The sequence below is a fragment of the Theropithecus gelada genome, chromosome 7b, assembly GCF_003255815.1.
Source record: "Theropithecus gelada isolate Dixy chromosome 7b, Tgel_1.0, whole genome shotgun sequence".
Classification (NCBI taxonomy): domain Eukaryota; kingdom Metazoa; phylum Chordata; class Mammalia; order Primates; family Cercopithecidae; genus Theropithecus; species Theropithecus gelada.
Genome location: NC_037675.1, coordinates 63,238,848 through 63,310,936, shown reverse-complemented (window position 1 = coordinate 63,310,936; position 72,089 = coordinate 63,238,848). Strand labels below are relative to the sequence as shown.

General features: G+C 40.1%; 1 pseudogene; it reads right to left on the bottom strand.

Annotated features, from left to right (window-relative positions):
• Positions 1-39,082: 39,082 nt before the first annotated feature.
• Positions 39,083-71,182, bottom strand: LOC112628398 (annotated as a pseudogene).
• Positions 71,183-72,089: the final 907 nt, after the last annotated feature.

Below are 72,089 nucleotides of genomic sequence, written 5' to 3'. Positions count from 1 at the left end.
CTAGAAACCATCAAAAAGAGTCAGCACATAACCCCACTCTGACTTTCCATCACGATTCTCTCCAAGGAAGAAAACCGAAAATCAGATGGATTCATTCCGAGTTCCTTTTTCCAATCAAACAGATGGGATTTAGATAAGCTCTTGAAGCAAATTGTGATTCATATAATAATATGTAAACTTATCTCAAATCTCAGACGTTTTTTTCTAAAGAAGATTCCAATAATTAAAGCAGTGCTATACAACTGAAATTCCATTAAAGCAATATAGTTAGACACAAGTTTCTCTGAGCTAAAATATTTACAAAGCCTGGCAGAAGGGTCAGAATACTTGCACCCTTTACTCAATGTATTAAAACACTGATGATTATGAAAAAATGTACTATTAAAACATGTAACAAAAATTTTTCATATGTTCTTATTTAATGATTTCTAAAATACATTCAAAAGAACCTACTATGTGCTTACCACGATGCAAAGTAAGATCAAGAACAAAGTAACCATAATTTCTATCAGAAACATCCTTCTAAGTCTACCGACTTAGAGCCCACATGGGACGGATCCAAGTGAAGGTCCTAAATTCACAGGCCAAACACTTTCCCAACAAAACTCTAGGTTGAAGGGAAACTACCATGTGTTGACCCTGTGCTTGGTCAGTTTCACCACCCCAACAACTAGATCAGTTTTCTTATCCTCACTGGTATAGATGAGGACACACAGGCTTAGAGAATGACCAAGTTGCCCATTGGTTACAAAGCCCCAGTTACGTGAAGAGCCAGGCTAGGCCGGCACCAGTGACCAAGGCTTAGGACTTCTCTGCTGCAGGCAGCAGAATGACTCTGGCTAAAAAAATGAAACCAAACTATAATGAAAAGATATGTAAAGACCACCAGATAGAAAGAAAAGGGAACAAATAAGACACAAAAAGGGCCAGAATAAGGACAGTGTGGGCATCTGCAGAGGAGAAATTAATGGGAGCCACTATCGGCATGAATCAGCTTCAATCACTGCAGGGCCTTGAGTTCCCCTATTGAAAGGTCATGCTGACCTCTTGACTGGAGGAGCAAGGCCATCTGATTGACAGCCCCACCCAAACTGCCTGCCATTGAAAGTAGTGCCGCTCCCAATTAAAATTAGAGGGGAAGAAGGAATGGGCAAAAACAGATAACGATGGAAGGTGATGGATATATTAATTTGCTTACCTGTGGTCATCATTTTCCTATACATATCAAAATATCATGTTGCACACCTTAAATGTATGCAATAAATAAATTTTGAAAATAAAAAGGAAGAAGGAATAAAAATACTCTTTCACAAAACTGTTCTGAGTTCACTATAATAAAACTGCCATAATGTGCCCAAGCCACAAAGTTGTAAACTCTGGGAAGTGTATTGCAAGTCCACGTTGTTCTCACTATGGGTTACAAATGAATTAAACAGAGCAGAGTCATCTTCAAATAATGGGATTTTAGATCTGAAAGGAACCTCAGAGGTCAACTAGAACAATTCTATCACTTTGCAGGTAAGGAAACAGGATTTGTCCCAGGTTCCACAAGCTAGTGAGAGGCACAACTAGAATGGAGCTTGCCTCAGTCCAGACCAATCTCTGCCCACTATGCTGCATCCAACACTTTTGGGTCATCCCCATAAAATCTTAGTGCGGTGAAATAACTTAGTCATCTCCTTAGCACTGGCTATAATGCAATTTAATACATCTAAGCGCGTGCTACCCACCAGTGTAGTCCCAAACCACATCATTTCCTCCCAGAGTTCTCTTTGCATAACAGGGCCTCAATTCTGGTATTACATGTCAGTTTAGGATTTACACATTCATAAAGCATTCCACATTTTTTGTCATACAGAGGTTTTCTCAGGCTGAATTACCACCTTAACAACAAAAAAAAAGAAACTTTAGACAATTAACATTTAATAGGGACTTGTTGACTTGCCATGTACTTTTTAAGCCATTTACATATAGGTACAAAAAAAATGTAAGCACAGAATTATTTGAAGAAATAGAAAAATAGAAATAAACTAAATGTCAAAATGAAAGAAGGGTTGAATCAAATGACAGTATATCTATATGATTAAAAAAGCAAACAAAAAAAGTTTATACAATCATGAATGTTATAAGCATAGAAATATCTCATAAGCTGGTTGAATGAAAAATTTATACAGAAAAAGTGTATGCAGCAAAATCTCTATTTCCACAAAAACAATAGCAATACATGAATGTATGTGTGTGTATATATATATATGGCTATGTATATGTATACATACACATATACACACACTCATATATAAATATATACACAAATATGCATGTGTATGTGTGTACATATATGTATATATACACATATACACAATTCGTATTAAAATTCTAATTTGGGGAATAGGGAACGAGAATACAGGTGATTTTTAAATATTCTCCTTATTTTCTATTCTTCTGGTATAGACTTTTTTTTATTAAATAGAAAATAACTTATTTTGTAAATGTCCAAACACTTTGCCACCTAGGCAGTACTCCACTGTGTCTGATAACCTAACCCTCACTATCTACCCTGAGCCAACATACTAACAGGAACAGTTCTGGCCTCTGCACACAACTAGCCCTTTAGCTGGGAAGGGGCCACATTGTGAGCGCACACTCCCCCAGAGACTAGGGCAAGAGGAGGTAAATGGTGAACAGGACAGCTCAACCCTGAACGGGACAGCTTTGTTTTGTTTCTCCTGGCACCTCTTTTGTTTCAGAGTCCATGGGTTGACTAGAACAGCTCTTTACCCTTAAAAAATCACGTAACTGTACTATACAGTCCTAAATTCAGGGATTAGTATAGGGTAGAGGCTGGGAAAACAGGATGAAAGAGTCAGGTTTGATTATTCCAACTTTCACTGATTTTATTTTGTAATTTTAGGGACACTAAGTGAGATCTCTTGCTTCAGATTCAGATACCTTCTTTCTATAGCCAGAATCTTTGTGAAAGCAGACAATGGGAAAGCAGCTTTGTGTCTGTCCCTTCCCCTCCTCCCAGCTCTCATCTCTGACAGGCAGCATGGTGATTTAACTGTCAGCACTAAGTGGCACATCTTCTAAGGGGCTCCACAGACCACTCCATAAACCGACAAAAGAATATAACAAACAAACAAGTGCCTGAAAGCTTTTGTGTTTCCATGGCAACTAGCCTGGCTTTCCCAAACTCACCCTGTCAAAGATATTCCACCAAAAAAGAGAATGTAGCTAACCACACACCTGATACCTTATTAATGCTTTTGTATATACCTGATCAATGTTTACAAAAACAGCCAGTCAAAGCTAACTATGACCATGTCACAACTATCCTGGACTTGGAAGTCTGGGCAGTAGGTTTTTACTCTTAATTTTGAGTGAGCAGAGATGTCAGGCTGGTCCATTCAACAGGCATTTATGGGACTCACTCCCTGCCATATAAAATGCAGCACCTACATACATGAGGCATGAGTAGTTTAATGTCATGAGTAGATAAGGTCTGAAGCAAAGATGGGGAAGGAGAGACAGAAGATCTATCTGTGTGCCCCATGTCAAGTCTCCTTTCAGACTCTGATATGGTTTGGCTCTGTGTCCCCACCCAAATCTCATCTCTAGTTGTAATCTCCATAATCCCCACGTGTTGAGGGAAGGACCTGGTGGGAGGTGATTGGATCATGGGGGTGGTTCCCCTCATGCTGTTCTCATGATAGTGAGTGAATTCTCACGAGATCTGATGGTTTTATAAGGTTTAACATTTCCTCTTTCACACGCTCTCTCTCACCTGCTGTCATGTGAGATGAGCCTGCTTCCCCTTCCACCATGATTGTAAGTTTCCTGAGGCCTCCCCAGCCATGTGGAACTCTGGGAAACTAAACCTCTTTTCTTTATAAACTACTCAGTCTCAGGCAGTTCTTTATAGCAGTGTGAAAACAGACTAACACAGACTCCTATCAGAAATCAGAAGCCTGTAAACACTGAAGGGGGCCATGGGTCCACCCTTGGTTCCAGCATTTGGTGTAGTCAGAAAGGTGAAGCCAACCCTGAGACTTTTCTGAGTAGCAATGGTGCCAGTCCTCTGAAGGGATGGTAAGAGGGTATCTCAGTTATGAAGGAGCTGGATGTGCTGGTTGGTGGCCACAGTGCCCAGCGTGTGTTCAACTGGTTAAAGCAGTGTCCACTTCCAAAGTAAAATTACCCTCTGGTCACCTTTGATGTCAAGCTTTCTAGTCTTCCCATTAATTCAAAAGATCCCAGAGCAGGAAGGTCAACTTAAGAAAAGGACACTGTTGGTGGTACTGCAAACTGGCACAATTTTCCTTGAGGGCAGTTTTCTAATACGTATCAAATGCTATTAACATTCCAGAGCCTTTGACCCAGCTATTACACTTAAAGAATTTACTCTAAGGAAATGATCCTAGATGTACACATGGATACAGCAAAGATATTAATTGCAGGGCTCTTCACAATAGGGAAAAATTGGAAACAACCTAAAAGTTCAATATGAGACAGGCACTAAGTTTTAGTACAGTCACACAGAGGCATTTCATGCAGCCATTAAAAGGGCTGTAGAAAAACTTTTGTACTACTATACTAAATGAAGACTGGGTTTTAAAACATAAAATATAGATGTAAGCATATGAATAACTAGAAAGTTATACATCAAAATAATAAAAATAATCAACTCTGAGTGGCTTCGTTGTAGACTTTTTTTTCATTTATCAAGTTGGCTACAATAAAATGCTATCACATAATTTAAAAAACAAAGGAAGCTTTTAAAAAAGGAAAATAAATAAGAGAAAGAATATATGTTGGCTCCATCCTGTTTCTAGAAAAGTATATGAAAATTGACTTTTGATTGACTTTTTTTTTTTTTTTTTTTTTTTTTTGAGACGGAGTCTGGCTCTGTCGCCCAGGCTGGAGTGCAGTGGCCGGATCTCAGCTCACTGCAAGCTCCGCCTCCCAGGTTTACGCCATTCTCCGGCCTCAGCCTCCCGAGTAGCTGGGACTACAGGCGCCCGCCACCTCACCCGGCTAATTTTTTGTATTTTTTAGTAGAGACGGGGTTTCACCGTGTTAGCCAGGATGGTCTCGATCTTCTGACCTCGTGATCCGCCCGTCTCGGCCTCCCAAAGTGCTGGGATTACAGGCTTGAGCCACCGCGCCCGGCTGATTGACTTTTAATCTGTCTCCTCTAAGAAAGAATCCTGACTTGGACTAATGTGCTGGAAAATGGGTTGTTTTCATTTATTCATTATTTAGTAATTTCCTCCTATTTACAAAGTTGAGGTGCCACATAGACAGTGTGGAGGTAGGGGAGTCACTGAAGGCCTTGGAGGCAAAAAAGTAATATGAGATCTGCATGTGCACTGGAATGCGGCACTCCAGAGGTAGGAAGACAAGTATGTTTTCTGTTGCTGCTGTAGCAAATTATCACAAACTTAGTAGCTTAAAAGAGCATATATTTATTATCTTACAGTTCTGTAGTTCAGAAGTTCAAAATGGGTCTCGCCAGGCCAAGAGCAAGGTGTGAGCAGGGCTGCATTCTATTCTGGAAGCACTAAAAGAGAATCCATTTCCTTACCTTTTCCTGCCTCTGCAAGTGGCTCAAATTCCTTGGCTCATGGTCCCTTTCTCTGTGTTCAAACCCAGCAGCAACAGCTAGTAGAGTTCTTCTTATATCACATCACTCTGACCTCTTTGTCTGCTTCCCTCTTCCACTTGCATAGACTCTTATAATTATACTGGTCCCACCTGGACAATCCAGATTTAAAGGCCAGTTTATTAGCAACCTTAATTACCCATTGTCATGTAACCTAACATATTCACAGGCCCTGGGGATTATGATGTGAACACCTCGAGGGGATGTGGGGCACTATTTGGCCTACTAGAACCAGTTAAAAATCATTACAACGATCCCGATGAGAGCCAGAAGGATGATAATGGCCAAAGGGAAGGGGTGGAGAAGGCAGTTCCATCAGATGTTAAGGTTGAAACTTCTAGGATTTGGTGGTGGTCAGATATGGAAAGTGACTTGCAGCCTAGCTGCCAGGTGACAGCTGTGACCACTCACAGAGACCGAGAACACATGCAAAGGACCAGGTGAGGGAGGGAGATAATGTGATACACATGCAGAACTGGAAGTGCTCATGGGACGTCTGGGTACACATGACTCTGTGAACAGGTGGTCTGGAGGGAGGTCTGACTAGAGAAAAAGAAATAGGAGACAGCGGCATAAAACTCATGGATAAAGTGAGAGATATGAGCAGATCAAGCCGTCTGCTCTAGTATGAATCACATGGAAAGAACAGAAAAGCCTGCCTTTATGAATATAAGCATCTTGTACTCAGCATCCACAGGTTTAGAAGCCCTAGATAAGATGTGAGCACCACACAGGTCAGGAAGGATTATTCTCAAGGTGGATTAAACAAGCTGGCCCCTTCCTTGCTCAATTAAAGTCGTAAAGAAAAGCGCCTTATGTTTCCATAGCTTTAAAGTACTTCTGTAACTCAACCACACCATGTAACTGCCTTATATACAAATTGACCTAGTGAACTGTTATTATGCAAAGGCTACACTGTATTTCAGCATTCTTACCCACTTTTTCAGGTTTTAAAAAAGGCAATCAATTGAGCAACATTTAAAACCATATTTAAGCCATCAAAAGGTTTCAATCACTCTGATAACAAATTTTGAAACTCCTTTGCTATGATATTACCCTTTTAGAAACAAGCACAGAGAAAAATAGGAAAACCAATTTGATCACCCAAACTCAGTTTCTCACAACACATTCTCCAGAGACATCAATGTTCCAGCAACGCAGTAGAAACAAACACCTAAGATATTTCAGACACGCCTTCACTGCAAATTCAGGGATCAAAGGCAAAAGAAAAAAGTTTTATCAGTTTTGGTTTTGCCCAGCTCCTGCTTAAACAAGTATTCTTCCCTGAAACATTTAAAGTCCAGAAAGAGGCAGGTGGGTGGTGCTAGGCATAAACCCCAGGTTAACATCGCTTACACATCCCTTTGTAAATCTCTCCTCTTCACCTGACTTGTACGCCTCTACCCCTACAAACAACATAAATACTTTTTCTCTGTTCCTGTCCATCTCTCTGTATGAAATTTTATAAACACCTAGAATTGTATTTCATAAAATTCAAACAACTCAAACCTCCAGCGACTCCAACAGAGTTTTTCTAGTCGGCCAAACCTGAGGGGTTAGTGAGCAGGCTTGACCAACAAATTTCACAGAAGCTGCCCCACCAGCTGTTACAGAGATGCACTGAGCATAGCTAGATGAACTGACTACATCAAAATAGCCCGAACTGTCTTTACTAGTAATCCCTGGATCGCTCTTCTTTTGGGCCTCAGAATGGAGAGAAAAACTGAACTAAGCCAGTGCTAAAGAGGTGAACTAGCAAAAATGTGTTTAGCATTAGGAATTTTCATAGATATTTAGCAATGTTCTTGCTCCATGGTACAAAGTAAATTTTCCCCTGTACACACAGGTTGTCACTAATGACTATGCACACAAGAAGTGTCAGGTTTGTGCCTACTAAATCACCTTTCTTCCTGCAGGAGATGGTGCTTTGGGACGTGCTTTTATCCATATTTATGTACTTATCCTCATTATCGTGTTCCTGATAACAAGCTGTCTGTTATGCCCTAGCCTCAAAAGGAAGTAATGCTCAATTCTTAACCCAGGTTATTTAAAAAATAACCAGACGCCTCCGGTGTGCTTGTGAACAGAAGAGTGGCCAATATCTACAGACTTAAGCCCCTCTAATAGCAAAGAAGCAAGCTCTGTAAATGAGAACAAAATGTAATTGCCACTGCCTGTTTCTGCCAATCCCAGAAGACTGGGCTTCTCACCTAGGTATAAAAGAATCAGGTAAATGCCAGATCATGTTGCCATGGGATTTCTGGTGACTAGAGATCACTAATCCTCCTGCACACCCACTCTGAACTAGGTATTCAGACACACAGAAAGGAAGCTTTACATAGGCTCACTTAGCTCAAAGACATATATGCCAAGGTCAAGACTATGTTAAAAGCTGAAAACAAGCACAAGACAGCAAAATTCCAGTTATATCCTTTTTTCCTGCCAATTGCTCCTCAGCAAACAGATTTGTAGCACCTACTTTCTTTAAGTAAGTGCCCCAATGTCCATGCCCATCTCTTAGGAGGACAACACAAATCAATTCCATTGCAGCTCCAGTCAATATCCCTTCCCCTCCTTCCCACCTCTAGCCTATGTCTAGCTCCGCCTTTCAACTCCTCCATTTGCTATAACGCTCAGGTGAACTCGTACGATGCAGATCCATAAGGGGTTTGAACTTGCAACAACAGGAGTCTCAAATTAATTTAAGAGAAATCAAATAGGTTAAATATCAAATTTACACCTATTACGGTTCTTATACTATTTTCAAAGTCAACTAGCCCCTTCCCTCAGAACACCAAAGTTAGCCTGAGGATTGTTCAGAACAACCAACTTACCCAGCTCTCTGGAACTTTCACGACTGCAAAGCAAGTTAAACCAGGCATGATATTTCCTTGAGAAAGTTGATTCAATTGAGGCTACCTAGAATTTCCTGGAAAGGCACCTCCACCTCCCTTCTGACACTAGGTTATTACTTTTTTTCCTAACTCTAGGTCGTAATGACTTCTTGCTCTCCTTGGAGTTAATAATGCGCACCCCAACTGGGCAAAACTGCAGTTCCCACCTAGCAGGGGTAAAGGAAAGCCAGCTGCTTACTTGAGTATGAGACTCACCAAAGGAATGTTTGCTATCAAGGAGGTAGAGAAACTGGTCTGACTCACCATGATAGCGATTACAACCTTCTGCCTTAATAATTTAATCATTTTTTTAAAAAATACATAACCACCTGTTCAGTGGCATTATTAGTTCTGTCTTTACAGGAAAAAAAAATTAGCATCCTGATAAATTTGCTGCAAATTATTATTCATTTGCTATCAAACTGTAAGTAATTATTCCCTTTAGGGAACAGATGTAATTTGCTGCCCTAACTAAACTCAGACTCTGGCCATAAATATTTTGGTTAATCAAAAAAGCGCTTTCTCTTATTTGTGCCTAAAGCTCCTACAATAAAAAGCCAGTGCAGGATCACAGCTGGGATGCTGATGAAGACAAAATGCCTAGTCTCCTGTGAATATCATAACCTGGAATAAAAATACATTACTTCCCAAGTGTTCATCACTCATTTTTTCACTGAATAGCTTTATAGAGCCTCAGGCTGAGATGAAGTCATGCTTCCTGGAATTTAAAACCAAGAGGGTCACAGAAGCTAAAAATCACTATGCTTTTGCATAGGTAAAACTGTGAAGCCAGAGGCAATAGCTGGGCTGTCACTCTGTGAAAACTAAAAACGTGAAGGTATGTGGGATGAAGGACCACTGTTGCTGAGTTGTAACAGATTTTTCATTTTTCTGTTTCATACAGGAGGAGTCCTATAATTACAGCTGAGACATTGTTACAGGATTACTAATTAGTCTATTTCACCTAAGTAAAAAAGAAAACTAGTATTTTATTTTTGTACATTTTTTTTAAAGCATAGAAACTCAGAGTTATAGAAGACCCCACGATAGTAGATTTATCACTGGAGCTAAGGACACCCTCTGAAATTGAAAGCCCTGAACCCTCTCCTGATAGGGGGGGGGGGCAAGGGGGAGGGGACACACACACAAAATTGTGTAAATATATTCATAGAATGTATTCATGCCCCCTTAAAATTCATCTGAAAAGCCCTTTGAGGTCCTCAAAGTCTAGGTTAAGAATTTCCACTTCAGAGGTAATATCTGGCCACTCCCTCAGTCCAATTCTCCCATGAGGCCAATACAGAAAAACAGTATCTCTTTCACATTATAGCTCTTTAAAGAGTCGAAGGTGCTGTCCTTCCAACTGCCCTTGATTAGATATGATTTTTGCACTCCTATTCTCCTGGTCATATGAGTCTCTTCCCAAAGCACAGAAGCAGAATGTTCTGGAAAATGAAACAGCATGCCTCAAAGTGAGTTCCCCCATCATTCATCCCCCATACAGAGACTGAACTCTCACCACTAAGGGTGTTGCAGAGAAGATGCAAGAATCCACACTAAATTATATTCAAATGTCTGTTTGTCTATGTCCTTCATAGGGGTGGCAATAAAAACTAAACACTGTGTTTCCCATGAGTTTCAACCAGGCAGAGCACATACTCTAACTTCGACTCTCTGCATTAATTTGGGCTGAGTAAACCTTATTTTTAGCCCCAAGACAGCAAATTCCTTCTAGCATCTAATGTCTAGATTTTTTAGAAGTCCCAACTTGATTCCTATTGAGTTCTCAGCCTATGAAACCCCAGTATCTCCTACACATGTGCTGCTAAGTCAGAGCACTCACCATTCCTGGTGACCATTGATTCATTTAGACCATATATTGTTATTGGCAGCATGCCATGTACCAAGCATAATCCAGACCTACAGCCAGGATTAAGGCAGAAGTCCCTGTCTTCACAGAGTTTACACAGTGGTCTTACACAATCGAACCATGACCCTGGTCCTAGATTTTCCAAGTTTTCCTTTGGCTTTTACATTCTTGTGAAATCTCCACCTTTTCCTGGAGGGAAAAATACCACCAGTTAGATGCAGGCCCCACACACAGCTTTCAGATAATTCTTCCAGGAATTATCTCTCACCTTCAAGGTAAGAGATTCCAACTTACTCAATTCAGGTGAAAAGGGAGAGGAACATAATCATTGCATCATAAGATGTTAGAAGAAAATAAGGCCAAAACATGAAAGATGGTCAAAATAAAGCCTCACCATGAAATTTTCATAAGAGAACACATGTTCTCTGTACACATGTTCTCTGTACAAGGAAAACTGTAATTACGCATTTCTAAAAATCTTAAGAGAAGAAACCCCCTTTTTTGGACATTAATTACAATGAGACTAAGCAATGCTAAATAGTTTCTGAAGTAATCTTGAAAAGTATTTGTTTTCCATATTTGAATGCTAAGAATATAATTAGCCACTTAAAAGCAAATGCTAATACACCATTTTGTGTCCACATTGGACACTCTTTGCACAACACATGATTTGATACTAATCTATGCCAAGATTTTCTTCTATAATCACAAATTAACTAAAACTGGCCACAGGAGTTCCTTTCTTACTGCCAAAAAGCTCTCTTTTCAGGCTTAACACTTTCCAATCTGAGCATAAAGACCAATTCCAGGTGTAAATAGCTTAAAGGAGGGAAAGAGGGAAGGAAGAGAATTGAAAAAGCAATTGAAGAGCATCTTACTGTCAGAATCTGTGCTAGGTTCCATGCCCGAGACTGCCCCCCAGTGTTTATTTTGTCCTCTTTCCTTAGCAAGAGAACAACCAGCATTTAGCTAGGCCAGTGGCTGTGCCAAATCAAGAGGGCGCTTCCCAGCACCTCTAACAACTGAATGAAACCATATAACTAAGGATTGGCAAATGATATGCAAATGTACATTTTATAGGCAACTTTGAGATGTGTTAAAGATGGTGAAGCAACGAGACAGAAGCAGCCTGGGTCCCTAAGGATCAAGAAGTTAACACAATCACACAAAACTTAAGTGCCTGTGGACTTTGCTTACATGATAGAGAAATAAACTAACTTGTTAAAGGCACCATAATTTGGGGTTGTCTGTCACTTGTGGCTGAATTTAGTCCTAACTGATACAGCAAATTTATTTAATCCATACTATTTCTATTAGGTACTGTTCATCATTGCCATTTTACATAATAAGAAACTGAGGAATATTTCTGCTAGGTCTCTCATAAGCAAGAGGGTTTCATACAGGGAAAGAAAAACATGGTAGTATGAGAAAAAAAGAAGCACGACTTGGTGCAATATGTAGCCAACAGCACTAACTAGATTGTCATCAAAGGTTTTTATATAGAATGTTGAGGGTTAGATACTCAAACCAAGATTTCATTCAGGTAATTGATTTAATAATGAATAGGAAATACACCCTTGTTCTGAATTCATAACACACTAGTTGTTTACATCCTAAATTCCTGTTGCTGCTACAAACACTTCTACTCTCTGGTTGAACTGCAGTGAAGTTTCCAAGCCTTGCTTAACAATTTCATCTGAAAGACAACTCTAAACCTTACATATCATAATGCGCTGACACCCAGGGATTATCTTGGCTCTGAGGTCTCATATACCCTCAAATAATCTCAGAGACCTGCAAATCATTAGGGGCTCTGGGATGATTTGGTTTAATAATCTCAACCAAAAAACTTCACCCAATTTAACCCCACCTTTTGTATCTCTCCATGCCCCCTAGCACAGTGCTGGGCGTAACCAAGGTCATCAAAAACAGTCATTTAAAGGGACTGTCTACTATGCAAGACTCACCACTTCAACTTTTATGTCAGAATAATTTCAGCATCTCCATATCCCTTTCCTTTCATCCTGATTCAGCATAGACAGTCATCTTTCATGTATAGCACTTTGTATTAACTTTGCCTGAGATTTACCTTTTAAGGGAAACTATTCATTTCTGCAAACAAAAAAGACTGACAGCAGTCACAAAATACATTAATTGTGATCTCAATGAAGAATGTAGTCTTATAATCATTTTTTGTCAACATGATTTTGAAGGGAGGTCAAATTCCTATTAATAATATGTTGGTTTTGAATCTTTATAAAGACATGACAGCATGATTTTCAAGAACTCTTTTTAAACCAAATACCAGATAATTAAGTTGTAACAGTCAAACCCTTAAACTCAAAATTCATTTCCATTTGTCTGGCACAGACATTTAACTGTACTGCATCCCAATAACTTCAGTATGATGTTTAGAGGCTATAAATAAAGTTTCCCTCCAGATATTACTAGGGCGCCTATTCGGAAATAACTGTAAAACGAAGAGCTTGAAATGTTTCCTCTCGCTCACTGGCCAAAACACAGGAAGGGATTGTCATCTAGTGGTGAGGTCAGGAAATAAGAGATTTGGGGAAGAGAGGTTTGGGGTTCCTGGAAAGGTTGCTTGATTCTGTAACAGACCAAGCAGTAGAAATCAACACAATTTATCACCAAGAACAATGGCTGAATTTAGTCCTAACTGATACAGCGAATTTATTTAATGCATACACGATTTATATTAGGTAGTCTTCATCATTGCCATTTTACATAATAAGAAAGTGAAGAATAATTCTGCTAAAAAAGGTAGAGAAAGAGTTGTTAAGTTGCATTGATGTACTTCTTATGAGTTTGGTGCCATAGTTCCATAATTTGTAGCTCAAATAATTGGAATATTCTTTTGCTGATCTAATAATTTTCTACATAATATTCATAAGGGCCATTCTCTTCCAGCCTGCCATAATGAGTAGAAAGAATAGTATACAATGAGGTCCACTTTTTTTTTTGTTTTTTTTTTTGAGAGGGAGTCTTGCCCTGTTGCCCAGGCTGGAGTGCAATGGTGCGATTTTGGCTCACTGCAACCTCCGCCTCCCAGGTTCAGGCGATTCTCCTGCCTCAGCCTCCTGAGTAGCTGGGATTACAGGCGCCTGCCACTACACCCAGATAACATTTTGTATTTGTAGTGGAGACGGGGTTTCACCATGTAGGCCAGACTTATCTCAAACTCCTGACCTCATGATCGGCCCACCTTGGCCTCCCAAAGTGCTGGGATTACAGGCGTGAGCTACCGTGCCCGGCCTACAAATAGCCCACTTCTTTCTAACACTAGTTTCATTGATACCCATGCAAATTTATAAGCCATTTCTTTTTTTTTTTTTTTTTTTAACTTTAATTTTAGGTTCAGGGGTACAAGTTTGTAAATTCAAGGTAGGTAAATGCAAGTCACAGGGGTTTATTGTACAGATTATTTCATCACTCAAGTACTAAGCCTAGTACCCAATAGTTATTTTTTCTGATCTTTTCCCTCCTCCTACTCTCTACCCTCAAGTGGTCTCCAGTACCTGTTGTTGCCCTCTTTGTGTCAATGAGTTCTCATTATTGAGCTCCCACTTACAAGTGAGAAGATGCAGTGTTTGGTTTTCTGTTCCTGAGTTAATTTGCTAAGGATAATGGACTCCCAACTCCATCCATGTTCCTGCAAAGGACATGATCTCATTCTTTTTATGGCTGCATAGTATTCCACAATGTATATGGACCACATTTTCTTTATCCAATCTGCCACTGATGGGCATTTACGTTGATTCCATGTCTTTACTATTGTGAATAGCGCTGCAACGAACAGACACGTATATGTGACTTTATGGTAGAACAATTTATATTTCTTTGGGTATATACCCAGTAATAGGATTGCTAGGTAGAATGGGAGTTCTGTGTTTAGCTCTTTGAGGAATCACCACACTGCTTATAAAGCATTTCTTTTCTCTTTACACAAGGCACTAAGTTGAACCCTAAGTATGCTCTTTCTTTTGAGACTGTAGCATTGACAAATATGTGCCATATACTCCCATTTTAGACATAAGAACCCTGGGCCCACTTTAAAGCCAAGGAAAAAGCTCATAGAAGTATTTGATTAGGGTAAAACAGCTAGTATTTTATTGAAGCTAAGAGTTGAAACCAGGTCTGTCTGCTGCAAAGTCCTTTATCTTAATCACTGCACTATTACTGGCTCTTTCATCCCACTTCCAATAGGACATGTGCTTTGAGCTGGTTGCCCCATAGGTGACAGCCTGCTACCTGTCCACTCTCTCTTGCTGGGTTCTCCATGTGACTAATGACAACTAGCAGTGTAGCTGGCTTGAGTTAGACAATGTTGAAATAGAAAAGGCCAAACAAAATGGTTCTTCTGTGGCTCTTGAGCCCCTTACTCTAAGTCAACAAAGCTACCAGGGCTCAGAGCAGTAGCTCACAACCCAAGATGACACCAGTCAATATGGAATACAGACATCTAAGGAAAGAATTGAGAATGAATACACAGATAGGGCAGACACGAAATTAAACATCGACACTGCCTCCAGGGCAAAGGTTATGAATATAACAGAAACACCGAAGTTTCCTGTTACAGAGAATGAGACTGGGAAAACTGTCCCCTCGCTTCTGATTAGTAACAGAGGGCTCCTGGAAGGATAATTTCAGGTGCTGTCAGGATGAGGAAGTGGTTCATGGCCTTTGCAATAAGGAACAACGGAGTTAGACTTGATTCAAAAGGCAAAGTGACACCCTGGGCAGGAGGAGAAGGTTCTAAGAGAAACCACCGCTGCAGGAACATGAGTTATATGATAATAATTAAGCAAAACAGGAGCGTTTATTCAGTCAAGCTCTGTTTTTCAAGGCTTACTGTGCCAGGTTCTGTGCTAGATGCTGAGGGAACAAAGATGAAGAAGTCAGTGCATATTCTCCAAAGGGAGGCAAGAGACAAATGTAAGTTTAATCATGACATGTAAACTACCAAGCTGAAAGTGAGCAAAGAGGACTGGGGGACACAGGGGAGGGTTTCCTCTGACAGCCTGGAGGTCTGAGGAGAGTTTACTGAAAACAAGCCTGAGGCTCTTTAGTTGCTTAACCAAGTAGTTATGAGCATTTGGAGTCAGACTGCAAAGGGTCACATCCTCGTTCTACCACTTACTGCTCTTTAATTTAGGCATACTACTTCTTAAACTTTCTGGGCCTCAATTTCTTCACTCGTAAAATGAAAACAAGAATAGTATCTAATTCATGAGGGTGTTGTAAAGATGAAAGCTTAAAAGAGAGTCTGACACATCCAGTAAATAATCAATAAGTCACCTATTTGTGTTGCTGAATAGAATAATAAACATTCATTCAACAAATGAATGAACTCAACAATTTGAGAGGGAGGAAAATCAGGAGGAAGTCTGTGTTGAAACGGCATTGTCTCAAATGTCTACAATGCCGACAGGACACCCCAGTGAACGTTTCTAGAGACAAGCCTGGACCTAGCGATATAAATGTGAGAATCATTGAGTGGTTGTAGTCATAGAAATGGATGAGATCATCTAAGAAGAGAGAGAGGAGAGAGAGAAAGGTTAAAACCAAGTTCTTCATCACACACCGGGGCCTGTAGGGGGGGTGGAGGGCAAGGGGAGGGAGAGCATTAGGACAAATACCTAATGCATATGGGTCTTAAAACCTAGATGACGGGTTGATAGGTGAGGTGCAGCAAACCACCATGGCACATGTATACCTATTAACAAACCTGCAAGTTTTGCACATGTATCCCAGAACTTAAAGTAAAATAAATTTTTAAAAACCAAGTTCTTAACAGTGGAAACACTTAGAATTCAGGACAAGAAGGGAAACAGCAAAGGAAAATAAAAGGGTAGGAGGAAGCAACCAACAAGGTAGGAGGAAAAACAGGTGCATGGTAACCAGACGAATACGAGGCCAAAGGACCAGCATCAGCAAAGGCACAGGCATGTGAAACAGCAATGTGTGTATGTCAGGGGGCCTGGAGCATGCAGAAATCTCCAGCAGTTCAATACTTTCTGAGCATAAATTGAGAGGCAGTGGGGAGATGAAAACTGAGATATAAGAAAAACAGAGGGTGATAAAACGTGTATCAAGGATTTGAGATGACTAAATCATCTGAGGCTTGAGGAGGTTTTCACCACGACAGAGTTCTGGCCAAGTGTGCATATCAGATAGCTTTTTCTAGCAGCTATCTGGATGATGTCTATGGGAGGCAAAATAATGCCCCATCTCTCCATATGTCTATGTCCTAATCTCTGGAACCCATGGATATAAGAGATTACAGGACAAAGGGGAATAGTGCAGGTGGAATTAAGGTTGCTAATCAGACGACCTTAAAATAGGGAAATTATACTGGATTATCCAGATGGGTTCAATGGAATCACAAGGGTTCTTAAAACTGGGAGAGGGAATCAGATAAAAAGGACCAGAGAAATGGCAGCATGAGAACTCAACCCACTACTACTGACTTTGAAGAGGCCATGAGTCAAGGAAGGTGGGCAACCTCTAGAAGCCAGAAATGGCAAGAAAACTGATTCTCTCCTAGAGCCTCCAGAAATAAGTGCCATTCTGCTGACACCTTGATTTTATCCCAGGGAGATGAGTCTCGAACTTTTGTCGTACACAAACTGCATGATAATTTGTGTACCTTTGCACCACTAAGTTTGTGTAATTTGTTACATCAGCAATAAGAAACTAGCACAATGTCCTTAAGAGGTAAAACACTAGAAGCAGAAAACCTGACTAGGAGGCTGTTGCGTTCGTGCAGAGGACAGATGATGAAGATCTTAAGAAAATGGGACAGGGTAGGTAACAGTGTCTACTGTTTACCTGTTCTTGTGCCTAGCAACATATTTCTATCACATTTTTTTGGGTCTAATAATGGAACACATGTATTGCAGCAAAGTTAAAATATATCCCTGTTGGAGAAATACATACCTAATGAATTGAATTGGAGGCTACTGCCAAAGGCAGGTTAAAAAAGAGTCAGGAACCTTTAAGGCTGCACCCCAGGACCTGTCTCTTCTATGAATCCTCCCCATATGTTGGGTTTAGTCTTATATTATTTCCAAAAGTTAGAAAAATGTTTTTCTAGCTCCTGATTCTCTCCTCTACATTTCCCTGACATCTAGAAATGCCTTGCCTACATGCTTGCAACACTAATAATTTTCTGTCTCAGGAGGTGCCTTCTGCTTCTGTTTTTCCACACAAGTAATTCATATTCATTGTAGAAAAATCAGAACACAACAAGAAAAAGAAAAAGAAGGTAAATCAACCATGATTCCCACCTCACCCCCCAGAGATAACTTTTTTTTTGTATTTTCAGAGCTATCTTTGAGAATGTTATATTAATATTTATACATATTCATGTATTTTATTTTTAAAAGTGGAATCATACTCTTATAAAACATCATGCTTTTCTTGCCAGGCAATATATTATGAATCTTTCCATGAATATAAACATTTAAAATATAATTCTTAAAGGCTACTAAGTGTTTTCAACATAAGAATATACCATCATTTATTCCCTCAGTCCCCCCATCACGGGACATTTGGCTTTATTTTTCCTTTATCCTCCATCTTCTGTATTTCCCCTCTTTTCTTCCAGGTGTTTGCAGCCATCACCACCTGTTGGCTGTAGGTCAGCCATGCTACAGTTTATGGCTCCTACCCCCACGGACGCTCTGGGGGCATGCTTTCGTTCCAGCTGCCATATTTCCCCCCATATGATTGATTAATTAGATCTCCAGGTGCTTCTAACCACGACACTGGATAATGAGACAAAATTATGTTTAAAACAGAACAACAAACTTGACCTTCGTTGATAATGTTAATAGTGGCCAGCAATATATATCAATTTGAAAATGCCTTCCTGCCAAAGCTTTGGTTACTAAAACTAAAAGTTCTGTAGCTTATGATTCCTTATACAGGTTAAGCATCTCTAATTCAAAAATCTGAAGTGTTCCAAAATTCAAAACTCTTTAAACACTGACAGGACTCCACATGGGTGGCTGAGATAGTGACACCCTTGCTTTCTGATCGTTCTATATACACAAACTTCGTTTCATGCACAAATGCATTTAAAATATTGTTTAGGACAACCTTCAGATTATGTGTATAAGGAATCTATGAAACATAAAGGAACTTCATGTTTAGACTTGAGTCCCATCTCCAAAATGTCTCATTATGTATATGCAAATATTCCAAAACCCAAAAGTCAAAACACTCTGCTCCCAAACATTTTAGATAAGGGACACTTAACCTATAGTTTATAGTTCTGTGTTTATTTATAATTAGAACAGTCTTTTTCTGACTCTCATTTGCAAGTGACAAAAAAAGTCCAACTCAAGTACCTTTAAGCAAAAAAAGCTGTTTCACACAACTTAAAATCAGATATAATCAGATCCAGAAGCTCAAACAATATCAAGAAGCTGCCCTCCTTGACCTCTTGACTCTGCTTTCAATTGCATTGGCTTTACGTTTTGGTTGGGAACATTTCCCTGTAAGGGGTAACTAGGCTTCTATGATCATAGCTCCAAGTCTAGTAGAAGATAGCTTCCTTCCTCAGTATGCTCCCCCCAAAAATCTTAGAACTGGCTCTTATTGGACCACTAGGCTTATTTACTTGTCTGTGAACCAGTCAATCCCTGTGGCCCAGAGGATGAACAGGCCATTGATTTGATTCGTCAAAGGACTCCCATGCTGTGTAACAAGTATGGCCAAAGAGACAGGCTACAATAACCAGGAGGAAAATAGATGCTGTGTAAACAAAGCAATAGATATCCATGCAAGGATGGAACTCTCCAAGACAGTGATCTTCACTTGTTGGGATCACAAACCCATCTGAGAATCTCAGCATGGAGGTTCTTCAAAAAACTAAAGATAGACCTACCCCATGATCCAGCAGTCCCACTGCTGGTATATATCCAAAAGAAAGCAAATCAGTATGTTGAAGAGATATCTGCATTCTCATGTTTATTGCAGCACTATTCATAGTAGCCAAAATACGAAATCAACCTAAGTGTCTATCAACAGATGAATGGATAAAGAACATGTGTCATATATACACAATAAAACACTATTCGGTTATAAAAAGAATGAAATCCTGTCATTTTCAACAACATAGATGGAACCAGAGGTCACTGTCTTAAGTGAAATAAGCCTGGCACAGAAAGACAAATATCTCATGTTCTTACTCATATGTGGGAGCCAAAGAAAAAAAGTGGATCTCATGGAGGTAGAGAGTAGAACGGTAGTTACCAGGGGCTGGGAAGGATCAGGGGAGAGGAGACAAGGAGAGGCTGGTTAATGAGTCCAATACTGTTAGATAAAAGAAATAGGTTCTACTGTTCAATAGCACAGTAGGGTGACTATAGTTATCAATAATTTATCGCATATTTCAAAATAGCTAGAAGAGAAGATTTGGAAGGTTCTTAACACAAAGAAATGATAAATATTTGAGGTGCTAGATATCCAAATTACCCTGATTTCATCATTATACACAGTATGCATGTATCAAAATATCACATGTACCCCACAAATATTTGCAACTATTACTCATCAATAAAAATAAATAAATCTCAGGGGGAAAAGCCCTCTGAAAATCTAATATAAGCTCTCCATGGAGGAATATGAGCACACAGAAATGCAAAAGATTGCACATACAATGCATTTGTGAAATGGAAATTTATTTTCTTCACCTACACAGAATATAAAAGCCACCTTATAAAAAGTTATGCTTCTCACTCACTTTTTCTGAAAACAATAATGGATATTTCCTGAACAAAGATTGAAATCCAAATTTTGCTCCACAAAAGAAAATCTGCTTAAAGCTAAATTTCAATGAGAAGGTTGAAGTTATTGATTTGGAATTATAAAATGGTTTTCAAATAGAATGCAAGTCATCTTTAGTATTTAAGCAACTTTGCATTTTGATAGCAACTAGTCCTGAAAAAAAAATGCCTAAAGACATGCAGCAGCAAAGAATCAAAGTATGCCTTTCACCTTGACAGACAGAAAACACTGCATCAAGGAATACAAGAATGCTCCAATATGTAGGCTGAATTCATGTTGTACTATTTCTTTTGTCCTCAAACCCATGACATCATCTTTGGCAAAGACTATATCACTGATGCACTGATGTCAGCAGGGAAAGGATTAATAATCCATGCTTTAATGTAAAGGTCTTCTAAGTAGCAGCAACCTTCAAATGAGTTCTGCAGCATTTCCAGATGTCTGGAGATTTCTGACCATAAAAATATCAATTGACAAAGCATAGTCACACTGGACACCAACACACAGGAGCAATTTTTCCAGCAGTGAACTTCATATAGATATCTATTTCCTTTAGAGTAGAAATCCGCTCAAAAACAACTGTCCATCATGGTATGTGTTGAGAAGTAAAAAGGTATACCTAATAAATGTATGTATACACACACACACGTATTCAAAAAAGAAACCAATGAAGAATTAACTCCTCACTCTCAAATGATTTCAAGTGGGTTTTTTATTTCTCTAAAAAAAATTGTCCTAAACTTGTTCCTATAGTTCAAGTCAATGTTTCAAAAATTTGATGTCTATAAATTCAAAGAATTTCTGGCAGTAAGGAATTTTATATTATGTTTCTAGTTCATGGCTATGTTATGTAAGCATACATCCACATTACATATTACATTAATTATATGTATGAGTGTGCTGTTTAAAAAAAAAAAAACTCAATCTTCTTCAAATGTATCTTGAGAACAGGCTCTTTGTTGCCATCACTGCTATATCTTTCTTGGCCAAAAATCTAAAGCCATGTTCATCTAACCCCTTTACCACCCAAAAAAAAAGGCAGATATATTTTGTTGAACATCTGGCTATCCTCATTATCCTATTTATGAAATTCAGAACATGACAGAAAAAGAGGGTCATCATTTATTGTCACCTCAAACTACAAATCCCTGAAAAAAAATAAGTGGGTTGAGGCATGGAGAGTGATAGGGGCTATTCTTCTAGACTATGTGATTAGCAGCACAGTAGATAAGGGAAGAGTTAGAGGAGATAAGGCTGGACCAGATCATGTACAACCTATGCGCCATGGTAAGAATTTGGATCTGATTCTAGGTATCATTGGAAACCAGTGGAAGGTTTTAAGCCAGAGTGTAACAAGGCCTGATTTACAGCATAAAAGGCTCAGTTTGCTGCTGTCTGGAGAACAGGCTAAAAGGGGCAAGGCTGTAAGAAGGAAAATTACTTAGAAACCTCCCTCAAGAGTTCAAGAGAAGGATAATGGTGGCTTATAACTGGGTAAAAGTAATGGACATGGATGTATTTTTGAAGAGAAACCCAAGTCAACTTGTTGGTATGACTGATAGATAGACTGGATATAGAGCATGAAGAAAATAAGTCGAAGATAACCCCTAGGTTTTTGGTCTCAGCCAACAGATGGTACCACTTTACACAGCTGGGGAACACTGGAGGAGGAACAGGTGGTAGGGAGGAATCTGGTGATAGGGAGTCTGTCCTGAACATGCTCAATTAGAGAGCCCTACTGGACACTTAAGTGAAAATGCTGATTGGATAAATTAGTCTGGATTTCAGGTCAACACTGGAGATAAAAATAGAGAGTCCTAAGAGTATGCTAAAATAGCGTGCATGGGACTGAATGAGATCCCTCCATATAGACAGCATGATTCAGCCACAACATGTGGCGCTTTTGCTTCACCAAAACAGCAAAAATAGAGAGTGTGTCATCTGCCTCATTGGAGTTCAGAGACCAAGCTTTTCCTTCCAGTTGGAGTTTTGCCTAGCAAAGAAACTTTGCTTGGCCCTGAGCTTCAAAAGTCATGAAGTTCTCCAGCTCCAAAGTGATCCAACAAAGTATTGCAGAGAAATTAATGCTATCCCAAGCTGAACAAATTATAACTCTCTATACCATTTCAAAGATGTCAATAGCCTTTAAATGTTCCAAAAGGGACTTACAGAATAGGAAAAATAGGGGAGGCTATCCTGAGAAATCCCAGTAATTTCATCCATTTGAATGCTAAAGAAATGTGAAGTTATTTCTCCAAGACCTGCTTCAAAATGTGAGACTGGTCAGTAAATCTGGAGCTTCTCCAATAGTGTGTGGATTATTTTCCTCTGCACTGCAAAAAGAAAGTTTGCAGACAAGGCTATGTTGGAAAAATCCAAGTTTGGGCCCAGGCTTTTAAACTGAATGAGCCTTTTTCTTATGAAGATCCGTCTTGCTTGGTGTATTTTCAAAATTTATATGCAAGTTCGTCCCTGTAACTTTATTATCTCTAAGTTTTATTTGATAAACACACACACACACACACACACACACACACATACACACACACACAAGACCCAAAGAAGGATGATCTTATTTTCTTCTATCATTTTTAGTTGAGGCTAAAACTAGTGTAAATACAGTCCAGTGTCCGTAATCATAATAGCAGAGTATATTTTCTTTCATTTCCTCCAATGGGAAATTGTTTAACTTCAAGACATGGAAAAGACAATAATTGTATGTCACCTATCAGTATACATTAGCATTCTATGCTGCCTTATTCCTAATGTCTTACATGACATGCATTTTTTCTTAAGGGCAATCTTTAAAGATGTAAAAAGAAAAACAATTTTTTTAAATTTTTTGGTCACCCACCAATCTCCTCCAGTCTATAGACTACAGTCTTTATAAAGTAGCCCTCATGTTTCCATGGTAGCAAACTGTATTTCCAGAACCCATCATTCATTCATCCTTTCAACAAATATTGGGTGGAGCATATGCTATGTTCTGGGCACTACAGCTCTGGGGACACAGCCACATGCAGGACAAAATCCCTATACTCATGAGCACACATTCTAATGGTGGAAATAGACAAATTAATAAACAAATATATGGTATATTTGCACATCGTGACAAAATGCTAAGAAGAAAAACATGGCTAGGCAAGGATAAAAACATATTTGAGCTGTCCACATGGTAGGGATATGGAGGAGGGAAGATTTCTAAGGAATGCCACATTGAGCAAAATCTGGACGAAACGAAGGAGGACCAAGACTCCAGATTCTCTAATAGAATTCATCACCCATCACTCTGTACCTCATGTTTCTATCGCACTTTCTATCTTTATTCGTTCATTCATTCTTGAATGCCTACCACAGCCCTGGCACTATTCCTGGAGCTCTATTGTAGCTTTAGTTCATTCTGTTTCTGTCTGCTCCTGCCAAGAGATTACAGTGATAGGGACTAGATCATCTTTCTCTTCATAACTCCTTTAGTGTTTTGTATGGGGGGGAATGATATGTTTGATGGAGAGATGAATGGATAGATAAATGGACTGATAGCCTAAAACTTAAGTACGTCCAGGAGTCAAAACTATTATTTTCCTTGCTACTTCCTGAGTCAATATACATCTTCTCTCAGGAGACCACCCAGGTTACACAGACTCCTCGTAGAGCACTCAACACCATAAATCAGGTTAGGCCCACTGGGAAATAAAGGATTAGAGTCAAAGGAAATCTTTGATTAAAAATGTAGTTCATTATTCAACACTCTTTGCTAGACAGCAAACATAAAGGCCATAAACCTTGCCTTAGCTCAATAATTCAAAGAGCTTCCAAACATAGGATAATACAAATCGACTCTTTTGAAATCATACCCAACAAATGACTCATTGGTCATAAGTACACACAATGTCACATTTGTGTGAAATGCTGTCCATGTAACAGCAGTAAGCAAAACAAAAATGAGTTTAGTAATCCCATCCTATCCTTTGATTTTTTAAAGAAGCCCATATATTCCCCCTTTTTCATGCATAATTCTGTTTCTCAGTGCTTAGCAAAGTCTTTTCAAATTAGAGGTAAGGTTTGACAAATTCTTAGTCTCCCAGCATGGCACATGTACCCAGAGAAGTAGTATCAAATATTAACTGGTAATCAAAATTCATTATAAAAGGGCATTAAAACTTAAAGATACATCACTGCTATAATCATCTTGAAAATATCCATGACGTCAATAAATTTGGAATTGAATTTTTGCCAGCCTGTCTTGTAAGGTACATACCAAATGCCTTCCCAACAATTATCTGCTTCGATAATCATTTGGTAATTTACAGCAATAATACATTTGTTTCCCCCTAACTGCACTTTTTGCACCATGCAGATAATATTCCTCATGCAAACCCCTGTTTCTGTTATTTTAAAGATCAAACATCCTTTCACCTGAGAGGTGCAGAGGAGCTGGTTCCCGTGGCAACCATAATTTGCTTCCAGTTCAATGGAACATTGAGTTCTTTTTCACAGGTTCACTGCACTGAGTGGCCAATCACAGCTCAGAGAGCCCCACTTCCTTTGCAAAACACTATAAAAAAAGTCTGTTGCTAAGGTGTTTTTGTTATGGTTAAATGAACCTCTTAGATATTGATTTTAATGCTTTCAATTTTTTAAGCTGCTGTGGTGTTCAGCTTTTTCTTAAACACATAGGACATAGCTCCTCCGAGCCTCTTTTTCATCTGCCTTGGCTCTTTCATTTCAATGATGCAAATCCACCGGCATCTTCTTTCGTACATTTTTCAACAGAAAACAACAATTGCCTTGCTGAATGAGGATGGGCTTGGGACAGCACCTGCTTTTCCAACTCTGGTGTGATATAATCCAGAACTGTAAGAATGTGAATGCCCCTCCAAATTGGCCAAACTATTACCTTAGACTGAAAATACTTAAAATTACCTAAATCGGGCTGAATTTATATTAAAGGTAAGGGTTGTAAACTATTTTAGAAAGTGCCTGGTTCTGATAGCAGATCTTCGAGCCTAGTTAGGTTCCACTCTATGGCCAGTCCTTCAGAATTCAACCCCTGCAACCATTTCAGGGTTATCTAGTTACCTAGTTGGAATCCTAGGAAATACTTGTTCATCAGGATAAAAAATATCTGTCTGAGGAAATGCCCTACAAATTTTAGTCATAAAAATTCAAGTGTGTAGATTAAAAGTGCTACCTGCAAGTCAGTCAGTAGGCAAGAAATTGTTCAATAGCAAGATCCCAGTAAAACCACATGCTGTTGCCAGAGAATGAGGAACAGCTTGGGGGAACATCTGAAAATGAAATATTGAAAGCGAATACAGTATAGGAAAACAACTTTGGAAAATGGTGGGAAGTCATTTGATACCCTGCATGGAGGTTTATCACTTTGCCTCATCAGAGCTAGTTTCAAGTTTTGGAACAGATTTAAAGACAGCATACAGCCAGGCATGGTGCCTTACGTCTGTAATCCCAACACTTTGGGAGGCCGAGGTGGGTGGATCACTTGAGGTCAGGAGTTCAAGACCAGCCTGGCCAACATAGTGAAACCCCGTCTCTACTAAAAATACAAGAATGAGCCAGGCGTGGTGGTGCATGACTGTAATCCCAGCTACTTGGGAGGCTGAGGTGGAGAATCTTTGAATCTGGGAGGCAGAGGTTGCAGTGAGCCGAGATCATGCTACTGCACTCCAGCCTGGGTGACAGAGAGAGAACCTGTCTTAAAAAAAAAAAAAAAAAAAAAAGCCAGGTGCGGTGGCTTAGCACTTTGGAAGGCCAAGGCAGGTGGATCACCTGAGGTCAGGAGTTCGAGACCAGCCTGGCCAACATGGTAAAACCCCATCTCTACTTAAAACACAAAAATTAGCTGGGCATGGTGGCAGGTGCCTGTAATCTCAGCTACTTGGGAGGCTGAGGCAGGAGAATTGCTTGAATCTGGGAGGCAGAGGTTGCAGTGGGATGAGATCATGCCATTGCACTCTAGCCCAGGCGACAAGTGATACTCCATCTCAAAAAAAATAAAAATAAAAAAAAGGAGACAGCATACATTTTGCAGAAATTATTAATATGATGTCATATTTGAAAAAAATAACAGAGTTGGAGGGCATATATTTATATGGATATGAATGACAGCAAGTAAGAGTAGAAATAGCTACCATAATGGAAACATACTTGTCAAATTTGGAACAGACAGCTTCTGTTCCATAAGACTAACCTTTAAATGAAGCAAACAGAAACTGAGGACTCACTCAAATTGTACAACAGCCTCTGTATTAAAAAGCAACAAAACCAGTGTGATGCATGGTTTGGCATGGAGCATGACTACGGACAAGGCACATCAGAGAAGGCACAGCTTAGAAGAAAAAAACACAGGGACAGAAAGACCAAGGACATCACTAAGTGCTGCCAGAGCCATTCTTGATTAAAGCCTCCACAAATATTCAGTAAAGAAAAATTCTTAGCTAACTCGGGCCATTACAAGCTATATTACATATAATTTGCTTCCAGTTTTACAGTAAAGTAGTGTGGTACATTGAATGGTGGACCCAGAAAGACATCTCCACATCCTAACACTCATAATCTGTGACTACGAGCTTACTTGGGCAAAGGGGGTCTTTGGATATGTAATTAGGTTAAGCAGCTTGAGATAACATTGTCCCAATGAGTCCCAAATCCAGTGACAAGTATCCTTCCAAGAGTCACACGGAAAAGACACACAGGAAGGAGAGAGGAAGACCATGTGAAGATGGAAGTAGAGACTGAAGTTATGTAGCCACAAGCCAAAAAACAACTGGAGCCATCAGGGGAGATAAACAAAGATTCGCTCCCCGGTGCCTTCAGAGGGAGCATGGCCCTGCCAACACCTTAATTTCAGACTCAACTCTAGAACTGTGAAAGAACACATTTCTGTTGTTCTAAACCACCAAGTTGGTGGTAATTTGTTATGATGGCCACAGAAAAAAAAGTAGTATATGCACTATATACGATGGAATAGTATCTCTTATGGAGTTTTAAAATAAGAACATAAAGTAAAAGTTGCATGTAGTCTAAAGTACCTTGAAAATCCCCTCTGTCACTCTGAAAGTACTCACAAAAATATCCATTATGGTTCATTTTGACTTTGTGCTTAAAATGAATTGATGGGGCCAGGCACGGTGGCTCACACCTGTAATCCCAGCACTTTGGGAGGCTGGGAGTTCAAGACCAGCCTAGACAATATAGGGAGACCCCCACCTGTACAAAAAATTAAAAAGTTGGCCAGGTGTAGTAGCATGTGCGTGTGGTTCCAGCTCCTTGAGAAGCTGGGGTGGGAGGATCACCTGAGCCCAGGAGTTCAAGGTTGCAGTGAACCATTATCACACCACTGCACTCCATCCTGGGTGATAGAGCAAGACTGTCAAAGAGAAGAAACAAAAGAAAGGAAGAAAGAAAGAAATGGATTGCTGCTTTTTGGTTGAGCCACAGTCACCAGATGTAGAAGCTAGCTTGCATTTCAGGAACACTTACCAAAAACTCCTGTATCTCTCAGTATTAGATTTTCAATCAGAAAAAGACGTTCATCACCTGAAGGCAACATGGAGCTCAGACTACCAAGAAAGCAATACAATCAGACCTTCCTTCCATCCCTGCTCAGTTTGGAGCAAATGTTCATCAAGAAAAGTTAGAAAACAAAACTGTCCACTTATTAAAATTGTGCTCTCCATTTTATTTCAAATTAAATGAACCCCATTAAGTTAGATGTCCATCTAATTCCTATTCCCAATGTGATATAATCGAGTGTTTTCTCATTTTATGGAACCTAAAAAAATACCTGAAATGACTTTTAAAAAACAAACACAGGCCTTTCCACAGAATATTCTGATATAATAGGTCTAGGAAAGTCTGAGAATCTGTATTTCTAATGAATGGCAGATAATTCTTATGATCAGACAAATGTGTGAATCACTGACTGAGTCCATGCCATATGTTTGATTCTCTTCAATCTGGCTTATTGTCTTTTAAGTCTCAAAGGAACAGTTTGTGAGTTCACCAAGCAACTAAACCTGGTACACCTAAATCAACTTTGCAGTTAGCACACTGGTGGAAAAACTGAGAAAAGGGGAAAGACAGGTAAACAGCAGCCTTTAAAGGTCAAAGGCTGGTCTTGTCCTACAGGGGTGGCTCACCACATACTCAGGTGAGGACTGTGAAGTATAGTATTAAATGATCAACAGGCTCTTAAAGTTGCAAGAGCACGGCTGCATACACACCTCCACCTAAACACACACAAAAAGTCTCTCATGCTCTGTCTTCTTTGCATATGGTCCTAAAGATCCTGCGGCACCTGAATCTCTTTGTAGGAGCATGACATAAGCTCACTTTATTCAAGTGATATTTCTAAGAGTTAAGAAAAAATTGTGGAGAAAGGATATTGTGGTAGCCAGTCAGCCTTTAGGATGCACCCCGCTGGAGTTCACATCCTTCTGCATTCTCTCCCCATATTGTGCCAGGGTTACCTGTGTGATTCGTAGGAAATGGAAAAATTGATGGCATGTCATTTCCGAGGTAGGCCATAAGGAATACTGTGGCTTCTGCCCTACTCTCTCTTCTGGATCCCACACTCTGAGGAGATGTAGCAGCCATATTATGAGCAGCCCTGTGGAGAGGCCCACACGGTGAGCAACTGTGGCCTCCAGCTAACAGCCATGTGTGTGAGTCTGCTTGCAAGTGGATCCTCCGACGCCAGTGGAGGGTCTAACTGCAGCCTCAGACAGACCCTGAGCCAGAATCACACAGCCAAGTCACTCCCAAATGCCTGATGCCAAAATCTGTGAAATAATAAAAGTTATCATAAGCTGCCAACTTGTGGGATAATTTGTTACATGGCAAAAAGATAATTAATGCAGATTTCATTTATTAATGAAGTACATTTTCATTGGCAATAATCACTCATAAGAACGTCATCTCTAGTTAATATACACGTCTCACTCAGGAAACACAAGCAGGTGTTTTACTGAAAACACTCAAAGCAACCATAACCAAGAATAAAATGATCAAATATTTAAAAGCTATTTGCATGATGCACTTGAAATCAAGTTTCGATGAACCAAGCAGCTATTGAAGGAACTAAATCACTCTGCTCAGCTCACCTTGCCTTTAGAGCAGTTCTTTTAGTTGTAATGACAAAGGGAGCTTGTCTCTGCCTCGACTAGGCTTTTGGAGCAGAAATTCCAGGTATTTTTTATATCCATCATAACTTCTAGCACAGGGTATGAATAATAGGCATTTAAAACAGTAATTTACCTGTAAGATGATTTCTAATTTTTAGAATATGAGCTCTGTGAGACCCAAAGTGCTGTGTGTCTCATTTACCATTGTGTCCTCAGAGCCTTGTGGAGCTCCTGGTGCATCATGGACAGAGAGTACAAGTATTGGGAGGGAAGGAGGGAGCGAGGGATAGAGGGATCGACCAAGGGAGGGATGGATGTATGGATAGATGGAAGGAAGGAAGGAAGGAAGGAAGGAAGGAAGGAAGGAAGGAAGGAAGGAAGGAAGGAAAGAAGGAAGGAAAGATGGATCAATGGCTGGAAGGATGGACGGAAGGATGAAAGGAAGGAAGGACAGAAGGAAGGAAAGAAGGAAGGAAGGAAGGAAGGAAGGAAGGAAGGAAGGAAGGAAGGAAGGAAGGAAGGAAGGAAGGAAGGGAAGGAAGGAAGGAATATTTTTAGTTATTTAGTGTAGCTGTTTATTTATATCATTTTAGAATTTTCACATCGGAGCTAGGAGCAAGAAGAAACTAAAACTGCATACTCTAGTGCTTAGGAAAGTACTGAACATATAGGAGATGATTTACAAATATTTGCTTCAGGCCATGAAAATAAGAGAAGGAAAACTATACTAAAAAAAGCTGAAGAGCGAGAAAAGAATCTGAAATGCTAAATCAGTGAAAAATCCTTTTTAGCCAATATGCTACAAACAGTACAGAGCCCTAACAAGAATATTCGTATTTACTCAGAAGGCTGAGATGGGAGGAACGCTTGAATCCAGGCATTCGAGGCTACAGCGAGCCATGACCGTACCACTGCACTCCAGCCTGGGTAACAGAGAAAGACTTTGCTACTAAAAAACATAAGGAATAATTAAATGAGGAAAATTATTTTATGGCTCACTGCTTGTCATTCTAGAACCCTCCCACATTCACCAGTAGACACAGCCCTCTCCCCTTTTCTGAGGAAACTGGCTGTCTCAAATTCTCTATCAAAACACACTGTTTTAAAGAAAGTGTTTTACTTCTTTGTTAGTTAGGGAAGTACTAGCTGTGGTAATAGCTAAACTCTAATTCTCAGTATCTTAACATAAAAGAAGTCCATGGCTGGGCGCGGTGGCTCACTTCCCAGCACTTTGGAAGGCCAAGGCGGGCGGATCACGAGGTCAACAGCCATGTGTGTGAGTCTGCTTGAAAGTGGATCCTCCGACGCTACTAAAAACACAAAAATAGCTGGGCGTGGTGGCACGCGCCTGTAGTCCCAGCTACTCAGGAGGCTGATACAGGAGGATCGCTTGAACCTGGGATGCAGAGGTTGCAGTGAGCCAAGATCGTGCCACTGCATTCCAGCCTGGGCAACAGAGCAAGACTCCATCTCAAAAAAAAAAAAAGAGAAGACCAATTGCAGCAGAAGGTAGAAGTGGAGGAGATCTGTGTCACATAGTTTTTCAAGGGCTAGACCAATAGAGACACTGCTGTCTTCAACCCTCGACTTCCAAAGAGACCTGGGGTGTGGACAGTCTGCCAGCAGGTGTAAGAAGCGGGCGAGGCAAGCAGATAATTACACAGAAGATTGTCATAGGCTGGGCTTGGAAGCAGCTTACAACACTTCCAGCCACACTCCACTGGCCAGAACTCAGTCATATGGCCCCAGAAGCAAAAAGATCTGGGAAATGCAGTTCCTGCCTAGACGGCCACTTTCCAGCGATAATGCCACAATAGTTTGGTGCAAAAGTAATTGCGGGTTTTGCCAATAATGGTGCAATTACTTTTGCACCAGCCTAATAAAGAAAGAGCATGAACTTTGGAGGACAGCTAATATCCCTACCCATGAATATTTATTCACACAAAGATTTTAATACTTAATAGTAGCTTAAGTCTTCTCAAAGATTTGTTTGCAGAAATCATGATTTTAAGCTAAAAGAATGATTTGGATGGAATTTCAGGCATCTGAGAATTGTGTTGGGTTTCACTCATCTTTATGGCCCCAGGGCATAAGTCAGTGCAGGTAGTTCCTAGAAATCAGGTTATTGAAGGAACAAGGAAGAAGTATAAGGGAGAGGTTTTTGAAGTGGGATATAAGTAAATACATAATATTCTATTCTGACCCCAACCGTAACAGAAGCAATTAGATGGCAACACAAGTTTTAGGCCACATAAGAAAATGTGTTCATGATTATTCCTTCACCTCCTTTGAGTAAATGTTAATGATCTCCCTCTTTTAATAATTGCTATGTTTCTAACCTCCCAGAGGTCCTAGAGGTTCAAGTGAATTATGATTAGGAGCTGCTAATTATAGTCATGAGATATAGGGAAGAAAAGACAAAGGGAAAATTCATAAATATTATACATGTGACAAAAGTGGGCCAAAGCCTTAGTCAATCTGCCTTCAGAGGCCCAGTGAGAAGAATGCAATATGTCAGTGGGCATTCTCAAAACCTTGACTTCTTCCAGCTATTCAGGCACCATCTCGGTGAGTAGAAACTCAGTGTTCAAGGACACACAGATTTACTCTTTCCTTGGTAGCTCCCCTTTATCTCAAATCATTACAATCATTAGCTCCACACGTACCATTTCCAACTCAAGACTCAAACCAGCAAAAGCCAGCACTCACAGCTCTTCATAAAAGTTTAGCCTAAACATGAGAAACACAACCTCATAACATCACGGGAATGCAAAGCAGGCCTCCAAGGTATGGGCAATCCCAGGTTTGCATTTCACATTACACTGAGCTGCTCCTGCCAAGGCCCTGAAAGGAAGCTGGCATCTGCCTTCTATGGTATGCGGAAGCCGACCCCATACCTAAGGGAAAGGAGTCCAGTTGGGAGGCAGGAAGTGAAGGAAACAAGGCAAGTTTTGACTTCCTCAGTGTTGATAGTCCTAAATCAAGTCATGCATGTGGTATAATAGAGGGCATTCAAAACCCCACAGAAGGGGGAGACCCAGGGAAAAGCCAAGGATGGATAGTTCCAGTGGTATCAAGCAGTTGTTGGTTAATGACAGGGAGTGCATAGGATTCGGCCAAGCATCCAGTTTGAGCAGTATACAGGAGAAAAGTTGGGGTCCCAATCACTCCTACGACTGGGAGTTTGTAGGAATAGACTGAAAAGCAGGGCCAACTTCTCTCAGGAATTACTGGCACTCTCTCATTATTGATACCCTCGAAGGACATGAGGAAGCCCACAAAGTCTTCAGTAGGATGCTGATCTACAGGCAAGAAAACCAATTCCAATACCTTCAGCATCCCAGCAGTGGTTACCTTTATACCAAGCTCCTGCCACTGGCTGGCAGCTAGCAAAAATCATGCTTACTTGTTAAAGCTTATGAATTTATCTAAACAACCACAGCAAAGACCTGGCCAGGACAAAGACCAATAAAATGTTGCCAAAATTACCCATAATCTACTTCTTATAATCTTAACCCACTCATTCCACAGTTTCCATACCAATCAAAAAATGAATATTTTGTAAATATTTATTAAGCCCAGTCATGTTCTAAGCACTAAGGATATATTAGTCAACCAAACAGGCAGAGTTGCTGCTCCTGTGGAATTTACATGATATTGAAAAGAAAACCTAATCTACCTTCTCCTTCATTCATAACCTAATTTAAAAAGCACAGCCCCCTTCTTTCCTCTCACAGGTTACTATCTTATGAAGGGAGACAGATATTTACCATACATTTAATGAGGGCCAACTATGGGAAAGAGGAAGCGGCACAAAGATGAAAAAGGTGGAAGCCACAGTCTACTGGGGGAAATCATGCATTTACAAAAGGTTACCAAATAGCCAGGGGTTACACAGGTTTTATTGTGCCCCACACTAAAAAAAGAGACATAATGAAGACTTAACCCCCACCCCCCACATTAACTCAAAATGTGGCCTTATTTGGAAATAGGGTCTTTGCAAGTATTAGTAGTGAAGATGAGGTCATATTGGAGTAGTGTAGGCCCCTAATCCACTATGACTGATGTCCTTATAAGAAGATGGTCCCATGAAGATAGAGCCACCATGGAGAACACTATAGGACTACAAAAGCAGATACTGGAGTTCTGAAGCTGCATGCAAGTCAAGGAATGCCAAATATTTTTGGTAAAAAACTGATATGATTTGACTGTGTCCCCACCCAAATCTCATCTTGAATTGTGGCTCCCATAATTCCCACGTGTTTCAGGAGGGACTTGGTAAGAGATAATTGAATCATGGGGGCAGTTTTCCCCATATTGTTCTTATTGTAGTGAATAAGTCTCATGAGATCTGATGGCTCTATAAGGCGAAACCAGTTCCACTTGGCTCTCATTCTCTCTTGCTGCTGCCATGTAAAAAGTGCCTTTTGCCTTCTGCCATGATAGTGAGGTCTCTCCAGCCACATGGAATTGTGAGTCCATTAAACCTGTTTCTTTATAAATTACCCGATCTTGGGTATGTCTTTATTAGCAGCATGAAAATGAACTGATAAAACAACCAAACCACCAAAAGCCAAGTTTCAGAAGAAGCATGACCCTGGAACACCTTGATTTTGTACTGCCAGCTCCCTGAACTGTGAGAAAATAAATTGCTATTGCTTTAAGTCACCCAGTTCTTATGCTTTGCTATGGCAGTCCTAGGAAATGAATATACTAGCGAAGCGTTATAGCATAGCTAAGAACAGGCTATGATGGGAACACAGAGGAAGAAATCACTTAACTGTACCTGTAATGGGTGAGGAACGCTTTCCACAGGAAATGCTATTTGCATGGGGTCTTGGAATATAATCAAGACTTTTATCAGGCACATGGGAAAAGTCAAACATGAAGGTCTTTTAGGCTGTGCCAAGGATGAAAATATATGGCCTTTTGAGAGAACGGCAAGTAATTTGGAGGAGCTGCCAAATTATAAAGCACTTGGTATGCTCTAGGCAATTTCCTAAGGGGCACATAGAGAATGAATGGAGGTAGACAACTACAGGGAGGAGTATAAAGGGTGGACAATACAACTGGAACGTAAAATTAGACCCCAATTATGTTGGCACAGCAGGTAATAGGAGACCTTTCAATAATTATAAGCAGGCCTAACCCCTATAGTCTCAGCACTTTGGGAGGCCAAGGTGGGTGGATCACCTGAGGTTAGGAGTTCGAGACCAGCCTAGTCAACATGGCGAAACCTTGTCTCTACTAAAACTACAAAAATTAGCTGGGAGTGGTGGAGCGTGCCTGTAATCCCAGCTACTCTGGAGGCTGAGACAGGAGAATCACTTGAACCCAGGAGGTGGAGGTTGCAGTGAGCCAAGATTGCACCACTGTACTCCAGCCTGAGTGACAGAGCAAGACTCAAAAAATAATAATTATTATTATTATAAGCAGATGAACACTATGATCATATTCTATTTTTTGACAAGATATTTCTGACAGTGGTGTGCTAAATACACTTGAAAGATGAAGACCAGTTACCACACTGCTCAAACAGATCAAGAAGGCTCAACTAACACATGGGGATACAGGGGGAACCCAGAATTATTAAGAGGTAGGGCAGACATCTGATGAGTGTGTAGGGCATAGGAGACATGAAATAAAGTTAAGACTACTTAAGGGTACACACTGCTACCCAGAATGCAGAGTTCAAAATCTGTCTCTGCCACTTACCAGCTGTTTGAGCTTAGACAAGTTGCTTAACTTCCCTCGTCATTTCCTCACCTGTAAAATGGAGATACTAGCAGCAAAGGACGGCTGGGAGGATTCAATGAGTGAATATATAGAAAGTGCTTAGGAAAGCCTGGTACATATTAAGTGCTTTGTATTTGCTGCAGCAGCAGCAGCAGCCATAGGTACACAGGGGATTCTTGGGCCAGGAAGATAAGGATTGTATATTTCCAAAACAACATGTTTTAAGAGAGCAGACAGGAAGAGATTCATTCCAGGTGAAGACAAACTGGTATTAGAATAGATAGTGCAAAGACACACCAGTCAGAAAGGGAAGGATAGATTCCTTAGATGCTGAGGAAACCTAAAGGTGGCTGAATAACGAGGAGGAGCTATCACAGGTAAGTCAGAAGGGAAATCGGAAGGCAGGATCACAGAACCCTTCCAAGACCATACCAAGGAACCTACACTGCAGTCAACAGGCTTCGGAAGCAGAGCCCTCGCAACCAAGGGGTCTATGTGGCCACCTGGCGTCCAGTCCACGTTCTTTTGGTAAGAAGCCCCACACACCTATTTCCTTGAGGAGTTGCCTCTTCTCCACTGGATGTCCTTGCAACTTAAATCAAGAGGCCTTGCCTTCCCCTGACCAGGGGGTGGGTACATAGTCCAAGCCAAGCCAAACAGGCCCTCCCTCCTTCCTGGAATGGAACTGGGAGGACAGTGTTGAAAACACCATGCAAGGCTGGCATTCACAGGCCCCAGTGAACCATTGAGTGATTCCTGCCTCAAGACCTTCAGTACTACCTGATCCCTGCCCTTTCGGAGCTGCTTCTCTCTCCTGCAGGCCCTCCTCTATCGTTCCAGTAAATTCTCTTTTGATTTAAATTAACAAAAGCTAGTGTCTGTTACAAACCACCAAAGATCCCTTACATCCTAATACAACTCCAATAAATGGGCCTTCCTGGAAATGTATTTTCACAATAGAAGTACCAATAAGAAAATAGTGGCCAGGCATGGTGGCTCACACCTGTCATCCCAACACTTTGGGAGGCCGAGGCGGGCGGATCACCTGAGGTCAGGATTTCGAGACCAGCCTGGCCAATATGGCAAACCCCCGTCTCTATTAAAAATACCAAAACTAGCTAGGTATGATGGCACCTATAATCCAGCTACTCGGAAGGCTGAGGCAGGAGAATCACTTGAACCTGGGAGGCAGAGGTTGCAGTGAGCTGAGATTGCGCCACTGCACTCCAGCCTGGACAACAGAGTGAGACTCCATCTCAAAAAAAAAAAAGAAAAGAAAATAGCAGAAATTTATAGGATGACACTTACTGCCTGGCAATCAAAGTCACTGCCTGTGGGCTGCCCAAGCTATGAGGTTGGAACCAGCTCTTTCTTCTTTCTCTTACATTGAAGCCTAGTTGTATTAATATATTCCATATTCAACAGTGTATGATATGTGATAACAGAAATTGTAATATGACCTAGATTTCTTGCCTTCTGTCAGTCATTTTATCAATCCCTTTTTCCATTTTTTAGATAGACACCAAGAAAGGGGCACTTTTTGGGAAGTGAGTGCTCCCTTCTGAACACAGTTCCACCCTGGGAGATTCACTGATTGATTTCCCTCATCAGTACCTCACCACTGATGTTAAGAATAAAGGAACCTCCTCACATCAGCTCATCTGTCTTTCTGCTCTGAGCCCAATTGCTCCCCAGGGCTTTGTTCATCTCGGATTCAGTTTCCAACCAACAGGCCTTCCGGCTCTGCCTAAGACAGAGACCCTTCTGAAGTCAAATCTGTATTTCCACCAGAATCAGCCATCTGATTCTTTCAAATTCTCTATGAGCATGGTTGCAATGCTCATGATGCTACATTTGAAATTAGACAAAGGCATTCTTCCCCTTACTGATGCTTTGTACCTTTCAAATTTATTCACTCAACCAGCCCATACTGAGTACCTTCCATGTGTTAGGAACAAATGTAGGCAGATTGTTACATCCCTGGAGGGAAGTGAATATTATTCATTATGTATCCCATGCCTAGCAAAGCACCTGGCACATGAAAAGAGACGCAAAAAGGTTTTATTGTCAAAGGAAAAGTTTGCTTCTCTAACAGCCACGGGCAAAGCAGATTTCAACGGCCTCTCCTAGGGCCCTATCTGACCCTCAAGTATCAGGGTACATGGAGCAAATGGGACTCCGGAGTCATGCTGCCTGGACTGAAATCCTACCCTACCCTTCTGAGTAGGTTACCTAAGGCTAATTACTGCACCTGTGAAAGCCTTAGTTTCGTCTGCAGAATGGGATTAGTAATACCTGCCTCACAAAGTTATTAAAATAATTAAATGGGAAAATGCATGAAAATCATATGCAGAATACCCAGTACAAAATATAAAATAAATGTGACTGCATCTGGACAAATTTTACAATCACAAATTCCAGTGTGCAAGAAACATAACTTATTTCTTATAACTCAATTTAATTTCTGACTTTGACCCTCCATTCTGCCCAATACGAAAAATAAAACTCAATTACATAGAAAAATAAAGCCTTCTTCGTCCCTCTCTTCTCTGGAGTTGTCCCTAATGGGATCCTGTGTGGGCCTGCCTCATCCTGTGCTGGACCCGGACACAATTTGTCTCATCCAGTCCCTGGTGCAGACAACAGGATTCTCAAATAGCTCCCTGGAGCAAGATGTTGGCACACTCTGAGCAGAGACCATCCCTATCACATCTTTCCAACACACATCCCCCTGTGCTGGCTGGAAGAACCTTGGAGGTTTCAAGTGTACACTCTCAGCTGGTGTCTGTGCCCACTGGAAGGAGTCACATGAACTTTGGATGCTCTGCAGTTCCAATCTGCGCAGATCTTCGGGACTTGACCCAGCCTAGACGCACCTCAGTGCTGTTTCTACTACACAGCAGTACCATCATGGGCCCAGGATTTCCTCCATGAGATCTGACATCTCCCCGAACCTCACCCAGGATGCCAGACACAAATCTTCTCTACTGTCATATTTCTAAATCGAATGGGGTGGAGGGGATTATATTCCCGCAACCCCAAAACTTAGCTTGAGTTGGAGATTAAGAAGAGCAGGGAACACACACAGTGAGAGAGGTCTCTCTTGTATGCCTTGTCTACCTCTCTTCTCTCTTTTCCTGGTTAGAAGGTCTATATTTACTCAAAAAGGAAAACTAGGATGAGGCAGGAGTGGGGTTAGGTGGGGAATTACAGGGAAGAATTCAATTATAGAGAATTATTCTGACTGTTCACGTTTATTTCCTCAACCTTTGTTTCACTCCTCTGTTTTGCATTTAGAAGCTAAAAATTGGCACATTTTCTGCAATTTGCCCCTCACAACTCCTTTGGGGGTAACAGGCAGCTAGAGATGGTTAGGGAAAAATAAAAAGAAGCAGAATATTAATCTAGTCATTAACCTCTGACATTATTAAGACAAAACTGGAACTTGGGTTCAGGTGTAGAAATCCTCATTTGATTTGAGTAACTACAGGAAAAACCACGTGTGCAGCAAGTGCAGTCCTAAGAGATGTGGGGTTCCATGACTTTCAAGCAAAGCCTGCCAGGCTCAAGGACAGAAGACCCAGGAGCTCCAGAGGGCAGGGGATTCAGAATGAGAGGACAAGATCTGACCCAGTCCCTGAGCCAAGTGTGTCTATGGGTTCCAAATGACTTTCGTTTTTCTTTTATCTCCCAGATGGCTTCTGCTTGCCTCCCTCATTTTGCAAATACTGAAATTTCTTTGGTATCTTCTTGACTTGGGGAGCAAATCAGCTGTGTGAGTCTTTAGCTATGCAGGAGCTCCCTGAATCACATATTCCAGGACTGTTAGCTGCTATTTAGTTTTCATCTACAGATGGCTTCATAAAAGCCATTCTCCTTATTCTGAAAAAAGTCCAAGTGGTAGTTAGATATTAATTTAAGATGCAAATCAGGTTATGCAGGTGGCATAAAATAACAGCAGGCTTTAAGAACCACAAATGAGGGGTGGAACTGACACAGCACCATGCACTGGTTGACGGAAGCACAACTTCTCCCATCCGCTTTCCACAAGATCGACGCCTCCACTGTGAGGCCGTTTTGCTCTTACCTGTAAACAGGGTAAAGAAAATTCTAAACACAACGCTATCTCCTTAAATTCCTCTTCATTTCATGCTGCATCCACATCCTAGACCAGGGGTCAGCAAACTTTTTCTGGAAAGGGTCAAACAGTAAGTATTTTCGGTGTAGGCCATATGGTCTCTGTTGCTACTCCTCATCTCTGCCAATGTGGTGTGAAAGTAGCCGCAGACAATACGTAAACAAGTAAGCATGGCTGTGTTCCAATAAAACTTTATTTATAGACATTGAAACTTGAATTCCACATAATGTTGACATGAAATATTCTTCTTTTTTTTTCCACCATTTGAAACTGTAAAAACTATTCTTTGCTCATACAAAGCAGACAGTGGAACAAAGCCCAGAGGCCATAGTTTGTTGACCTCTGTCTTATATCATCACGATTTAATAGGATAAATCTCAGTTCTAACAAGCAACTAATTCTAGTCCCAAGTAATACATAAAAGGAAACTTTATTAACCATTTCTTTTTGAGTATTTCATATGGGAGGAGGGGGCTAGAGTTTACATATTTCTTTATAAATAATGCAAAATTATAAGATGAGAATCTAAAGTGCATAAAACAAACTATTTTCAAGCCCAACATATATAAGTGAAAACGCTATTATATATTCATTTTTTAAAGTCTTGACAAGGTCCCTATTTGGCATATTTTACTGGCCTATATTGAATGGACATGTATTCAGTCCAAAAAACTCTATTTCTTTATGTAGTCTACAACCCAGAATTTTCATTAACTCTTTCTGGCCTTACCACGACCACCCATTTTCAGTCTGAATAGGTAACTGGCCATACCCAAGGATTTTGTTCCAGAACAACTGTTAAGGCACAATTTTATGGTTGATAAAATACTTGAGCCTTCAACTGGTCCTCTTTGTGCTATGACTTTAGAAGCATTTCTCAAGGACACTCTATTCTCTTCCCAAATCCCTTTCCACTATGAGTAGGTACGTGGAAATGAAGTAGGCAATTATGTGACAAAACCTCACTTCAGTTTGGGAACTCCAGGACAAAGGGGTTTGTATATTACTTCCCAGGGTATAGCCCAGGGGACCTATACACTTTGCAGGAAGAACTGGTCCAGCTTGGTCTCCACAGCGGTGAGTGAGTGGTGTAGGGGGGCAAGAAGCCTTAACTGAGCCTCGCAAACACAAGGCCAGAGAAGATCTGGAAAATTCTGACCGGTTTCTACCCATCCCATCCCCCACACCCACCAAGTCCAAAAAAAAAATGGCTCCAAAGAGGCTAGCCGAGATCTCAGAGAGGTATAAGGGCAAAGGCCAAAGAACAAACTGCAGTAATGACAAAAGATCCCAGCACAAACAGAGGATAATCATGAACCACATTGTCCCCACCCGTACTGCCAGGCTGGAGGTAAACCCTAAGAGGTTAGCTCTGAGGAGAAGAGAAGTGATCAAAGAAAAAAATTCCTAAATAACTAATATTTAGCTAAAAATGCAGAATAAATGTACCTTAAATTGACAAGATTAATTTTTTTTTTTGCAATTCAGAGTAATAAAGACTCAAAAATCCAATTAATTCAGAATAGTAGGAGTAACTGTGGTAGTAATACAAGAGTAACAGTAGCAGTAGTAGTAACAATATAGTAGTAATACATAGTAGCAGCAGCAACAGCAGTGGCATCAGTGGTGTGGTAGTAGTAATACAATAGTTGGTAGTGGTGGGGGTAGCAGTAATAGTAAAATACAACTCATATTCATTGAGTACTTTCTATTTGCCAGGCCCTGTTTTAAGCATTTTACATGAAACTACTCATTTCATCCTTACAACAACCCTTTGAAACAAGTATTTATCTTCATTTTGCAGATGAGAAAACTTAGACACAAAAAGGAACAGCTTGAACAAGAAAAAGATTCAATGAATATTTGCTGAGCCGAAAAGTGGACACATTTATGAAATCAAACAGAAGCAGGAAGTGGTACCCACACAAAATCAGCAAGGTGTGGGCATCCCAAAGTCATCGACAAAGTTTCTTGGTGCTCTAGATTTGCAAGCCAGAAGGATTCAGCATTAGAGGAAGAACTTTGATTTAAAAAAAAAAATTAACTAAACAAAAGAGATAAGGATGGGAAACCATCAGAGGTTGTTATCAACCCACCTTTGCGATCTAATCATTTCCTCCATTCCTTCACATTAGTTCACAACGGATTCCTTTATTCTTCCTCTGATATAATGCCATTAACTATATCAACTTCCAAATATGAGGTTTCTAGAGCCCCTGTTGTTTCTGCCGTTCTGCACTACAAGCAGTGAGCGGGGCTGAGGAGTAAGGCAGCCGGCAGGGAGCAAATGTCACTGGGCCCAGATGGGCCAATGCTTTGAGAGAGTGTTGGAGCCCACAGCTACTCCTGGTCCAGAAACTGCCCCCTAACAAGCCATGACCCCATCTCTTTAGTGATTTGATATCCCGTCATTTGATTGCTTTTTCTCCATGCAAAAGTCCTTAGTGGTAAATATTTATTTTATAATTCAAGTGATTTTAAGTTTTAAAAACATGATGGTTTCCTACTGAGCCACAGGGAAGATTTGTCATCCCAATTAGGAAATGAAGTGATTCTCCAGTATGCACAGAATCTAGCCTCCCTCTCTGCTAAGACCACACTGGGCCCTAGATAATCACGCCACCTAGCGGCACACTTGTTCTTCTGAGAACCTCCCTCAATCTGAAATGAGGGTGCCCAGCCATCAGTTAAATTATTCCATCTCACAGCCTATGAATTTCAATAAATATACCATCTGTTCACCTTCTGTGTGGGAGTTCAATCATCTTCTTGGCAGCAGGATTATTCTACAGCAATTACCTATGTCTTTATCACCTCTCATTGAGCTGCAGCAGCCATCTCTGTAAAACCAAAAAGTTTTAAACCACAGTTTCTATAGATGGGACGGTCTTATGTCTAGAACACACACACAAAAAATATGTCTACACTTGATTTGGGGGGGCGGGGGTGGGTATGGAGAGAGAACCAAGAACCTAATGAACAGGCTTTTTTTGTTTGTTTGTTTTTTAATTTCGAGATGGAGTTTTGCTCTTGTTGCCCAGATCGGAGCACAGTGGTGCAATCTCAGCTCACTGCAACCTCCGTCTTGGCTCAAGCAAGTCTCCTGCCTTAGCCTCCTGACTAGCTGGGATTACAGGTACCCGCCACAAGGCCTGGCTAATTTTTTGTATTTTTAGTAGAGATGGGGTTTTACCGTATTGGCCAGGCTGGTCTTGAACTCCTGACCTCAGGTGATCTGCTCACCTTGGCCTCCCAAAGTGCTGAGATTACAGGCGTGAGCCACCATACCAGCCAGGCATTTTTTTCCTGAGCTGCGGGGTAGAACTAAGGAGCCTTCACTTTAGGATGCCAGGTTTTGATGTGTTGAAGTAACAAGATTTGAAAAAGCAAAAGGCCACTGCTGAGAGAGCAGCCACAGTCTATTAGATGCGGAATCAGGAGATGCAGAATCGGGGGACATGGGACCTACCTCCAGCTCTGCCACCGTGTGCACAATCAAGTCGCCTCTCTGAGCCTCAGTTTCCTCTTCTGTAAAATGGGAAGGTTGGAATGGTGACCACTGAACTTCCCTTTGGCTCTAATATTATAAGATTCTAGTGGATGGAAAATGGGAGCCTACAGCACAGCCCACGCCCAGATGTACCACTGATTTGCTGAGCTTCACTGAGTTGCTAAGTAAAATTATAGCTAAAAAAAGAAAACGTCACAAGCACCCAAGTGGTTTGAATGCTTTTTAAATCTGGATTATTATTAATGATTCTTTTTGCACAGTATATGAGAGGAGGAAACAAAGGCTTGGTGAGGTTAATTTGCTCCAGGTCACCCCCTAGAAAATGGGGAAGCTGAAACTTAACTTATGCCATTTGGTTCCAAAGTCCAAGCTCTTATACAGTGCCATATTGGAAGGCTTCACAAAAAAGCAGAATTTCAAGACAAGATCTAGAATCAAAGAAAGAACGAGAGGCATTTCAGAGGAAAGCGTAAACGTACATGTCATAAATACCCAGCATTAACTTTATATTGGCTTAGTTCCAGCTGCTTATCATCCAATTATGTATCCAAACAGCCTGGCTATGGCCATAACAATGCTGTGTGCTCCCCAAACCACGTTTACTTTCTTTCTGGGCACATAAGAACACTAAATTTCCCAGTATCTCTTCTGATAAGATCAAGAACAGGAACTGGGTTCCAGCTAATGGGAAGTGAGCAGGAATTCTCTACACCATATGAGTGTCGCTATAAAGGCCTGTTTTATACTCTTTTCCTCCTATTCATGCCCTGGAAGTGAAGGACTCCAGTACAGCAGGACCACACCTGAGTCACTACACTGAGGAAGGCTTGTGGAAGGTGGCCCCACCTGCACTGGACTGTGGCAAAGTGAAGAAGGAAAAAAAAAAAAAAAAAAAAAAACCTTTATTTTGTATTATACTGAGATGTAGGGGTTGTTTGTTATGGCAGCTACCAACCAATAGCCTGGCCAATGGGAACAGTAATGGTGCCTTAGTTTTTTAGCCAGCCCGGTATCTAATCCCCTTTCTTCTGAATGCAGTCCTCAATTCCCCTTCTCCAGCACTATGATGTACCTGAACTTCAGTCCACATGGTTCAGAAAGGGATGTCATCACCCCTCCTCAGTTCTAAAGCCTCTTGGTCCCCACATCAGCCAAATGAGAGTCAATCCTGAGACTTTTTGCTGGAACTATTGTGAAAGGGAAACTCTTTTTCCACTGGGAAGGCCAAGCTGGGGATACAAGTCTGGAGCAGCAGGGAGGTCACTACGGAGGAGAGTCAGCCCTAGAACAAAATTAGCAAAGGGAACAACAGAGCAATGAGAGGGCTAGGGTGAGAGAAGAATAAATGGGGGAAGGAGAAAGAATAGAAGGCAGAGCATGAAAGAAAATGGAGGCCAAGGGTGGCCAGGGGAGCAGTGGGGACAAAGCAAGGGCAAAGACAGAAAGGAGCATGAGGTGTGAAGGAGAGGAGGCAGACGGGGGCAAGAGTAGCAGCTAGAGGTGGAGGGAGAGAGAAATCAAGGGGATGGAAAGAGAGATTAGCAAGCAATGGAGAGAGGGGGCCAGGGCGGGGTGGGGAGGGTAGAGTCAGAGAGAGGGAGGATCAGGGGAAAGATGCGCGGAAGAAGCAAGAGAGAAGGGAGGAAGAGGAGAGGTTTATGGTGGGAGGATGCAGGGCGAAGGAGAAGGGGCAGAGATGCAGAAAGGGGAGTAAATGGAGAGAAAAGTAGAAAAGGAAGGGAAGGAGGGAGGCAGGGAAGTGAGATCTTCCTTTGAATGCTTCAGTCCAGCCAAACCCAGTCAGCCTCGCCCCTGGATGAGTCAATAAATTCTTTTGCATTTATCATTTTAATTGAGGTCCTGCCATTTGCTGCAGGGAATTTTTTTATATTTTCCAAAACAACCTTTAAAATAGATGAAAGCAACATATGTGTCAAAACATGGACACATAATTATATAACATAGCCAGCAAGAATTGACTACCTTCTACCAAAATAAGAACTTTCAATCTTCAGAGCATCTCTACTACCTTATCCTTTCAGACTTTACCAGATGACTTATTCAGTAGGATCCTAGCCTAAGATTATACACTATTATATTTTCTGGCTTCATTCTTTTCCCTATCGCTCCCTTAATCTTGTTCTCTGTTCTAATAAGTTGTTCTACCTTTATCACCTTTTCCTGATGCAAACTGTCTTGTTTCTGCCTTTTGCATGATCATTTAGAATTCTGGAAGGGTCCCAGCTGTTGGTCCCTCCAGCCCTACTTGTCCTCTCAGCGCTGCAGTGGCAGCTACTCGGGCACATTACCTTGATACCAAAGGCCACTAGCTTGAGCTGCTGCTGCTGAAATCATCCAACATGAGTCAACAGTGAGCTGAAATGCATTGTTCTGAATCTCCCTGATGTCACATTCTCAATAGCAACAGCAAGAAACAACTGACTTGAAATGTGAATCAATGCTCAAATTCGCGAGGGGGGGAAGAAAAAGGTGAAGATGTGCTTGCCACCAAGAGCGAAAGCAAGAGAGAGATGGATAAATTGTGTGTGTGTGTGTGTGTGTGTGTGTGTGTGTGTGTGTATGCATGTGCACACATGTCCTGGAAGGTGGACCAAAAAATAAATTAAAGGATTCAGTTCTCAAATGCTCATCAAGGAATAAAACAGTCTGGTTTTCTCTAGAGCCAAAAGAAAAATGAAGTGATGAGTGGAATTTTAAAAGGCAAAAGAAGAAAAGTACCTTAACCAAAAGCCTAATGTGTGTGGGGTCACTCACACATTGGAGACAAATGTCGCCTCCTTTCTTATTACCGAAAACACCTGAACTGAAGTTAGCAACAGAGTCTCTGCGCTCCAGGGACTTATATTTATTTTCCCCAGAATATTTCATATTTATTCAAGCTAAATAATATGTATGACATCTGGGCACAAAGTCTTTTCAAAGAGAAAAATCAACCCAGCCACGCTAATTTTCCTCATTCACCAACCAACCCCCACACGCAGGAAGCCAGCTCCCTCCCATTCACTCACAGCACCACAGCTATGAAACTGTTCAATACAATCCCAGAGGCTCGGTTTTCCTCAGCTACCCTTATTTACTAACATACGCTATTTACTAACACACACAATTGCTGTCAATGGTGGCCTCAGTTTCTCATGTATCAATGAATTTTAAGGCTCTATAAAAATCTAGATGCATATAAAAAGATACTGCAGGAAAGGAGCTCAGGTTTTTCTTCTAAAAAGAAGTAAAAATTGTAGTTCTATAGCAGTAAAAATTGTATGGTTTGGGTTTTTTTTTTTTTTTTTTTTGTCATTAAGGAAACATTCTTGACTATATTTAAGACCACCCAACTACCTGGATCTGGAACTCAGGGACAAATACAGCCCTTCCACTTTGGTTGGGGCAGTGAACGTGAATCCTTGTCCCTCTCACTAACCTGTGAAATGAGATGGGCAACTTGAAAGGAAACCCAAAGCCCCTTCTCAATGATTCCCAGGGGCCTGCCCCATATCCACAGCTCTGGGAACTCCCCTGGCCCCTCCTTTGTTCAGGGTGGCAATCCTCCCTCCAACAACCAACCCAAACTACCCACAGCCCAGAAGCTCCCAGTCTTTCTTACTCTTTTCACTTCCACCAAAGTGCCCACACAGTCTTGAACATCTGAAACTAAATGTGAGAGAAGGAAGAAAGGCTTGCTCATGATCCTCCTAACCCAGGAGAGAGCAATATCCTGCCTCTTCGTGATCTTTCTCCACTTGCAAAAGGTTATTCTTATTGACTGAATGTGGCCTGATTGTATGTCCCCAGTGGCTGTGACAAAGACTGCCTCCTTTGATCAAAACTTGGATCCAGCCCCTCTGAGTCCTCTGCTTGACTAGGCTGACCTTGGGGTTCTCTCTGTGTCCTTGCTGAATCCAGTTTGAGCAAGAACACTGCTAAATGAGTGTCTTAGTCTGTTTTGTGTTGGTATAAAGGAATACTGAGATTGGGTAATTTATAAAGAAAAGAGAGTTATTTAGCTCACGATTCTGCAAGCTGGAAGGTTCATGACTGTGCACTGGGGGAGGGCCTCAGACTGCTTCCACTCAGGGTGGAAGATAAAAGGGAGCTTGCCTGTGCAGAGGGTACATAACTAGAGAGAAAGTGAGCAAGACAGAGAGACAGAGACAGACAGACAGAGAGCGAGCGAGCAAGAGCGAGCAGAGGGAAGTACCAGGCTCTTTTTAACAAACAGCTTTTGCAGGAACTAATAGAGCAAGAACTCATTTATCTGCCCTCCAGAGAGGGCATTAATGGATTCTTGAGGGATCCATTCCCTTGACCCAAACATCTCCCATTAGAGCCCCACCTCCAACAATGAGATCAGATTTCAACATGAGGTTTAGCAGGACAAACATCTAAACTATAGCAGTCAGTTCAGGGAAAATGTCCCCAACCTTGGCATCTGACCACCCTCTAGTATCTTATAAACCTGGCCTGCCTTCAGCAATAATTCTATCAATTTGGCTTAGCCAGTAACCCCTTATCTTTGAAGTTTCCTTGATAATTTTCCATCCACTGACCCCTACTCTGCTCGGTGGTTATAAACCCCTACTTGTCCTTGCTGGAGTCAGAGTTGAGTCCAGTCTCTCTCCTCCACTGCAAGACCCTATGGCAACGGTCCCTGCAACTATCCCTTGAATAAAGTCTGCCTTAACCGACTTTACCAAGTTTTTGAATCTTTTTTTTCTTTAACAGCTCTAAATACCTTATTTCATGCAATGACTATCATGACCTTTTCTGGGCCTCCTACGGTGAATGTGACCCTAAGTCCTTGTACCAATGCCAGCACAAAACCTAAATGTGACAGAGGATTACAAGACGTGGTGTTATAGAGAGACAGCTATTAGCTTTATCTTCATCATTGTAGAAAAAAATACAGATATACCTTGTTTTATTATGCTTTCATTCATTGCACTTCACAGATATTGCTTTTTTTTTTTAACTGAAGGTTGGTGGCAACCCTGCATTGAGCAAGTCTATCAGCACAATTTTTCCAACAGCACATGCCTCACTTTGTGTCTCTGTCACATTTTTGTAATTCACACAATAATTTCAAACCTTTACATTATTATTATATCTGTCATAGTGATCTGTGATCAGTGACCTTTGCTGTTACTATTGTAATTGTTTTGGGGCACCACAAACTGCACCCATATAAGACGGTAAGCTTAATCAATAATTGCTATATGTGTTCTGACTACTCCCTTGACCAGTCATTCCCCCACATCTCTCCCTTTTCTTGGACCTAGTAATTCCCTGAGACACAACACTATTGAAATTAGGCCAATTAAGCCAGGCGCGGTGGCTCATACCTGTAATCCCAGCACTTTGGGACCCGAGGCAGGCGGATCTCTTGAGATCAGGAGTTTGAGACCAGCCTGGCCAATATGGTAAAACGCTGTCTCTACTAAAAATACAAAAATTAGCCAGGCATGGTGGCGTGTGCCTGTAATCTCAGCTACTCGGGAGGCTGAGGCAGGAGAATCGCTAGAACCTGGGAGGCGGAGGTTGCAATGAGCCAAGATCACGCCACTGCACTCCAGCCTGGGTGACAGAGTGAGACTCCATCTCAAAAAAAGTAAATAAATAAAAGGAAATTAGGCCAATTAATAATCTTACAATGGCCTCTAAGTGTTCAAGTGGAGGAGGAGTCACAGATATCTCACTTTAAATCAAAAGAAAAAAATGATAAAGCTGAGTGAGAAAAGCATGTCAAAAGCCAAGATAGAGCAAAAGCTAGGCCTCTTGTACCAAACAGTTAGCCAAGTTGTGAATGCAAAGGAGAAGTCCTTGAAGGAAATTAAAATTGCTACTCCGGTGAACACAGGCATGATAAGGAAGCAAAACAGCCCTACTGCTGATATGGAGAATATTTTGTGGTCTGGATAGAAGATCAAACCAACCACAACATTTGTTCAAGCCAAAGCCTAATCAAGAGCAAGGCCCTAACTCTTGAAGGCTAAGAGGTGCAGAAGGAAGCTGCAGAAGAAAAGTTGGAGGCTCACAGAGGTTGGTTCATGAGGTTTAAGGAAAGAATCCATCTCCATAATATAAAAGTGCAAGGCAAAGCAGCAAGTGCTAATGTAGAAGCTACAGCAATTTATCCTGAAGATCTGGCTAATATCATTGATGAAGATGGCTATACCAAACAACAGATTTTCCATGTATACCAAACAGCCTTCTATTGGTAGATGTCATCTAGGACTTTCATGGCTAGGGAAGAAAAGTCAATGCCTGGCTTCAAGGCTTCAGTGGACATGCTGACTCTCTTGGTTGGGCCTAATGTTGCTGGTGACTAAATTGAAGCCAGTGCTCACTGGCCATTCTGAAAATCCTAGGACCCCTAAGAACTATGCTCAGTGTACTCTGCCTATGCTCTAGAAATAAAACAACAAAGCCTGGATGACAGCGTATCTGTTTATAGAATGGTTTACTAAATATTGTAAGCCCAGTGTTGAGACCTACTGCTCAGAAAAAGATTCCTTTCAAAATATTACTGCTCATTGACAATACACCTGGTCACCCAAGAGCTCTGATGGAGATGTATAGGGAGATAAACGTTATTTACATGCCTACTAACACAACATCCACTCTGCAGCCCATTGGTCAAGGAAGAATTTCAATTTTCAAGTCTTATTATTTAAGAAATACATTTCATAAGGCTACTGCTACCATATTAAAACCTTCTTGAAATGATTCACTAAATGTCATTAAGAACATTTGTGATCCATGGGAGGAAGCCAAAATATCAACATTAACAGAAGTTTGGAAGAAGTTGAATTCAACCCTCATGAATCACTTTTGAGGGGCTCAAGACTTCAGTAGAGAAGTAACTGCAGTGGAAATAGCAAGAGAACTAGAACTAGAAGTGGAGCCTAAAGATCTGACTGAATTGAGGCAATCTCATAATCAAACTTGAATGAATGAGGAAGTGCTTCTTACAGATGAGCAGATGAGCAAAGTGGTTTCTTAAGACAGAATCTACTCCTGGTGAAGATGCTGTGAACATCACTGAAGTGACAATAAACGATTTAGAATAATACAAAAGCTTAGTTGATAAAGAAGTGGCAAAGTTTGAGAAGATTGACTCTAGTTTTGAAAAGAGTTCCACTGTGGGTAAAATGCTATCTAATAGCATCACATGTTATAGACAAATCTTTTGTGAAAAGAAGAGTCAATCAATGCAGCAAACTTCATTGTTGTCTTATTTCTAAAAATTGCCACAACCTCCTCAACCTTCAGCAACCCACCCTGATCATTCAGCAGCCATCAACGTCGAAGCAAAACCCTCAAGCAAAAAGATTATGACTCACTGAAGACTTAGATGATTGTTGGTATTTTTTAGCTATCAAATATTTTAATTAAGGTATGTACTTCTTAAGGCATCATGTTATTGCACACTTAATAGACTATATAATAGTGTAAACATAACTTTTATATGCACTAAGAAACCAAAAAATGTGTGTGACTCATTCTATTGAGATATTTGCTTTATTGTGGTGGTCTAGAACCAAACCTGCAATATCTCCAAAGTAAGCCTGTAAATAGAAATAAGATCTATCAATTAAGACACTCTAAAACAGGATTCTGTATGTTTTCTAAATGTCTCCTTGCTTTATCAACCCCTCAATGACCACTTATTAAATATTTATCTGACTATATGTGCAAGGATTCATCCACCCACAAATGTTAAGGCTAGGCAGAATTCATCTTCAGTGTTCCCTGAATGCCACAAGAGAATGTTCAGCCAGTCCTTGCAACCTCAGTAATAATAATAACAGTCATCACTATCTGCCATGCACTTTACATAAATAAATTTAATCCTCACAAAAACACTCCATGGCCACGGGAGGTAATTATCTACCCTCTCTCCCTTTTTAGATAAAGCAACTGAGGCAAAGAAAAAGTAAGTTACTCACCCAACATTCTAAAACCAGCTGAATCAAGTTTAGAATCCAAGAGTCTTGTTCAAGAGCCCAGGATCTTACTCTCTACTCCACTACCTCCTTGTGTCCATTTGAAATAAGGTATCTGTTTACACAGTATTAGATAATGAAATTGTGATGATACTTTCTGAAGCAATAGCACCTAAGAATGAAGGAAATCTGGATGTGACTCAGTCAAATAAATCAGTAGAGATTATTTTGCTCAGATCTTTCATGGGAAAAATCATTCCATTATGTTTATGGCCCCACATCAAAAGAGCACAATTTGGCTTTATTTCCCGGAGTCCTCTGGTTTTTAGTGGGTCCCAAAAGAGAGAAATCTTCTGGAGACTTTTCAATGCTGTACAAAACCACCGATCACATTTATGGACTTTGTGCCCTACCAACAGCGGGAAGAGTGACTTCATCCCCCAATCAGCATAACAGATCTTGACAGTGCATGAGCAAAAGCTTTTTGCACTCCAAAAAAGCAATTATTTTCTGTGGGAAAAAAAAAGTCAACTTCTTAGGCATAATGAACCCACCTATTAATCTTGTCCTGCTACTCCTGCTAATTCTGGAAGCAGGAAAGTAGTCACAACTTGTTGCCCTCAAATTTAAAAAGAGGGCACATCATCAAAAACGAAGAACTTTTCAACTTTGTCCTTCAACTGGTCAGGCTTTCTTGCAAGCGGCAACTTCCAATCAGTGAGCAGAGAAGCTGTTTATCACTTTAAACCTAGGTTTTTTCATTGTAGGGTATATGCATATCATTGACTGAAGCACAGTGCCTTTAATAATACAGAATGTACTTCCTTAACTCATTGAAAATCTGTGTTTAAGAAAGGAGGCGAGGTATAATAAATTAACTTTTGATGACTTCTAACAATCCTAATATTAATAAAGGAAGCCTGAAGAGTTTTCTTTTTAATGTTTTTACAAGACTTATTGCTGATGAATGGATTGCTGGGTAGCTCATCAACCCAGATAACCAGTTATATACTTCCTTCTTCTGGTAGTTACTGAAAATCTACCTGCTATTATTGAAAAATAGTCCTGAGATTTCAATTTGGAGAAAAGGTAGGCGGAGAAAGAGAAAGGCCACTGACGGGTGTGTAGTTGTAGAGGATACAGGAGTGGCAGTGAAATCCAAAGGATGCTGATATGGTTTGGCTGCATCCCCACCCAGAATCTCATCTTGAATTGTAATCTCCATAATCCCCACATGTCAAGGGCGGGGACCAGGTGGAGGTAATCAGATCATGGAAGCAGTTTCCTCCATGCTGTTCTCATGATAGTTAGTGAGTCTTAAAACATCTGATGGTTTTATAAGCATCTGGCATTTCCCCTGCTTACACTCATGCCATCCTGCCACCCTGTGAAGAAGGTGCCTGCTTCTCCTTTGCTTTCCACCATGATTGTAAGTTTCCTGGGGCCTCCTCAGTAATGTTGAATTATGAGTCAATTAAATCTCTTTCCTTTATAAAATACCCAGTCTCAGGTATTTCTTCACAGCAGTGTAAGAACAGACTAATACAGTAAATTGGTACCAAGAGTGGGGTACTGCTACAAGAATATCCAATAATGTGGAAACGACTTTGGAACTGGATAACTCGCAGAGGATGGAACAGTTTGGAGGGCTCAGATGACAGGAAAATGTAGGCAAGTTTGGAACTTCCTAGAGACTTGAATGGCTTTGACCAAAATGCTGATAGTGATATGGATAATGATGTCCAGGCTGAGATGGTCCCAGATGGAGATGAGGAACTTGTTGAGAACTGGAGTAAAGGTCGCCCTTGCTATGCTTTAGCAAAGAGATCGGTGGCATTTTGCCTCTGCCCTAGAGATCTGCGGAACTGTGAACTTGAGAGAGATGATTTTGGGTAACTAGTAGAATTTCTAAGCAGCAAAGTGTTCAAGAGGAAGCAGAACAAAAACATTTGAAAAATTTGCAGGCCAATGATGTGACAGAAAAGAAAAACCCATTTTCTGGGGAGAAATTCAAGCCAGCTGCACAAATTTGCATAAGTAATGAGCAGCCAAATATTAATCACCAAGGCAATGGAGAAAATGTCTCCAAGGCATGTCAGAGACCTTCCTGGCAGCCCCTCCCATCACAGGCCTAGAAGCCTAGGAGGGAAAATTCATTTCCTGGGCCTGACCTAGGGCTCCCTTGCTCTGGGCAGCCTCAGGACATTGTGCCCTGCATCCCAGCTGCTTCAGCTCCAACTATGGCTAAATGGGGCAAAGGTACAGCTCCAGCCATTGCTTCAGAGGGTGCAAGTCCCACGCCTTGGATGCGAGACATGGAGTCAAAGGATATCATTTTGGAACTTTAAGGTTTAATGACTGGCCTACTGGACTTCATACTTGCATGGGGCCTGAAGCCCCTTTGTTTTAGCCAATGTGTCTTATTTGGAACAGGTGTATTTACCCAATGCCTGTACTCCCATTGTATCTAGAAAGTAACTAACTTGCTTTCAATTTTACAGGCTCATAGGCAGAAGGGACTTGCCTTGTCTCAGATGAGACTTTGGACTTGGACTTTTGGGTTAATGCTGAAATAAGCTAAGATTTGGGGGGACAATAAGAAACTCATGATCATGTTTTGAAATATGAGAACATGAGATATGGGAGGGGGTGGGGAGGAAGATATTGTTTGATTTTGTCCTCATCCGAAATCTCATCTTGAATTGTAATCCCCATGTGTTAAGGGCAAGACTAGGTGGAGGTAATTAGATCATGAGGGTAGCTTCCCCCATGCTGTTCTCATAATAATGAGTCTCACGAGATCTGATGGTTTTATAAACATCTGGCATTTCTCCTGCTTGCATTCATTCTGTCCTGCTGCCCTGTGAAGAAGTCTTGGGTATTTCTTCATAGCAGTGTAAGAAGCGACTAATACAGATACTTTGAAAATGTGGAAGAATAGTGATATTAAAATTAACTATAAATTACTTATCATGTAATTTGTTTTTAATAGTGCAATCCTGTACTCTCTTGCTTCTTATCCTTTGTTCATTCTATTTTTATAACCGGGAGGATAGTATATGGCACAATGTCTGCCATATGAGGGTGATTTAACTAGACTTGTATATTTAAAAGGATCACTTTGGCTGCTATGTGGAGACTAATTGGAGGAAGTAATACCAGAGTTCAGAACAGTTCAGAACAAAAACAGATTAGAAGCTGTTTCAGTAATTCAATCTAATGGCATGCCAGAAGAATGCAAATGGACATAGAAAGAAGAGGATGATTTGGGAGAAGTATGCAGGCAGTAGCATGGTCAGAAATCATGGATTGGATGTGGGGATGAGAAAAAGTAAGGAGTTAAGGTTTCTGGTTTAGTGGATGTTACTGGTATATACTCAAAAGGGGTCTGTGGAAGAAGATGATAAACATATTTTGGACCTGTTGAGGTTGAGGTACCTGTAAGACATTTAAGTAGACATGAGACAAAAGTGACTGGATGTTTATTGTCACCCCTAAAGCCCAGGCAACAAATATTTGTCAATCTAATGTCAACACTGAACTAGACACTGGGAATGGAACAGTGAAAAAGCCATACATCACCATAGCCATTATGGAACTTAAGAGTTTAGGTGAAGAGAAAGGCATTCAACAAGTAGTCACCCAAATGCAAAAATGGAAGCATGAAATGAAGTATTTCAAAATGGGCAAGGGCTAATTATATCAAATGATACTAAGAGATGGAGAGGACATTAACAGAGCTGTCTATTGGATTTGATACCAAGGACGACACTGATATTGTGACAACAGCTGCCTCAGTGGAATACCAAGACAGAAGCCAGATAAAAGTGAGTTGAAAAGAAAACTGTACAGTGAAGAAGTAGAAACAGTGGCTACAGGACTTTTATTCAAAAGGTTTTGCTGAGAAGGGGAGCAGCCAAATGGAGCACTGGCTAGAAAGGGACATAAATAAGGTCAAGGGAGAATGATTTCAGATTTAAGACGGAAGATTGTAAAGCACATTTGTATGTTACTGGGAATATTCCAGCAGAAAGGGAGAAAGTGATTATGTTAAGAAAGGGAACTTTGCAAGAGCCAAGTCAATAAGACCAGAAAAAAATATATTAAAAACCCAAGCATTTTTCTTTGGGGAGGTAGTGATGGAAGAGAGCACCAGGGGGCTTCATGGATGCGAATAATGTTCTGTTTTTTAATCTAGGTGCTAGTTAAATAAATGTGTTCATTTTGTGAAGATGTATCAAGAGGTGACCTTATGATGTGTGCTCTTTCCTGTATGTATGCTACATGTCAATCACATTGTTTAAAAGTAAGATTAGAAAAAAGAAAACAAAACCATCATTTTTGCAAGTGTTATGATTGCATATAAAGAAAACTCTGACAAATTTATAAATCATTATAAATAAAAATTTCACAAAGTGGCTGCATATAAGAATAATACACAAGTCAACAGCACCACAACAAAAAAAGCTCAATTTTTAATACACTATTTACAATAGAAACAAAAACCACAAAATATCTAGTAAGAAATTAACAAAATATGTATTTAACCTGCAGGCAGAAAATTGTAAAATTTTGCTGACAGATATTAAGGAAAAACTAAATAGAGCAATATATGTGTAAATGAATAGGAAGATTTGATTTTGCAGTGATTTAATTCTTCCAAAATTGATCTAGAGACTCAATGAAACTCCAATCAAAACCCCAACAGGATTTTGTGGAACTTTACGAACTAATTCTAAAATACACATGAAATAGTACAGGACCATAAAAAGCTGATACACATCTGAAGAACAGAAAGGAATGCTTGCTCTGCCCTGTGTATGGACTTGTTAAAGCTACATGACCACCTGTAAAGCAACTAAGACAGTATGATGTGGGCACAGAGATGCTCTGACCCGCTAGCCCAGAAACAGACCCCCCACCATATATGGAAGTTTGTTACATGATTAAGAGTACTATATAATTTGTCATACAAACTGGGGTACGTTAGGGGGAACTATTTATTCATGGTTATGCCAGGCCAACAAATGCAAACTATCATTGAATTGGGCAAATGAGAATGCATGCCCAGTATATCTGTGGCAGCACTGGAGGTAAATAAGCAGAAGCAGCTTTTGGTGGGAACTAAGACATTTCATGCAGACAGAGGCGGGAAATGGAGTGCAAATAAAGACATAAGTGGGGTGCTAGATTCGATAATGGGCATGTGGCCTGCCTTACTACTTTTATCTTTTCAGTAAACTTGGAAGCAACATAGTCAGCTACGAGTGAATAGGAAAGGAGCCCAGAAAGCTGGGGTGAGAGAACACAGTGTGATTGTTCTGGAGAGTAGAAGGACAAAAATCCAAAGGATAGATGGCAGGATTGCCAGGCAGTGTCAAGGGCTAATGTTACATCAATGTCAGGAATTTGTAGATCACTGAGCATAATTATGCATTTTTCTTCTGATATATTTACTGCTTAAATGATATAATGTGAAATCTAAACTAGTAAAAAAGGAAAAGAGAGAAAGGGGATCATAGACAATGAAAATGTGGTAGGCCATGGATTAGAGGTCTGTGGGGTGACAACACTAGAAGCTCCGGCCAGGAGGGTGGGACAGGAGTCAGACAGCAGGTACCTTAAAACGAAGATGTTGAAGATGGTGCCATTTATTGGTGATGAAACAGCAAGGGACCCATGGAAATGGGGGTTGGCAATATTATTGTCTGGGTCCTAAAATCATAAATCATGCAATGTTAGAGCTGAAGTCCAGACAGGTGAATTGTTTGTCAAAAGTGCTAAGAGAGAATGTTTATTGAGATCTTACTATTTTCCAAGAGCACAGAGATGAAAGCATGACAAGTACCCTTGGCTGAAAGGGCATCCTTACTTCTTCACAGTTGTAATCTCTCTGTCACTCATTTTATTAACTTGAAGATCAAGTAAGAGAGAAAAGAAAAGGCACATTTCTCTGTTTTTGTTTTTAAATCCTTATGGAAGTCAAAAAGAAAAAGTATTAATAACACAGTTGTCCTGGTTGCTTCGGTGGTATTCCGAGGTGGGATATGGTTGGCCCTCTTCCTTACACACACATTGAGTGTATCAAGAGAAATGGACTCACACTTAAAAAAAATTAATAGCAGGAAAGGGTTGGGGAGAGATATCCAATTCTGTATATAAAAAATTATTCATAGCTTACAGTGGTAGCACTGAAGGGAAGTCTGGGGGTTTAGAGCCAACACTCTCATTATCCTAAATATAAACATTGCAAACTAAGTATGCTTGCTACATAGACATTGCCTCTAGATGAATCCTCTAATAGTGCCTAGAATACCACTCCAAGACCCTGCTATTTAGAAATTCTGTACCTCCCACAGCAGGTTGGCAAAAATCTTTCTAAAATTCTCTGACTCTTCCTAGTCCACAGAAGAGGGAGAGCTTCGAATTTATTTTGGATTCTGCAGTGATAGGAAGAGAGGCAAGTAGAGGCTGAAAAAAAAGGATCAGAAATTCAAATTACTTCAAAAACCCAGGTTTTGGTATGAATGGTGAAAATGTCTTCCTTTTCTTCTCTCAAATCAAAGTCCCTCGGATCTGGCAAGCCAGTGTGAGAGATGTGAGGTTGTTTCAAGTGTGGCTATGTAGACTCAGAGATTGATTTCATGGCCAGGTACAACTGAAAATCGGACACCGTGTGCTTCAGTCACGTCCCCGCATTTGAGAGTCATGAAAATTAAAGCTGCCCCACAGTGTTTCCTTTCATGCTCGCGATAACAAGTCTACTTCTCAGCTCTCTTGAAATTGAGATTTCCGGATCAACTCTGGTATTCCCACAAATGGACGTTTACATAACTGAGCAAAAAGGAGCCAAGAAATAACTGCCTTTGGCTTGTGGCTTTCTAGGAGAAATGTTTAAAACATACTGAGAATGTTTTAATGCTTTTCTAATCACCTTCATTTTCAATATAATGACTTTTTTTCTTTGTGAAGATAAAAAGAAGACGCAAAAAGGAACTACATCTCATTGTCCTTTTAAGTTTTTTGCCTCTGAGTACTGTAATACTCTCATTGAAACTATCTGATTTTCCTGGGATCCCTGGAGAACAGTGAGTAGAAATGATCAGTGTTTATACACCCCAAGGCCTTGCCCAGGTCAGGTGTACTGGCAGTGTGTGCCTATGTGCCTGGGACATTCTGCTCTTATCGGCCTGCTTAGTTAGAAACACCCAGGGATTAAGGTTCTACCTACCAGTTTCCCATTGTCTAGTTAACGCCTAAATAACTTCAGAATGTTTCTACCCAGCTACAAGTCTCAATTCTCCTTCTGAGTGCTCCTGAAAGAGTAAACGTTCCCACCCAAACTGAAGACCAAGGAACCCACTGTTGCAGGAATCATGTGACCCTGAGTACACAGAGCTCCCCAGGGAGAAGGGCACAGGGCAAGCTCTCAACTCTGGACAGAAATGAGGACACCCAGGAACTCCATGCTTAAGCGTTTCTATGCCCAGCCTGGATCTGGGAGTCCAGCACTCTTTAGCAGGGGCTAAGGAGAAAAATGGGAATGACTTTTAAGCTCTAATTACCTGGGAAACTTTTGAACCCTCAGGAGCCCAGGTTAGACCTCAGACCTAACGAAGCAGAATTTCTGGGTGTAAGTCTCAGGTGTGTGTTTTTTCGAAAGATCTCAAAAGAGATTCCTAGACACAGGTAAGGGTGCAATCCACGGTCCTCCCTTGGCACAGGAAGTGGGGTCCTCATACCTCACAAAAGATCTGTGTTTCTGCCTCCCTGCCTGACCCGAGACCTAACTGTGGGACCGTGGGAGTGTGTGTGACAACCTTCTCTCCCTGAGGTGCAGACAAGAATGCCAACCAGATGTCAAACCATCACATGCCTGCCATTCAGACAAAAGGCTGAGTACCACACTCCACCACCTCCAGTCCCCAGGCTTCCTGGGAGGGAAAAAGACCCAAGGGCCAGCTCCTGAAGAAAACCGATCATCTCCCACCCGCCTCCCCAAGAAGTACCGTGATTTGATTGGCACAGTTTTGAGAAATACACTAGGAACAACAGAGAATTTGCTGACTGGAAGAAAGGTAGGAGGCCTGATGAGAAAAACAGCCCCTGCCAGGAGGAGAAAAGAGGTGCTTTCTCCTTCAGCTCTGTTTGGATAACCGGTAGGTGAACTCTGAAAGTAAATGACCTGGTTTCTCCAGCTGTAGCTGAGGCACAAGATATTTCTGTTCCTAAGCAACAGACAGATGCCTTGATTCCCCATCCTAGCTCAGGCTGGAATAATTGAATTCCTTGTTTCCTTTACGGTGCAGCCCCTGCTCCCTACGTACCTGCAGGGCAAAAGCTTGAAATGTGTTGTCCCCTTCCCCGATGCTATTTCACACACACAGACAGTAATTTTCAGAAAGACTTGGTCCTGTTCTTTTTGGGTACAAGGAAAGGAACATAATCTAGAACGCCATCTGTCTTCCTGAAATAACCAATAGTGGCACTATTTTTACCCAGCAATTATCAAACAAATGGAGTCATTTGAAAGAGTCACAGCTGTTCCTCGGTGTTATCTCAGTACAAATATGACACAGCGCATGCTGATTTTGTTTTCTGCTTTGTGTCTCATGTACACCAAGGCAGTGATAATTTCTCAACCTCCCATCCGAACACAAGTCAAAGTGTGTACTCCACAACTGAGTCACTCAGGCAAATTAAAAATCCTTCATTATCTTGATTACACGGTCAAGGTTTCATTAAATGTGGTTCTCATTTAGAAAGCAAATGCAATGAACTGCATATTTCAGAGTGAGTGCTAGGAAGCTGTTCAATCTCACAGAAAACAAGTTTTTTCCGGTTAAACGCAACCTGAAACAAGTATCAGTACTCTTGATTTTATATGTATGTTAGCATTTTTAACAAAAAAGCAAAATTATGCAAAATGAATCCTGCTTTTCCATTATCGACCTTCATCATAAATTCAGGAAGATGCCCTATTGAAATAAATATCCCTAGCAAACACACACACACACATGCATGTGCACACACACATGCACACACACACATGCAACTCTATCAAACATCTATAATTCTTTTTATCCACCCGTATCTGAACCTTAGGTTAGAAGTAGGTTTGGGAAATTCCCCAACCTAAAAAGGCAGTGGTCACCTCCCAGAATGACTGCAAAAATACCAAAGACTTGCTTTCCCAGCTTCCTTGGCACCTGGGACAAAGGAACATGGTCTAGGCACCACCAATCAGACATACCCACTCCAGTGTACAGAGATCATCCAGTGTTCCCTCTGGGAACAGAGATGCTACAAGAAATACAGAGGCCCCACAATGCAGGGCTGGTGCAGGCATGCATGGTTTGGTCCCAATGGCACCTGGGGTGCAATCTGCAGCCTCTAGTGCTCTGCAGTAACAGGAGTATCCACCAACCCAGCTCTGCAGGCTGACTTGGGCTCTCTCCCTGGCTTCATGGCTACAACCTGGCTCTCCAGCCCTCCCAGAAATCTGTGAACCAAGTAGTATCTTTTAAACAATTCATTTACTGCTTAAATCAACCAGCACTGGTGTTTATTGCCACAACAAAAACCTTACATGAGAAAAAAAATTTTAATGTTTTAACTACATGAAAACAAATAATATCCTTGAAGTTTTTGTTACCCTTCAAAATTTTCCATCTCTTTCCTAATTCTTGAGTCTCCAGTCTTTATTTTATGTACACCCAATCCACATAAATGTCTCTAATTCCCAAAGATTCCCTGATTCCTCACTTTCAACTAGGAATGTAACCAAACATAGAAAGGTCAAAGTCACAGAAGGAAGATACAGGCTGACACAGCCATTTTCGTATAAGACTATTCCCCAAGGATCAAGAAGTATTACATGTATACTCTAAAGCCATAACACTGATATCAGGTGATGCACAGAGCAGCCCTCATCAATTTTGAGCAATGCTTCTCAAACTGTAATCTGCTTATGAATCTCATGGCAATTGTGCCAAAATGTAGACTGATTTAGCAGGCCTAAGATTCCACAGCCCTAACAAGCTCCCAGGCAGGTTACTGGTCCACAACTGCACTTTGCATAGCAAAGTTTTCAGTGCTCAGGTAACTATTCCAATGTCCCCAGAGAGAAAAAATTCAGTGTGTTTTCTTTCCATTTTCTGGAGCTCATCTCCTCTACTTTTCCTTTTAAGTTTATATTTAGAATAACCAGACTCTAACGTGGCAATACATTCCATCATTTGGCACATGCCTCACACCAAATGGAAAATTTCTTATGTGCAAAATGTTAGAACATGTTAAAAAAAAATCTTGCTTCATTGGCTCTGAAAATGTTAAATTCTATAAAACTAGCCTATTTAATACAAGAGCCATTTATGCTTTCAGTTTGGATACTTTAGAGAACATTGTCTATTTTATGGTCCCAAAGAGTCTCATCTGGATGGACACTAATTTTTTTTTTCAAATATAAATTAAAAGTATGAAGACTTATCTTTGAAGCACTATAATACCTGGGCACAAAGGTGTGATGACACAAGAAAGAAATACTCTCAGTACCTTGTCTGATATAAAAACATATTGTGCATGTACAGTTGTTCCTCAGTATACACAAGTGATTGGTTCTAGGGCCCATCACCCCCTGCATATACCAAAATCCACATACACTCAAGTCCTGCAGTAGGCCCTGTGGAACCCACTCATGCAAAAAGTCGGCCCTCCAGATATGTGGCATTCGCATCCTGCAAGTACTGTCTGGTGGGAAAACATCCATGTGTGAGTAGATCCACAGAGTCCAAGCCCACATTGTTCAAGGGACAACTGTATTTCCATGTCTCACTTTCCTCTCCTGAACTTAATAGAGTTTTCCACAGTAATGTCTTTGAAAGGGACTGCCCCTTGTCAACAGGAACAAAATTGTTTTGCAAAATTCTATGCAACTAGAGTTCATGGTTCATATTCACCGTCCTCTATAAAACTGGTGCCATCAGCCGCTCTTACCTCCAAATTCACCTCCAAAATTGGCCATCATATTTTTCTATTTCTGAGTATTAATCTGAGTATTTTTCTGAGTATTAATTATTCTGTGTATTAATGCAATTACTGAAGGCAGAATATATTCTCCTTTACTGAAAACACTGACAACTCCTCACTAAACATATCCAAAATTTCACGATACATACAAAAATTTTAAAAGGTCCACCATCCCGTTTTAATACCTCTAGAAAGAACTGTAATCAGTTATGGTTTCCTAGAAGGCCACACATTAGAGGAACACATCATCCTACTTTTGGCTATCATAACATGTAGTTCTGTTTTTTATATGATGATGGATAGCTTAGATTACTGGTCAGAATAGGAAATGGTTCATTAATTAAGGACATTTTTGCCCTCCTGTGAATATTCACCCTTGGGGTGTTACACATGAATTCTCTTCCCACTTTGCTCACTTTGTACCTCCCCTACTCATGTGAGAAAAGGATTTTTAAAATTTAAAAAATGCATCAAAGTTAGGCTATGAATAAATGTTATTCACAAAAGAGATTCATTTTCAGATGAATATTCTGAAAAATGTCAAGCTCCATGGCCAATGGGCATGGGCAGTAAGTACAAAGGAAGGGGCCAGTGGCAGCTAGGGCTCTGGTGGAAAGACAGTAGGAGAAAAACGAAAGATGTTTTGTTAAGGAGAAGCCAGGCAAACCCAGGGTGACAGAAAGAGGCCTGAGATGAACCAGGGAAAAATGCCTATCCATCCTCTCACCCCATTTCATTCCTGATTGGCTGTGGCATGGTGGTTTCTCTTCAGATTATAGGAAAAGCCTATAACGCTTTCAGGGAAAGAGTTATACTTTTTCAACCAAGGACTCTCCAAGCTTGCAACAGCAAACACTAGGGCCAGTTTGAGATCATATTCTTAAATTTCACAGGTTTTTTACAACTCATGGGTCCTCTTTTCCCAGGAAGGATCTATCTACAGTCAACATTTTAGTTGGCCCATTCTCAGTAAAACATTGAACCCTCTTTAACAAATGATTGCCTTTCATGAAAAAAACCAAACAGATAAGGTTAATGAATTTGCTTCTGGATACATCCTATCCTATCTATGAATACAATGTTTTAGTATGAGTCTCATCTGTATTCTACTCAAAATCAAATTTTTGTCATTGTAACTGCTTACTAGAAAAGATAAATGAATTATTTTTACCAAAGTATAAACAATGTATGCAAAACTAAACACAGTCAATAGAGATTGAATTAGGCATCCAAACAGACAAGAGCTAACTCCCTGCCCTGAAAGAGAATAAAACAAGAGAAGCCATGAGTTGTGATGAGGGGAGCTGAACCAACGTCTGCATTTCCCAAAGCACAAAACAGAGTAGAGAGAATTCTATATGGGATGTGCCCTGGGTCTTAGCAGCCCAACACCTTTTTACTCAGTTCCTCTTCTCAGTTACCACAGAAAATAATGAGCAAGAAACTGTCTTCTCTTGAGAAGAAACAGGAAGGGGCAGGAAAAGCACAGTGAAGAGTTGAAGCTGCTGAGATCCAGTTAAATTCAGGTGAACTAATGCAGGGAGATCTCAAACATGTTTCAAATCAAGACTTATCTTCAAATTGGCTGTATTAAGAACTTTTAAATTTAGATAAGACAGCCCTAGGTATGATGATATATTAAGGGAGAAAATTGTAAATAAACCAGATATCCAAAAATAAGGGAAGACCTAGCATAAAAAAAGATAAATATTTAAGAGGATTGATATCCCAATTACCCTGACTTGATCTTTATACATTATATGAAAGTATCAAAATATTGTATGTACTCTAAAAATAGGTACATCTATTATGTATCAATTAAAAATATGTATTTACAAAGAAATAAACAAAAATAAGGGAAGAGTTTATGAGTATGCATTGGGTCATTCATTAAGCATCAAGCAATGCTATAAGACAATATATCAAATGCTTATAATTGTTTAAAAATCAGGGTATGAAGCTGCATACATAGTGTGATTGAAACTATTGATAACTACTATTTACTGAACACTTCATATTTTATTTTCAATCTCTGCTACAATAGTGCAAGGAAGGTACAATTATCCACACATTTTACAGGTAGGAAAATGAGTCTTAAAGATGATAATATTCCCAAGATAAAAAAAGAATTAAAAATGGAACACTGATAATAAATTGTAGGGTCAAGCAACTCCAAAGTCTCATTTTACTAACAATATTGCCTAAAAACTTCACGAAGGACAAAAAAATATTGAAAGAAAATGTGCTATGATAACACTTCACAGAATGGCATTTTATATCCTTTAATATGTTGTCTATAATGTGGTATTGTTTTTATAATTATTGTAATTTCATGTGCAAAAGTTAGTTAAGGACTCCAGCTCTGATCATAATATAGTAATAGGGATTAAATTTCTCTTTCTGCCTTAAACCACCACAACACTGGACAAAATATATAAAGTAATGGTTTTAAAGATGCAGGAAAGCAGGCAACACTAAATGGTGTTCCCTGAGAGAAAGAACAAATAAATAAAGTGATCCCTGTGGGTGCTCCAGTTCACTGCCTGGAGAGCATGTCACGGGACAGGGAAGGGGAGCCCAAACAGACCCAGAACAGAGTCTTGCTGAGTTGAATAGAAGCAGGGTGGAGTTTGGGGAAGCCACAGTGACTAGAATTTATGGGGTAAAGCACTGCAGAAGAAGCATTCACAGACAGGATTTCCTTTGAGTCTTTGAGTACAGATCAGCACATGTGTATTAAGAAACTAACAAGACAAGGGAGAGAACCACCAGAAAGGTACAATCAAAAAATCCCTAGAGCTCATGAAAAGCTGGGAATAATTTATGTTGTCACTAGCCAGCGGGCAAAAAATACTAATATACAGAATATAAAGTGGGATACTTAAAGGCTGATTGCCTCATTAGTAGGACCAAATTAGCAGTAGATTATGGGATGATTTACATCCACCTAAAAAGGTTTAAAAGCAAGTTTCAACAAAACCAGATGAAGTCAAGCGGCCTTAACTGCCTTCCAGAACATAGCCAAAAATACTTAAAGAAATAAAATGAAGCACCATCCAATATAAAATTCACAACATCTAATATCCAACCAAAAATCACCAGGCAGGCAAAAAAGAAAAATGGGGAGTGGGAGTGGGAGGGATTCAATAACTAGAAACAGACCCAGTAATGACAGAGATTACAGAATCATTAGACAAGGTAATTAAAACAGCTATTATAATGTACTCCACAAAAGCATATTAAGAACAGAAATGGAAGATAAAATGGGATATAAATCAAATTTATGGAGATGAATAATAAAATAACTGAGATGAAAAATACACTGGATGAGATTAACAGAAGATTAGGCATTGTAGAAGATTTAGGGACATGAAGACATTGCAATAAAACCTAAACAAAATAAAACACACAGAGAAAAAAGACTTTTAAGAAAAGAAATTCAAAAGAAGACAACATCATGTGGCCTACTATACATATAACTGGAGTCTCAGAGAAAGGAAGTGTAGCAAAAATATTTGAAGAAACAATTGGCCAAAAAATTTTACCAATATGAAGAAAATTATAAACACATATATCCAAGGAGTTTGGCAAACCCCAAGCAGAAACAGTAAGAACACCAAACTAAGGTACATCATCATCAGGTTTCTAAACAAACAGTGACAAAGAAAAACTGAAAAGTAGGCAGGAAAAAAAAAAGACATCACATTACATACAAAGGAACAGCAATAAGAATGACAATATATTTCTTATCAGAAACAATGCAAGTCAAAAGACAGTGGAACAACGTATTTAAAGCAGTTAACAAAATAGCTGACAAACTAGAATTCTATACCTAGCAAAAATATCCTTCAAAAATAAAAGTAAATAGTTTTTCAGACATACAAAAGCTAGAAGAATATATCATGAGCATCACTGCACATAGTAAAGGAAGTCCTTCAGTAGAAGGCAAATAATACCAGAGGGCAATTTGTATCTACACAAAGGGATGAAGAGCATCAGAAATGGTAAAAGAGTGAGTAGATATAAATTTTTTCTCATTTTTAATATACTTTAGAAGATAACTTCTAAAACAAAGATAATAACATATTGTTGTGTGTCTTGGTCAATTTGGGCTTCTATAACAAATTAGCAGACTGGGTGGCTTAAACAACAAATATTTATTTCTCACAGTTCCATGGAGGGGGGAAGTCCAAGCTGAAGGCACTGGAAGATGTGTCTGGTTAGAGCATGCTCCCAGGATTGCAGATAGCCATCTTCTGGCAGAGAGCAAAAAAAGAGAAAGAAAACTCTCTCATGTCTCTCATAAGGACCCTAATCCTTATGGGTTTCCCATAAGGGAAGGATCCATTCCCTCATGAGGGATCCATTCTCTTGACCTAATTCTCTCCCCCAGCTTTCACCTACAAATGCCATCACACTGGGCATTAGGCTTCAACAGGTGAGCTGTGGAGGGATACAAACATTCAGTCCATAGCAGTTGGGTGTATAACATATGTGGCAGTAAAATGTACAACAACAACACAAAGACCAAGAGAAAAGAAATAGAACTATACAATTTTAAGGTTCTTAAAATATGTGGGAATCACTGTAATATTATTTGAAAGTAGATGATGATAAATTTAAAAGTTATACTGTAAACTCTAGAGCAACCATTAAACAACAACAAAAAAGGTAGAGCTAATAAGCCAAAAAAAAACCTAAAACATAATATTAATAAATTTTCATTTAATCCAAAAGAAGGTAGAAACAAAGCAAAAAAAAAAAAAAAAAACAGGTAGAAGACAAATAGAAAACAAATAATAAAATGGTAGGTTTAAATCCAACCTTAAATGGAAATAGTCTAAACTCACCAACTAAAAAAAACAGATACAAAATTGGATAAAAGAACAATACTCAACTATGTATGCTATCTACAAGAAATAAACTTTAAGTAACAAGACAGAATTATTACAAGTAAAAAAGATAGAAAAAAGATAAACCACACTAAAACTAACCAAATAAAGCTGAGTGGCTATACTAAGGTCAAATTTCAGAATAAAATATTACCAAAGAAAACGATCATGTCATAATGATAAAGGGAACAGGTCATCAGGAATATATAGCAATCTTGAATGTTTATTCAGATAATAAAAAAACTTCAAAATGCACGAAGCAAATGCTAATGTAATTAGAAGGATAAATGTATAGATTAATTCATAAGTATTGTTGGATATTTTAATGCCAGAACCTCAATAATTGATAGAAAAAGTAGACAGAAATTCAGTAAGGATTTAAAACACTAGAAAAACACTATCAATAAAATTAATCAGCATTTATAGAACAACCAACAAAAGCAAAATACATTTCTTATAAAGTGAACATGGGACATTTACCCAGACCATAATCTGGGCAACAAAACAACACATTTAAAAGGAATCATCTCATACAAATGTTATTGAAAGAGAGTTAAATAAGAAATCAATAATAAAAAGGTTTCTAGACAGTTCCCCCAAATATTTGGAAACTAAAGAACATACTTATAAATATTCCATGATTGAAAGAAGTCAAAAGGGAAATTTTTAAATTTTTTGAAACGAATAAAAATGAAGACAAAATATACCAAAATGTATACATAAGACCAAGTGGAGTTTATCCCAATAATACAAGACTGATTCAACATTCAAAACCCAATGTAATTCAACATATTAACAGACTAGTTAAAGAAAACCATATGATCTTCTTGACAGATGCAGAAAAAGCACTTGGCAAAATCCAACATCTATTTTTGATCAAAACTTTCAGCAAACTAGGAGTAGAAGGAAACTGCCTCAACTTCATAAAGAGCATCTATGAAAAATCTACAAGCAACAGCAGACTTAATGGTAAAAGACTAAATGCTTTTCCCCAAGACTGGGAGCAAGGTCATCCTATTCGACAGTACAAACTTGTTAAATCACTTCTTACGTCTTTCATATTTTTTATGCTGATGTAAATAGTATTTTTTATTATAAATAGTAATGTGTTTTCATTGTAAATAATATTGTTTTAAGTTAATTGCTAGTATATAGAAAAACAATTTTTGTATATTTTCCCTTGCATCTTTTTAGACTCACTTATTAATTCTAGTAGCTTTTATGTAGATTCCAATTCATAGTTCAAAGCATATGGGTCTTCTAGATGCTGGGTATGGGGAAATTCACTGAAAACAAACTAGCAAAATTCTCACAAGCCACACGAGGAAATGAGTCACTGTGAGGTCAAATCAGCAAATAAAGAATTTTACTTCCTCCTTTTCAATGTATATGCCGTTTATGTCTTTTTCTCAACAAATGTTAATGTACAAACAAGAAAATCCAGGGAGAATTTACTCATAGAAAATGGTGAGTTAATTCCAAAATTTACATGGAAATAAAATGACCTAGATTACCCAAAACAGGATTGAAAAAAAGAAAAAGTGGAAGGATTTACACTACCTGATTTCAACACTTATTATATAAAAAGCTACAGTAATCAAAGCAGTATGATATTAGCATAAAGATATACATAAAGATAAACAAAAGAGAAAAGACACTCCAGAAATAATCTCAAACATATATAAATAATTTTCAAGAAAAATGCCTAGGTAATGCAACCGAGAAAGGATAATCTTCAACAAGTGCTATTAAAATAATTACATGTGCTTATGAAAAAAAATGAGCCTAGACCCTTAGCTCACAACATAAGCAAAAATATAAAATGCATCACAGATCTAAATGTAGCATCTAAAACTATAAAACTTCTAGGAAAAAACATTGGAGAAAATTGTTTTGACTCTGGGTTAGGCAAAGATTTCTTATGTAGAACACAGAAGGCACTAAATATAAAAGAAAAAACAATAATTGGATTTTATCAAAATTTAAAATTTTTACTCTCTAAAGCATGCTGTTAGAAAAATTAAAAGGCACAGACTACAGGAGAATATTTGTAAAACATATATCTGACAACTCGTATGCACATTAAAGAACCCCCATAATGCAATAATAAGACAAACATAATTTTTAAATGAACAAAAGATTTGAACACATACATTACCAAAGAAGAGGTACAGATGGCAAATAAGCATATGAGAAGATGGTCAATATCATTAGTCACTGGAAAAATGCAAATTAAAACCAACATGAGATATCTTCTTATAACCATGAGAATGACAAAAATAAAAATAAATTGATGATATCAAGTATAATAGAGGATGTAAAACAACTGGAAGTGTCATACATTGCTGGAGAGAATACAAAATGGTACAGCCACTATGGAAAACATTTTAGCAACTATTTTTTCCTTTCTCCCGACCCCACTCTTCCTTTCTTGGCCATTTTTTGTAGAGCTAAATGTGTACCCATCTACCATATAACCTAGCAAGTCAACTCCTAGGTATTTACCCAAGAAAAATTAAAGCATATATCCACACAAATACTTATACATGAGGATTCATAATAGTTTTTTTTTCAGACTAAAAAGGTGGTTTCCTTTATTTTGGTAAACTTTAAAGATCTCATTTTGATACTACTTCAAAATGCCAAATAGAACGACCCACTTTCTGAATAATTAAAGCAATTTACATTTTAAACATGTATTTCTGTAAGATGTATTCTATCATCTGAAATATTAATAAGATCCAAGAATTTCTTAACTAAACAGTAAACTGATCATAAGTATATAATCTGTGATCAATTTCATAAGACTAAGTTTACTGCACCTTAATTCCAGGTATAAAATGATTTAGAAAGCATTTTGACTGCGGGAGGTAGAAAATAAGGACAGGTAAATGATCTGTAGTTTAAAACACAAAATCCTGTCACGTTACATCTCACATGTTCAAGACACCCTCCATGTGCTGGAAAAAAATGATGGTTCCCAGAAACAGTTAAATCCATTAACAAGTCATCCAGCACAAAATAATTTTTAAAACTCCTTATAAAAAACGAGTCCATGTATTCACAGATACTGTAGAATCTCCAGCTCCTATGTATATTACCGAAAAACGCAAATAAATATATCTTTGCGGTATTATAACCATACACTTCTTTCCCATCAGACTGTACCAGTCACCTTCGTACTGCGGAAGTGTTCCATCGTTTGGGGCAGCCCAGGCCATAAGGTCCCCCACAATATTCCAAACTGTTAAAGAGTCTAACTCTTGAGCTGCTGATGAGGCCTGGAGGATCTTCACGGCTTTCTGTGATTCATTTCCCAGTCTGTAAATTACATAAATGGGGACAGCAGCCCCTTCTTGTGTGCCCTGCTTCCCTTCCCAGACTTCTTCTCTTAAGAGCTTCAGGCTCTCCGCATCCCTGTGTTCCAAATATTTCAGAGGGATGTGTAGGGCATGAGACAAATGACAGATGTTCTCCTCCATCTGAGGCCTGATATCCAGCAACAGGTGGGGTGCCCCAGAATCCAGAAGTCACTTATAGTCGGTGACAGAAATATGCCCCTCTGGGCTCAGTAACTGCAGGGAGTGGCATTTATTGGTGGCTGAGGAGCCACAGAAGGCTTTATAGTCCAGCAGAGCAGTCACAGCGGGCCATTTCCCGCAAGCTGCACAGTCGAACCTGCGGCTCCGCAGCCGAATACAGCAGAAATGCCCTCTCAGGGCATCAAAGAGCAACAGGCCGCCACTGTGAGAGGGGCCGAGACTCGCAGCGATGTTCAGCACTTCCAAAGCCTGCAGGCAGCCCGGGACCCCAGTTACGACACGGAGCATCCTGCGGTCCGCGCAGTTGGTCACTGTCTCCGCTGGGGGTGGCTGGGGGAATATGCAGCGATAGCAAGGCCCACCGTCATAATGGTAGACTGTGATTCGGCCCTCGAAGCGCAAGGCACTGCAGACACTAGGGGCCAACCCGCCGGCACACATGCGTCATTAACCAGATAGCGAGTGGGCACGTTGTCCGAGAAGTCGGCCACCACATCATATCGGCGGACCGGGTCTAGGGTAGTGGCTGGCATAAGGGCCTAAGTGTACCGCACTCATTCCACCGCCAAACTGAGGCAGCGCCGCGAGGCGGCGGCCGAAGCGGCCTTGGCCTGTCCAGCCAGTGCCTCGCCATGTAGCACTTGGTGGGCCAGGTTGCTCATCTCTACCACGTCATAGTCCACAAGGCCAAAGCGGCCCACGCCGGCCGCTGCCAAGTACTGCGCCAGTGGACAGCGGAGCCCACCGCAGCGCACGACTAGCACGTGTCCGTGCGCGCCCAGCTCGGACAGCACTGACTGCCGGCTATAGCGCAGAATCTCATCTCGGGACAGAGCCGACTTCGGCGGTAGCGGCGACACCGGAACCACTCGTTCTGGCTGCGGTTCCTGCTCCGCCAAAAGGGCCGCCGCCAGCTTCTGTTTCAGGGAATTCAATTCCTCCTCACATTGGACAACTTCAGTCTGTAAGGGGAGTACCTCCTCCCAGGTCATAACAGTTTTATTCATAATAGTCAAAAATTTGAAACAACCCCAAGTCTACTAGTTGGTGAATGGATAAACAAATTGTGGTCTATTCATACAAAAGTATATTCCTCCACATAAAAAAGAACAAATTACCAGAATAGTCCACGCAGTATTGAAGAAGAACAAAGTTGGAGGACTGATACCACCCAACTTCAAGACATGCCACAGAACTGCAGACAATGTAGCTTTGGTGAAAGAATAAATTGATCAATGGAATAAAACAGAGAGCCAAGAATTAGACCCACATACATACAGTCAACTGATTTTTGACAAAGGAGCAAAGGCAATACAATGGAGCAAAGATAATCTTTTCAACAGTTGGTGCTGGAACAACCAGGCATTAATATGCAAAAAAAATGAATCTAGACAGACATTTCACCCTTCACAAAAATTAACTCAAAATGGATCACAGCCTTAAATGTAAAACACTAAACTACAAAACCCCTAGAAGATAACACAGGAGAAAATCTAGATGGTCTGGATTTGGTGGTGATTTTTTAGATGCAGCACCAAAGGCACAATCCACAAAAGAAAGAGTTGATAAGTTGGACTTTATTAAAATTAAATATTTCTGTTCTGTGAAAGATAAAGTCAAGTGAATGAGAACATACGCCATAGACTGGAATAAAATATTTGCAAAACACTATCTGATAAAGAACTGTTATCCAAAATATACAAAGAACTCTTAAAATTCAACAGTAAGAACACAAACAACCTGATTGAAAAATGGGCCAAAGAACTTTACAAACACCTTGCCAAAGAAGAGGCGCAGATGGCAAACAAGCATGTAAAAAGATGTTCCAGATTATATGTTGTCAGGGAAAGACAAATGAAAACAACAAGATACACATGTATAAGAATAGCCAAAACCCAG